We start from the raw sequence: 72,089 nt of genomic DNA, 5'->3' as shown, positions 1-72,089 counted from the left end.
TCTCTCTCTCTCTCTCGCTGCAACGTGAATACACCAGTTAAAACCATCTCCTGCATGCATGCTTTCATTTAATTGATATGTACTTGTGCACAGATACAACAAATTGGTGACGAGTACAAACCTGAATGTCAGAAAATATCATGAACTGCACCGACAGTTACAGGACAAAACAACAGCATGAGAAAGCCATCATGGATGGTAACAGAGGTGTGAGTACAGCACAGTGAAAGATGTGTTGAGTTTAAAATGTAAATAATGCGGAGATAGCTTCAGTCAGGAAAGTTGATGAATTTGATAGCGCTAATGAAGACTGGGAGTCGTTTACCGAGAGGGTGGAACTGTATTGTAATACCAACAACCTGGAGGAGCAAAAGAAAGCCCCTACTCTTCTCAGCTTAATGGGTGCAAGAACCTACAGTCTCTTACACAACTTAGTAACACCTACAAAGCCAGCAAGCAAGACTTTCGATGAAATTGTTACAATTTTACAAAATCACTTGATCTTTAAACCACTGGTAATAGCTGAGGTTTTAGATGTTATAAAAGGAACTACTCAAAAGATTACAGAAATGCACAAACTTTCCCAGTACTGTGACCTCAGAGATGGAACTTTCTGATACATTAAGTGAAAGGCCTGTATATAGTATGCATTGTCAAAGCACTCAAACGAGGCTACTGTCTGAAAGAGCCAAACTTAGAACTGCTTTGTCCATTGCAATATTGTTAAAGAATGAGATAAAGGATGCAGCAGAACTATAGATAAGCAGGTTAGAATGTGAAATGCACAAAAAGTCTCTGAATGGTGCAAAAAAACAAAGATGTTATTGATGTGGCAAATCCTCTCATGGTACAAATGACTGTTGTTTCAAGGAAAAAGTTTGCAGGACATATCACAGACAAGGTCACGTAGAGAGAATATGCAAGCAGACAAAAAGCACAATCGAGTAAAAAGTCTCAAACACAAAACTATGCAACATAGAGTCTGACAAAGGTGAACCCCCATGGCTAGAACTGCACGGAGTAACAGAAGTAGATCATAAAATCATCAGGATCACAATAGATGGGTTTGGTATAAAACTGAAAATGGAGCTGGATACAGGGTCAGCTTTGTCCTTAATTCCAGAAGCTGACTACACCACACTGTTTTCTAAAATTCTATTAGAGAAGATCTCAGTGACGCTAAAGACTTACCCAGGTGATAAAGAGTTTTCCAAATGCAAACTGAAAATAAATTTGGCATATGGAAGCCAGACGCAACAGTTAGAGTTTTATGTTTGTAAAAGTGGAGGGCCAGCACTTTTCAGACGTGAATAGTTGAGAAAAATCCAACTAAACTGGCACTCAATTAAAGCTTACAGTATGACATTTGCAGCCCAAGCAGTATCTTACTACTACTGAGAAGGTGTTTGAGAAGGGGACAAGTAAACTCAGTCATGAAGGCCAGATCTGAATTGAATGAAGCAGTAACACCAAGATCCCGTAAAGCACATCCAGTGCTTACACACTACGTCCTAGAGTGGGTGTTGAACTTCAGAGCTTGGAGGCATCTGGAATTCGAGAATTCTCTATGGGGTTGAGAGGAACAATTGGGCTATGCCCATTGTCCTGGTGATCAAGAAAGGGAAGGCCAGAGATGTACGCATATGTGGGGATTTCAAGGTGAGCATTAACAGGTTGCTGCATACTGTGCAGTATCCCTTGTCATGAATAGAAGACATTTTTGCATTTTGGCAGGCAGGGGGAGAGGTTTCCAAAGATTGACTTGTCACGAGCCTATCTGCAAATGGAGACTGAGGAGTCAAGCAGTAAGTTTCTCACAATCAACACTCACAAGGGACTGTTCCAGTATAATCATCTCATCTTCAGCATCGCATCAGCTCCAGCAATTTGCAAAGGGCAGTGGACCAAGTGCTCCAAGATGTCCAAGGATCACAAGGTTACTTGGATGATATCATCGGGACTGGCAGAAATGATGACTTTGGCTAAGTGCTTACCAGGCTGAGTGAGTATGTTCTATGTGCAAAGAGACAGAAATGTGAGTTGTTCAAGAAAGAATTCTCATATTGTGGACATGTCACTGACAAGCCTGGCTTACATAAGTCACAAGAGAAAATTGAATCAGTGCTACAGGGACCCAAACTGGAAAATGTGTCACAACTCAGCTCAAACTTGGGCCTTGTAAACTACTACCACCAATTTCTCCCAAACATTGCTACAGTGCTGCATCCATTGAACACACTGTTACAGACAGGAACAAAGTGGGAATGGTCAGAAGGATGAGAAAAAGCCTTCAAGGAAACAAAGATACTAATGACATTTGATGAACTGCTCACCTATTGTGATCCATCCTGTCCATCAGACTGGTGTGTGATACGTCCCTTATGGCATTGAAATCATTCAGATTATGAAAGATGGATCTGAACGCCCAATTGATTTGTTCTCTGTGAGACAAGCCCAACTGTTGGTGTCTTAAATAACACTGATGTGGATGTGTGGATCTGGTGTTGTGGTTCCCTTTAAGTTGTGCAACAGAGTGTTAGAAAATCCACATGAAGGATACGTGGATGAAGAGTCTCACCTACTCACCTAGAGCTATGCATGGTGGCCGGGAAGAGATTAGCAGATTGAAGACTTGGCCTAAAGCAGTCCCAGATTCCAAAGAGTTCAAACTGCACCCCCCACAGGCAGGGTTACAACCATGGGAGTGGCTGTCATCACCATTGCAAAGAGTACATATTGACTTTGTTGGAGCAATCATGGACTCCGAGTTTCTGATTGCTATGGATGCTCATTCAAAGTGACTGGAGGTCATACCAATGAAGTCCTCAGCAATGACTGTCCCACCCTGAGGATTATCTTCACTAGAAATAGCTCACCAGAGCAAATTGTGGTGACAACGGACCACAATACATGTCAGAACAGTTCAGACAGTTCATGAAAAAAATGGCATCAGACATTTCAAGTCAGCTCCTCACCACCCAGCTAGCTGGATGAATGGGCTAGCTGATAGGTTTATCCAAACTTCAACAATTCAACAATTTCCTTTTTGTGTATCGGAACTCTGTTCATGCAACAACAAATCAAACCCCTGCAATACTGTTCATGAATAGGAATCCGAGATCTCACATAGACCTCATATGAACACCTGTTAGGATAGCTACAAGAATTGGAGCACTGATGTATAGAGTGGATGTTGGAGATCTAGCATGGAGATGTCATGTGGATGCTCAACTGAAGAACACACCTAAGTCAATTGCATCTAACAAGATGGGTACATTACAGTCCCGGACTTCTCTCTCAGTGATGATGTCACTGACTGCAAAATGACACCAGAAACCAAGAACGTTATCTTAGACAGTCAAAGTCAGAATCAGGTTTATTATCACCAGCATGTGACATGAAATTTGTTAACTTAGCAGCAGCAGTTTAATACAATACATAATATAGCAGAGAAAAAATTAATAAATAGAATTAAAAAATAATAATAAATAAAAAAGTAAATTACATCTATTGAATAGATTTAAAAATGTGCTAAAACAGAAATGCTATATATTTTAAAAAAGTGAGATAGTGTCCAAAGCTTCAATGTCCATTCAGGAATCAGATGGCAGAGGGGAACAAACTGCCCCTGAATCGCTGAGTGTGTGCCTTCAGGCTTCTGTACCTCCTACCCGATGGTAACAGTAAGAAAATGGCATGCCCTGGGTGCTGGAGGTCCTTAATAATGGGCACTGCCTTTCTGAGACACCGCTCCCTAAATGTGTCTTGGGTACTTTGTAGGCTAGTACCCAAGATGCAGCTGACTAGATTTACAACCTTCTGCAGCTTCTTTCGGTCCTGTGCAGTTTCCCCTCCATACCAGATAGTGATGCAGCCTGTCAGAATGCTCTCCGTGGTACAAGTTTTTAAGTATATTTGTTGACATGCCAAATCTCTTCAAACTCCTAATAAAGTATAGCCACTGTCTTGCCTTTTTTATAACTACATCGATATATTGGGACCAGGTTAGATCCTCAGAGATCTTGACACCCAGGAACTTGAAACTGCTCACTCTCTCTACTTCTGATCCCTCTATGAGGATTGGTATGTGTTCCTTCATCTTACCCTTCCTGAAGTCCACAATCAGCTCTTTCATCTTACTGATGTTGAGTGCCAGGTTGTTGCTTCAGCAGCATTCCACTAGTTGGCATATCTCACTCCTGTGAACCCTCTTGTCTGGAGAAGTTACTGTATACTCAATTAATTGAAAACGTTTGCAAGTAATGATGATCATGAAACTACTGAATGTTGATATAAATGTCGTCTGGTGTATAAATATGCTTTATTGAACAAAGCTATTTTCCTTATCTGGTCTATGTGTGAATCTAGAAGAGTATGTCTGTCACTTGTGCTTTAAAGATGATTGCGCAAACTAGAATTCAAAGGTAATTCTGGTCTTGCTGGTGACATCTATATACTATGAATTCATAAAAATGGTATTTGAATAAATACTGATGAATCAAAATACAAATAGAAGTCTAAAAATTAGGATATAATTATTTTGCCAGTGTGGTACAAAGCCATGGAGACCTCAAAGATCAAAGACCAATCTTCCTGATGATGAGAAGGCTGATCTTAATGGGCAGTATTCTAAACACTGACATAAACTGGGCAGAATGAGTTCCTTAATATCCTGGTTTAACTCATTGTCCAGTGGTGTCAGAATGGGAAATTCAAGTTTAGACATCAAATGAGGTCCTGCTCAGGGCTACAAAGCAATGTTTGTTGTTGTGCTTGTCTCTGGGGTGCCAATACTCCTACATGAATGTCTGCCTTCTGCAATGGGAAGAGGCAAAACAAGGTGTATTCATCTTTGTCCAATCAACAAATATATCATCTGTTAATAAGACCATAGGATATAAGAGCATAATTAGGTCCATTGCTTCAGTACTTAATCATGGCTGATCATTTTTTCAACCTCATTTTCTCACCTTCTCCCTGTAACCCTTAATTCCCTTAGCAATCAAGAACCTATCAACATCTGCCTTAAATAAGCCCAATAACTTGCCATCTACTGCCCTTTATAGCAATGAAATCCACAGATTCACCTTCTTCAGCCTGAAGAAATTCCTACTCGTCTCCATTCTAAAGAGACATTCCTTTATTCACAGGCTGTGCTGTCAGTTAATAGACTCTCCAAATAAGGGACACATCCCTTCCACAACCACTCTATCCATGCCTTTCAGTATCTGACAGATTTCAATGAGATCCCTCTTCACCCATTAGATATAGACCCAAAGCCATCAAGATCCCCCCCCCCCCCCCCCATATGTTAAATCTTTCAGTCCTGGGAACATTCTTGTGAACATTGTCCAGACTATCTCTTAAGCTGTGTAAGAAAACTATTTATCAGAACAGTGTTATTTATTTTAGGCATGGATGGGTGATTTCCCAACTCCATGGGGTATACATTACAAGGATCTTCAGCCTGAAATGTTGGCCATATTACTCCATCTGCAGTTTTGGTCTGACCTGTTGAGTGTTTCCTGCATTTTCTGTCTTATTATGTATTATTAGGATTGAAATTGGCAGGAAAAAGAATTGATATCAAATGTTGAAATCCATAAATTTGCTCATATGAAGTTTTAAAACCCTTAAAAAGCTTCCTGTGATACACACCATTAAGCAACAATCCACTCAAATGTATTAATGCTTTGCTTACTCAGTGAATTACTGTATGTCTCTGCCATCAGTGTACAATAAGGATGACTCCAGACTGAGAAATGAGTTTGTACTTGTATTGTACAATAGCAGAAGTTGAGCAATTAATTTCAGTAAGATTAAAATGCAAACACATGAGAGCTCGAAACCTCCTGAGGCTAGGAATCAGTAGGAAGTGTGTTCATACTTTCTTGCAGTAGAACTGATTAGTGCATTATCATTTCAACCTCTGCTGGTTCAATAAGGATAGAAGTCATGTCACCACTACAGGATGTTACACCTGGGGCTCTGTGCACCTCAGCTTAGGCAAGTCTGGTGGAAGTGAAATTTAAAAAATACAACCTAACAGAAGTGCTAAATGTTCTGAACTCCCCTCTCTGTCCCAAAAACCTCCAAATGATCCTAAGAAAACCTAAAGAAAACTAATAAATCTGAGCTGAAACCTCACTGGAGACCTCAGTTCAACATTATTTTTCTTCACCATATCTTCAATACCTTGCCTATTTAAGTGTCTGTCAAAATGTCTCTTTAATGAAGTAATTCCATCTGATTATACCACTTCTTCCGGCAGTGAGTTCCAGATATTAATCATTCCGTGTTTTAAAAAAAACAATTCCCTTCAGAACTTGAGGTTGTATAAGGCATTGGTGAGGCTGAATTTGGAGTATTGTGTTCAGTTTTGGTCACCAAATTACAGGAAGGATATTAATAATGTTGAAAGAGTGCAGAGAAGGTTTACAAGGATGTTGTTGGGACTTGAGAAAATGAGTTACAGAGAAAGGTTGAATAGGTTAGGACTTTATTCCCTGGAGTGTAGAAGAATGAGGGGAGACTTAATAGAGGTATATAAAATTATGATGGGTATAGATAGAGTGAATGCAAGCAGGCTTTTTCCATTGAAGCTAGGGGAGAAAAAAAATCCAAGGACATGGGTTAAGGGTGAAGGGGGAAAAGTTTAAAGGGAACATGGGGGGGGGGCTTCTTCACAGAGAGTGGTGGGAGTGTGGAATGATCTGCCAGATGAAGTTGTAAATGCAGGCTCACTTTAAACATTTAAGAAAAACTTGGACAGGCACATCAATGAGAGGTGTATGGAGGGACATGGGCCAGGTGCAGGTCAGTGGGACTAGGCAGAAAAATGGTTCAGCACTGCCAAGAAGGGCCAAAAGGCCTGTTTCTGTGCTGTAATGTTCTATGGTTCTATGGTTCTAACTCTTTTAAAACTTCTTCTTCTCACTTAAAACCTGTGTCTTACTGTTTTGATACCTGACAAAGAGATTTTGATTATCTATCCTATCTATGCTTCTCAAAATCTAATATTACTCTATCAGGAGCACCTTAGCTTCCTTTGCTCTAAGGCAGGGGTTCCCATCTTGGGCCTCACAAACCACTTGCTTATTGCTATTAGTTCATGGCATTAAAAAAAAGGGATTGGAAAGCATTACTCTAAGCAAAGCAAGCTCAGCCTATCCAATCTCTCCTCATAACTAAAGTCCTCCAATCCTAGCAATATCCTTGTGAACTTTGCCTGTGTTCTCTCCAGTTCAAGCACATTATTGCTTACTATGGTGACCAGAACTACACACAATACTCCAATTGAGGTTTTTCCGTTGTGTTTTATTGTTTTCTGCTCCGGGCATTAATGGGAAATCAATCAGGAAATTTGTGAGAAGGGACAATGGATTATCTGCCACTCGTTCTGTATAAAGACACTAATTCAAAATGCATTGTGATGTATAATAAACACATAGAGTGGACATCTGGACAAATAACAAGATTTATCTTAGAAGCAACTGGATGTCCTTCTAAGGAAGCTTTCATTTTCTCAATGTGTGAACTATGGGAGAGACAGAGACACTTTTGTAATCTATATCAATTAATAAACCAGTGCATTTACTAATTCCACACTTGGAAGTGTTGTATGGAGACTCAACTGTGACACTATCACATCTTCACTCATTTCATAACCAGCATTTGAGGTGAGCTGACAATGCAAAACGCACAATATCAACAGTAAGAAATCACTTATTATTCTCTTCATTCATCCTCCACTAATAAATTACTAATTAGTTATTACAGTAATGTGGCAGATTTGTATTCAATGTGGTAATTACAGCAATAATAGAGCTATGAAAATAAACAAATGTTAGTTTTTTACAAACAGCATTGCTGTCCTCAGTTTTCAATTATGCAAGTGTTTGTGATGTAGTACTATTCTCGACCATAATCAGGCATTGAGACAAGCTTATGATCAAATTCTTGAGCAGAATTTCATTGGCATGCTGTGTGAGGATCTGTTTCACTTCTTAGTCAATAGTCTCATTGTGACCACATTGTTCCAAGAAAAGAAGTAAATCTACCCCTTTCCCAGCAAAGCAGAAGATTATGTACTGAATTCATTTTTAAACTTTGATTGAATGTTGTGTGATTCTGGGTTAATTAGTATTTCTAATTAAATCAACTTATGGAAGACCAAAACAGAGTTCTAGCCATACAGACAATTCAAGCCACTAAAACTGTCCACTTTCTCATGCTGCAACTTTCTTACAAGATATTTCTGGGGCCACTGAATCCTACTTCTGAAATATTTAACATCATGGGGACAGGAAAGAGCAATGCCAAAGAGGGTAAAAATCTTTATAAAGTAGGTTCTGATTAATTGGGCCATTTGGTGAAGTGGGACAGCTGCCTATTTGGGACAACTCTTAAAGAACAAAAACAAATCAAGAAAATACCTGGGATTCCTTTTGTATATTTGGGACATCATAATGCTTAATTGGGGCAGGAGATGGTCAGTCATGTGCACTTCTCTGGCTGTTAAACACTACACCATGCTTATAGTGAACAGTTGCCTATGCTTTTGTTATGTTATCTATTTGGGCTGATGGACACCAATTCAAAAGGAATGATTATTGTTTTTTTTTTATTTGACAAAAAAATGTTGAAATGATTTGACACCAGCTGAAAAAAATTACCCTACTGGAGCAAATTAATAGCCATCCACCTAACTCCCCTCATTGTCAGCTGGCAGAGAAAACTGGAGTGCTGAAATCTACAACCACCTGCTTAATACATCAGCAAGGTAAAATGTGTGAAAAATGGGCATTACACGAGGGACAACAGGAATCATTCAAGAAAGAAAAGCATGAAGGTAAGGATCCAGATGTTGAAGAGGCCCTCAATCAATGGTTTTCTATTCTAACTAGACGAGGTGTGTGTGACAGGGACCAATGTTAAAAAAGCAAGTCGGAGGAGCTATCTAAGAAGTTGGGTCACGAGGATTTTAAAGCAACAGATGGATGGTTGTCTCGATGGAAATGTCGGCACCACATTAAATTCAAGAAAGCACATGGCGAGAAAGGTAGTGCTGATGCTGTAAGTGCAGAAACATGGAAATCTATAAAATTCCTGACTTGCTTCAAAAATTTTGTGCAGATGATATCTCCAGTGCTGATGAAACAGACCCTTTTTATCATACCATGCCAGATGGTTCCCTTTGCTACAAACACGCAGCACTATCAGGATCAAAGAAAGCAATGGGTTGCATAACTGTGTTGTGTTGTTCAGATATGTCAGGAACTGATTAAAAGAAATTGTTGGTTATTGGGAAAAGCATTAAACCTCAATGCTTTAAGGGCTATGAGTGGATAGTTTACCAATCAAATATTATGCCTGTGTACACTCAATGAATTCCTCCGTTGGTAATCATTGCAAATTAATACACAGTTTTATAGTTAGGTAGTAACATAGACAGGTTTAATTTGTTCTGTATTTCATTTAAATGCATAATTTGTTACTCAGTTAAATGGTAGTTTGTCATTTTTATACCTTTTTAACTATTTCCATGAAACTTTGGATAATTGGGCATCGGTTAATTGGGTCAAAATCTACTGATCTCGCTGCGCTCCAATTCACTGGAATCCACTGTATATGTACACACAAGAGGTTTTGCAGATGCTGGACATCATGACCAATACATACAAAATACTGGAGGAATGTAGCAGGCCAGGCAGCATCTATGGAGAGAAATAAACAGTCAGTGTTTTGAACCAAGACTCTTTTGGCCATAAGCCAAAGAAAGAAGGTGGGAGAAGGGGAAAGAGGAGTTTGGTATCATTATGTCAGTAGAGAAGATGATGGACAGACATGTTGGTATTGGAAAAGGAAGTTGACTAGAAATGGGTGACTACCAGGAGATCCTGGTTGTTGTGATGGACAGAGCAAAAGTGCTTGAAGAAATAGTTCCCTAATCTCTGTTGGGTGTCACCAATGCAGAGGGAGCCACACTGGGAGCACTGGATACAATAAATGACCCCAACAAACTCACAGGTGAAGCATCACCTCACCTATTTTGGGCTCTTTATGTAGGTCAAATATATAAAGGATATCAAACACTAGAAGGCATGCATTTAAAGCAAGAACCAAGAAGAGTTAAGTTTAAAGGAGAATGGAGTAAGTTTATTACACAGAGAATGGTAGGTGCCTAGAACATGTTGCCAGGAGTGGTGGAAGCAGATACGATAGTGGTGTTTGAAATGCTTAAATAGACCTTGAATATACAGAGAATGGAATCAGCTGGATCATGTCTAGGCAGAAGAGAATTAATTTAGCATTGTATTTGGCACAGGCACTGTGGACTGGCAGACATGTTCTTGTGCTGTACTATTCTATATTCTGTATTCTATGAGTAAAAAGCATAATTGTCTTCTCCACTAATTAAAGAATCCTTTAATACTCCAAGGAACAGTTGTTTGGGTCATTATATCCAGACACTAGTGCTCATAGAACCACCCTATGATCTTTTCAGACAGAGTTGTTTCTTATTTAACATTGGGTCTTCAAACTTTCTTCAGATCTCTGCTTCAGAGATTTGCAAGATTCCTCTATTTCGAACTTTGATTGTCTGTGTGGGTGAGGTCTAGAAAAGAAGGTGAATAACAGGTTTTCCAGATGGGGCATTATCGTTTTTATTACGAGGCATAACTGAATAAAATCTAGAAACAGCAGATGCTGGGTAAGCAATAGGTTTGTGGTGTTAATGAGCCAAAAGCCTGACTGAGATGTAACCATTCTCCTGGATGAGTCAGAAAGATGTTCCTAATGCCTGTCATGCTCCTAATCCTTGTATGTCAACTAATGCACAGCTAGTGTTACCTTGTTTGATACAGAGCCCCTTGGGCAACACATTGAAAGAATAAAGAGGATTAGGAGCATCACTTTGTGGTCCTTTGTCTTGTCACTTTAACATTCCAATGCTCAAAGATCATGCCACTCATCATTTAAAATGTAAGGAAAAAAGCAGCTCACTGTTTTAAGAATGATTGGATGAGCTGTACAAGATTCACAGCAGTTTGCAGGGAGACTAGTTACATTTTATTGATGTCACAGACCTCCCACAGGAAATGGATAATTCCATTCAATTCCAATAACACAAAGTCTGCTCATGCTATTTGTTCCTCTTAGAAATTCTTAGATCCAATTCCTCAATTGGTATTCATCATCTGTTCTTTGGAATTTCTTTAAATTGTCCCATTGAACAATCAATGTTTTAGCTTATCCAAATCGAAGTCAAGCAAGTTTCTTTCATTTCAATAAGCAAGAGTTCGCAAAGATGTCCATTTACCAACAAGCTATGCAAGCCCAGAAAATAGAGATATCAAACTGCAAGTGTTGTTGAATTTTAACATCCACTTAAATCCTGTCAGTCAATCAAACAATTTCAACAAGCAATATTAATGTGCCCCTGTGAAGACTGCTTACAATGTTTCACCTGAATGGAAGAACCTATGTTTCAGTACTCCGTTTTTTCCCCCCTGAGAAACTGAATTCCATTATTTAGTTTGCTTGATTGGGGAGGTCTCCAATTTCCTCTGTCAATTCTGTCCAGTAGATTGTCGACGTTGTCATTCCTCATGTCAATGAAGATGTCACTGAGATAGATTATGCATAAACCCTGCGAATATTATCAGCGAAGGTCAATCAACCTTAAATTAACATTTCTACAATTGTGAAGTACAGTATTTCATTTTTATATGTTGTTACAATGTTGGCAATGCCACTAGGTACAAAATGATTTTTCCCCTAATTTCTTGAGAAAGAGGTGATATTAATGATTGAACTCATTGTCTGAGTTTCTTAAAGTTTTGGTATTCCCAGAAGGGATATTTGGGGAATTCTAGGATATGAATGAAGAGCTATATACTAAATCAGGACGGTGTTGGCTTTGGAAGGAATTTAAAGCTGATGACATTTCTGCTGTTCATCTTTCTCAGTAATGTAGGTCTTATGCAGATTATTAAGTACAATGCTTATTAAGTACAAATAGTGAGTTGTTGCAGTGAATACTGTCAATGATACATACTGTAGCAGCACTGGGGCTCTTGTGGAGCATTGTATGTGTCAGGGAAACTGGATCAGATCAGATATATCTGAGTGCTCACACCCAAGTTAATGATGAGTTCTATGCCACACCTGCAATGCACACCCTGGTATGGTAGAAAGTCTTTGAAAGATGAGGACCCACAATTTCCATTGCACTTGTGGCTCCAGTATATCTGCTGTTGAGAAGTTTTGCTTAATCTTCCAGATGATGCTGCACCTTGAATGCTGATGTTGGATGAGTGCAGTTTCCAATTCAGAATAGTTAATTGTCATGGTGTACAGGGTACGATGGAATTATTGCACACATGAACGTCACAGAGTAAACAGTCTCCAACAGCAAATACTGCAATGAGCACAAAACAACAGAATGGCACAAAGCTAGTGATGCAGTTTGAAGCAGAAGGTTAATTGGAAATGGTGGAGCTTGGTTGGTCTCCATACTGACTGGTAATTGGTTTAGACAAAAGAAGTTTGTCACTATTCAGAGCCAACCTGGATATTTTCCAACTCCTGCTGTAGTCTGGCATGAACTGCTTGACTATGAGAAGAAATTGTAAATTTGAGCAAGTGCAATGAATCACTGTTAACCAGCAGCTGCACTTATGATAAAGAGAAGCTCAGTGATGAGGCAACTGAAAGTAGTTGGGTTAGTGATATATTCTGGGAGATGCTTTGGAGATGTGACATGTCACTTCCAACTAATGAAGTTTCAAGATTAAGGAATGTACCTATTGGAACATAAAAGTTTCTCAGAGGTTTTAGAAGGATAGATGTTGTCGAGGAATCTAGAACTAGGTAGCGTAATTTCAGAATAAGGAATTACTCATTTAGGAATGGACACGAGAGCATCTGCAGATGCTGGAAATCCAAGCAACACTCACAAAATGCTGAAGGAACTCAGCAGGCCAGGCAACATCTATGGAAAAGACTAAACAGACGAAGTTTCAGGCTGAGACCCTTCTCCACACTCTTCTCCATAGAAGCTGCCTGGCCTACTGGGTTCCTCCAGCATTTTGTGTGCGTCTTTTAAAATAGGAGATGAGGATGGAAATCATTAATATTTGGCATTCTGCACCATAGAGAGCTGTCAAGGGTGAATCACTGAATACTGTTAAGGGTGAGATAGAGAGTTATTTGGTCTATACTGAAATAAAGTAATGAGAGGAATGGACAGGAAAGCGGAGCTGAAGCAAGGATCAGGTTAGTGAGGATATTACTGAATGGCAGAGGAAGGCCAATTCCTGCTGCCCTTTTCTAATGGCTTTATATAAGTAACTGTAGTTAGTCATTTTCCTGTGTGATCTTGAAATTGGTTAAATTTCTATGTTTGTTTTTTTAATCAAAGAAATTCACTTCAGTTTTTTAACTTGCAGGTATAGATAGGACTGAGTTAACTTTAAAAGCTTAGGCTGAACTTTGTCCTCCTGAGGGTGCTGAGAAAGGCAAGACCACCAGCAAGGGACAGACACTATACTTTTAGAAGATACCTTGTCAATATTTTCTAACTCAGAAAATATTACATTCATTAATTTTCCGACCAGTTACAGTGATCAGACATAATGACGATCTGCACAATTTCACCTTTCAAAGGCATACTCCAACCATTATATTTAATGAATTTTGGAGCTATGAAACACAACAGAACTCAGATATATTGATGCACCATCAATAACTCTCGGAGACGGGAGACGAACGATAGGCTTTTATTAGCTGCAAGAGACCACGATTAGCAGCAAGAGACCACCACACAACATCCTGGAGACTGAGGGAGGAGCAGTGCCTCCAATCGCCTTTATACAGGGGTCTGTGGGAGGAGCCACAGGAGCAGTCGGCAGAGGGGCGTGTCCAGACAGGTATATGTAGTTCACCACATATGTGACCAACATACTAATCAGTAGTAACCTGCACAGAGAACCCATTTTTTAACACTGTCTGATGCATATAGGGTGAATGCCTAAATCAGCAGGTTGGTGTTGCATTTCTGATAGGTCATCCTTTTTAGTGTATTTACCATCGTCATGTTCCTAATGCCACTGACTCACTCACATACACAAATCCACCCAGTGGTGGGTGTGGGTGGGAAGGAGGAGCAAGGCTTGTTTTGCTGTTTGTTGTGTTCTGTGTTGTTCTGTCCAGTATCGTGGGCATAAATTGTTGGCACTGGAATGTGTGGCAACACTTGCAGGCTGCCCCAGGATATCTTTGGATGTGTCGGTTGTCAAAGCAAATGGCGCATTTCACTGCATGTTTAAACGTGTATGTGCTCAATAACTCTGAACCTTGATCTTGAATCCTTCCTCACTAAAACTGGACAGGTAGCAGGATAAGGTGAAATGTTGACTTGTCCTTTTGCCTTATCACACACTCGTGTACAAGTTGGCAAGAACCAAAGCTTGCCACTTTCCTCTGTTGAGGTCTGGCGTTTTGCACACATAGAATTTACTTATACTGAAGGTGGGCCTGCAACCTAATCCTTTGACATATGATATTGCTGTTCCAAATCCTACCTTGGAAAGCAAGGTATGCTGGAGACCTAACAGGAAAGGTTCTGAGATTCTTTTCTCATCATCACTGAGCATTTCTATAACATCAGTCTTCCTAAACTGTACGTGAGATGGAGGTGGGAAAGTAACTGATAGGCAGCAATTCGACTAGAGTATAGTTAAGATGCAAGTTTCATAAGTCTATTGTTGTCAGATTCAAGTCCCAAGACTGTCTCATAGTTGAACACATCAGTCACACTTCTGCTTTTTTACAGTGGGAGATTCATAAATCTTCTTTGCCATTAATAGTGTCTTTTTTGGTTTTCTGGATGATCTATAACAGTGCAATGTTGCTAAATAGTCCTGTATATCAAGGAGGACCCAGGAGAGGCAACCACGTAGAGAGAGTTTCAAGCCATGATTTATGCATCACTTTTTCTTTTTAAGGGAATTTTTTCTATGCTTGCATTGTGTCTCCATGGTGATTCCCAGTAGCACCGAACTCCTGCGGCTTTAAGAATCTTAAGTAAACCTTCAAATAAATATCTATGTCTTCAATAATCAGAATCTTTTATTTCCAATTTTAATCAGCAAAATGTCTGTCAGAATATCAGCGAATAAAGTTCATAGTTGGTCACTTCAAAAATGGAATTAGAAGAAGTATATTTGCAATCAGAGACCTTTTGGTTAATAGTGTGAAGTTACAAAGTGTGTTGATTTTCACCATGTTCCAGCCAGGCCATAGATTTAGCTTCTTAGACAATACTTTTTCAAAAGAAAGCTACAGTTCAATATGACAGCTGGTTACAAAATGAATCATTGCACAGGAACTTGGTGTAAAAATCACAGGAATTGTCTGTGTTTTTAAGAATAAAAAGATGTACATGTTAAGAGGATAAAGATATGTTGGATGATTACAAACACAACTTGTAAAGTATTTCTTTGAAAGTGAAAATGCACCTGGTTATGTGGCTTGGACAGAGCAATGGCAGATGGAATTTAATCTTTGTAAGTGTGAGGTGATGCACTTTGGGAGGGCTGATGAAGGTAGGACATGCACAAAGAGAGTATTGGGCAACAGAGCGACCTCAGCTATAAGTCCAGGAGCACTGAAAGAAGCAGCACAATTAGCTAGAAGGCGTATAAAATGCTAACTTTCAAAAGAAGGAAGCTTATAATACAGCCTTAAAAACCATTGGTTAGTTTGCTTCTGGAATATTGTGAGCAGTGTGGATTGCTACAACATAGGAAAGACATAATTATGCTGGAGAAGGAGAAGAGGAGATATAATTAGGCTTTCAGTTGTGAGGCAAGACTGGGTGGCTTGGATTTGTTTCCATAGGAGCAGAGAAGGCTGAGGGGGCATCTGCTACGGGAATTCAACAATATGAGGGAACGGACGGCATATTTAGCTGAAGTTCAAAGTAAATTTATTATCTAAGTACATACAGTATATCTCACCATTTTCTTGCAGGCATTCACAGTAGAACAAAGAAATACAATAGAATCAATGAAGAACCACACACCAAGACTGACAAACAAGCAATGTGTAAAAGAAGAAAAACTGTGCAAATATAATAATAATATTAAGTACCGTAGATTCCGGACTACAGAGCGCACCTGATTAAAAGCCGCTGGCTCTAATTTTAGAAATAAAATCAATTTTTTAAATGTACAGGCCGCACCGGATTTTAGGCCGCACCGAATTTCCGGCGGACCGGATTTTCGGCGCACCGGATTTTTGGCCGCTTGTAATATGAGATATTTACACAGAAAGATATTACACGTGTTGGGCTTCAAATTCTGCCCTGTGTTCGTTTTGGAAGAGAGACAACCAACACCGGATTACAGTGCAGCGTGGCTTTATTGCAGAACGCGTTTTGCCTTCCCCTTACATTCTGCTCTTATTTATACTCCTTTTTCCCCCAAACCAAACCCTCGCTACACATATTTGGTAAGGCTAAACTTTGTTATACCTACCGGTATTTGGTAACATCGGACACTTGTGTCCTTATTGGCCCGATACCATTCACACACGAGTTTTACTGTTTTTTTGTTTACTGAATCGCTAGCAGTTTCGGTGCAGCGGAATCCTCAGTTTCGCTCCCTCCCTCCCTTGTACTGCTGTCTAATATCACGTGAGCCATTCCTGACCTGAAGCTGCAGTCCCAAATTAAATCCTAACACACGTGAGGATTTTTTAAACTTTTAATTAAATCCGTATGGTAACATAAACAAATACATATTGCAAATGCTTTTTTTCGAACCGTGCCTGTAACACGGCTACTTTTAAAATACATACCTATCGGTAACACACAAATTACGTTGGGTATACTTTTTTACTGAACAGTGCATGAACAACATTCCAACATCTCCTAACGACTGGTTAAAAAATATATATATTCTGCAGCCTACCAGGAAAAGTTATTGATCGCCTTCTTCATCTTCCTCCTGCGCACTAAAACCATCAAAGTCCTCTTCTTCAGTGTCTGAATTGAACAACCTCAGGATCTCATCACTCACTTCAATCTCTTCGTTGTCGCTCTCACTTGAGCGCACGCGATCCTCTTCATCACGCAGCAGTCCAGCCTTTCGAAACCCGTTGGTGATGGTGGATGTTGTGACATGGCTCCAAGCATTTAGGATCCACTGGCAGACTTGAGTTAAAGATGCTCTTCGCATGTGGCCTGTTTTGGTAAAGGATTTCTCGCCGCTCGTCATCCAAGTCTCCCACTCAATGCGTAGTGCCACTTTAAATGCCCGGTTCACGCTGATGTCCAGTGGCTGCAAATACTTCGTGGTGCCCCCAGGAATCACAGCTGGAATTGAGTTTGTACTCTTGATGGCAGCTTTCACTGAATCTGTTATATGAGCCCTCATGCTGTCCATAACGAGCAACGCTTTTTTTATGTGAAAAAATCCCCCCGGTCGCTTGGCGTAGCACTCTCTGAGCCAATCCTTCATTAGACTCTCCATCATCCAACCTTTCTTATTGACTTTCACCATGATTTCTTTTGGGAATTTTTCCTTTGGCATTGTCAGCCGCTTAAAAATCACCATCGGTGGAAGCTTTAGTCCGGATGCTGTGCAGCTCAGAACACAAGTAAAATGCGTTCTCTCATGGCCACTTGTTTTCAGTATGATGGACGAGTCACCTTTTTTATTAACAGTCCGAGTGAGAGGCAGGTCAAACGTCAAAGGTACTTCATCCATATTTATGATTTCATCTGGCCCGATGGAATTCTCCGCTATCTTTGTTTGAGTGAATGTGCGGAAGTTAGCAAGTTTTTCCTCATGGTCGGGAGGGAGCTGCTGACAGAGAGTCGTGCGTACCCTGATGGACAGGCCTTTTCGTCTCATAAATCTAAAACACCACGATGGCCCACCTCTAAAATCTTCGATTTTCATTTTGGTGGCGATTGCTTTAGCCTTCAGTCTGATCTGCACGGTGGAAACACCGCGGCCGCCTGTTCTCTGTGTGTTAACCCAGTCTTCAAGAAAGTTTTCAAGTTCGGGCCATCTGCTGTGATTACCTCTGAAAGCTTTTGTCGTCTTTTTGCATTGATTCAGTTCTTCGCGCTGGCGTCTCCACCGTCTCACCATCGATTCATGTATGCCAAGATTACGCGCAGCAGCTCGATTTCCTTGTTCAACCGCCAGATTGATTGCCTTTAACTTAAAAGCTGCATCATATGCTTTTCTTCGAGTGTTTTCCATGTTGATGAGGGTGAGTACAAATGGCTGATTTACAATAATTTGTGAAGTGCGCTTGATTTATCGTACAATTTCATTGGACCTCTGTGAACTACCGGTACTCATCAATTTTATTGGTCTACTGTTACGAGGCAAAATGTTTTGGCGGCATGGGAAAAAACCTTCTATTAGCCGCACCTTATTATAAGCCGCTATGTTCAATGTTGTTCAAAGCATGGGAAAAAAGAGGCGGCTTATAATCCGACATCTACGGTAATCAATAAATAGATAAATAGATAGATAAATAAATAAACAAACAAACAAATAAATAAATAAATAAGGAGATAATAACACTGAGGACATGAGAATCCTTGAAAGTGACCCCATTGGTTGTGGAATCAGTTCAGTGCTTAGGTTAGTGAAGTTATCCACACTGGTTCAGGAGCTTGATGGTTGAAAGCTGGTAACTGTTCCTGAACCCGATGGTGTGGGACCCAAGTTTCCTGTACCTCCTTCCAAATGGCCTGTAACAGCAACAAAAACTCAAGAAAATAGGTTTAAGGTAAAGGGGAAATGGTTTAGAAGTGATCTGAGAAATATTTTTTCCACTCATAAAGTGGTTAGAAACTGGATTTCACTGAGTTCTCTTATTCGCACATTTAAATTTATTAAGAAGTATGAATCAAAGTTCAAAGTAAAATTGTTATTAAAGTACATGTATGTCACCATATGAAACCCTGGGATTTGTTTTCTTGCAGACATATACAGTAACTACAAGATAATAGAGTCAATACAGGACTGCATCCAACAGGACTGGCAAACAACGAATGTACAAAAGACCACAAACTGTGCTCATTCAAAATAAAATTTTTTTAATTAATTAATTAATTAATTAATTGAATGAACGAATAAATAAATAAATAAATAAATAAATAAGCAAACAAACAATCAACATCAATAACCTGAGATGAAGAGTCCTTGAAAGTGAATTCATAGGTTTTGTTTGAGGGGCAATTTCTGAACCTGGTTGTGTGGGTCATTAGGCTCCTGTACATTCTTCCTGATGGCAATGGGGAGAAGAGAGCATGGTCTGGGTGGTGGTGTGCTTGGAGATGGATGCTGCTTTCCTGCTTCAGAGCTCCGTGAAGATGTGCTCAGTGGAATCACTGAGGCATAGAAGCGTACAGACCAAGTAGGTAAGGGAGATCTGTGTAGGTCAGTCCTGAAATCTGGAAAAGCCTGGTGTCCACTATGAATCTCACAGTCAATCCAATCCAAGCATAAAGAGGATGGCAGTGAATAATGAATAGGGGTCAGATGCCCAGAGGTCAGGATAGAAAGATGTGGCCAGAATGATGCAACTTAATCCCACCACCAGCCACATCATTCCTTCCTCACTCCTTTTCCCTTTATGCCATGACCATTTTGTCCACCTCCCTGGTTTGCACAGCCCTGCCCCTTCTCAGGAAAGTGTATAAGTGCTCTTTTCCTCTGGCAACTGTATAAGTTCTAACATCTGTCCCTATACTTTCTCCCTCTTCTCCATCCAAGTACCCAAACAGCTCTTCCAGTTGAGATAGTGTGATATGTTGTGCTCCTGTTTGCCAAGCATCTGTGCTCGGTCCACTATAGCCATTTGGAGATCCTGGCTGAAATTCATTTCATTTCCACTTCCCATTCCCATGCTGGTATGTCTATCCTTGGCTTTCTCTAATTCCAGGGTGAGGCCAACACAAACCAACGGTAGAGCATCTCATGTTCCACCCGCATAGCCGACAACTCATCATCATGAACACGGAATTCTCCAGTTTCAGCTACTTGCTCTTGCTTTTGTCTTTCATCATGATCGAGCCCATTTCTCCTACCCCAGCTAAACTCTCTCCCATCTTTTCTTTCCCCTCTCTCACCTACATATCACCCACACACTCTCCTCACTGGGTTCCCTCCTTCATTGTTCGCATCTCCTCTCCCATCTGCCTTATTTGTTTCCATGTTCCACATCCTCTTCCTATCAGTTTCCACTATCTACAGCCCTTTGTTCACTCCATCTCCCACTTGCCAGCTTTTGTCACTATCTCCACCACGTTCTTCTTTATTTGCCTATCACCCCACATCACCTGGATCCACCAACTGTTTCCCAGCTGTTGTGCCATTCTTTTGCTCAGCTCCTTATGCTGGCTATCTTCCCTCAACTCGTTCAATCCAGAAGAATCAGACTCAGATTTAATATCACCACCATATCTTGTGGAAGTTGTTAACTTTACAGCAGCAGTATAATGAAATACATGATAATGAAATATAGAGTAGAAAACTGAGTTACGTTTAGTACACGTCTACCTAAGTAATTAAATTAAAATAAGTAGTGAAGAAAGACAGAAATAGAAAAGTAGTGAGGTAGTGTTCATGGGTTTCAATGGCTATTTAGAAATTGGATGGCAGAGGGAAGAAGCTGAGTGTGTGTCTTTAGGCTTCTGTACCTCCTTCCCTGTGGTAACAGTGTGAAGATGGAATGTCTTGGGCGGTGGGGATCCTTAATGATGGACAATGCCTTCCTAAGGTACTGCTCCTTAAAGATGTCTTGGATACTGTGGAGATTAGCACCCATGACAGAGATGACTAATTTTGCAAGTTCTGCAAATTATTTCTTGTGCAGTAGCCCAACCCCCCCACCATACCCCCACCCCCGCCACCATACTAGACAGTGATGCAGTCTGTCAGAATGTTCTCCATGGTACTGTTATGATCCAGCAACAATGAATATATAATTGAGACAGGTTTTTTATAACAAATAAAACATTTATTAAACACTGCTTAAAAAAAACCCAAAAGTAAACAAACGACCAACTTAACCGGAAGTTGGCTGCGATACGGCAGCTCGAGCAGTTCTTAAAGCGGGAAATGCAAACTCAGTTTTTTAAAGTAATATTACAAAAAGTATTACAGTCACTTAGGAGAGACTTTACTTGAAGTAATAAAATCCTCTTACTGCTGATCCCAGCCGAAGTATGCTTTGCTGAGGGATTTACAATTGAAGGAAATAAAACCGCTTAAAAGCACTGAACTTTCCTTGGTGAAACTGCGTCCAACTCATTCTGCTTTCAGAAATGCAGGAGCTATCTTGGACAGAAGTTATTAATTCCTTGTATGAAGATTAAATAAGGTCAAACCTGCTTTGCTGCCGACAGCACCAACTTTCCTCGATTCTTCGGCTTCCCGAACTTCGATAAATGTTCATTCTCCGACTGGGCTTTAACTGGCAGTAATTTCCAGAACTGCCAGAGCAACAATTCTTACAATAGAAATGAAAACTCCACTTTTAAAATGAAACTGCATCATAAAATTAAATACGCAGCAAACGGAGTCACTGATGACTTAAGTCACGAAACTGACCTGCGTCACAGGGAGGGGTTCTCCTTTTACACCCTGTTGAAAATAACTATCACATGACCTCTCACTGGCAGGAAAATTACATCACTCCACCATCACAAGACCATTACATCATGCCCAGCAGAGCCTCAATTACATCATGGTAATGTGACAGTCACAAGATACTCACGGGTACGTAACACCTCCCTCCAAAAAAAGTGTTTTGGTCTGTCATGAACAAAATTTTAACAATTAACTACTTACAAAAAAAAATGTATAAAATTTACAACATACACAGTATACATAGTATTATCATACAGCACCTTACAAATTATTACACAGGAGTGTTACAAATATTAAAATATCACTGGATGCTCTTCTAGCTAGTTCAATTGCTGGCAGATTGATAGTCAATTGAGGTCTGGATGCATTAGGGTTAGGGTTAGTGTTGATTAGTAACTGGGGTGAAATTGACCAGAATTAAGGAAGAATGTTGATCGGTCAAGCATTACACATTAAACATCTTTTCTTTAAAAGAACATGCCTGAACTGTTTTACCAGACTCAAACTTGGAACTTACTCTGGGAAAGAAGCTGCAAGGTGCTATTGGGTAGGGACATCCAGGATTTAGTCTCAAAAATTACAAAGTAACTGTGATTACATTTAAACTGGAAGAGAGGAGTAAGTAATGTAATTCATATTGCCCTAGACTTTCTCAGTGTTGGCACACTATTGGTGTAGCCTGGGTGAGCAACCATATGGTGCACACATCAGCCACTGTGATCTGCAATATAGGTTCTGTTTCAGGTAAAGGACAAACTTACAAATAGGTTGCTCTGTTTAAGAGGTTGTTGTTCCTTGAGGGAACACTTTACTCATTCAGGAAACCAGACAGTATCCATCATTCTCCAGACTTGGACCATATGGAAAGAGGAAAGGTTTTGCACATCAAGGAGTGAGTCACTGACTACATGATGCCCAGTTTCTGACTTGCTTTGGTTGTCAACGTATTTATTTGCCTGGTCCAACTGAGATTTTGGTGAATTGGCAACACCACCAGGATATTGATGGTGAGGATTTGATGATGATAAAACCATTAAATGTCAGGGATGGGTTTCTTAGCCTCACTGGAGAAGATCATTCTCTATACTTCTGTGATTGACTGCTGCCTTCCACATATTACTATCTGCTTAGTTATTGTTCAAACATGTCATATGCAGGCAGGGACTAGGAGAAGATGCAAATGGAACAAAAAAAATTGAATGAAATTCTGTTCCATAGCACATCTTGTTTTATGGAAATACACACTGAATAATTAAAATTCACATTTTAACAATTTGTCTCTAGAGATTCACCAGAACCTACTGTAGGTCAAAGCATTTTTGGAGATGGTGACACAGGGTATTTGCATTTGATTGATCACACTAAACAGTTGCAAAAATATTAGCTGTTCTCTGTATTCCTATCTGATGTTTAGTTTCACATTAACATGACAGCTTATAAAGTCAGGGTGCCAAATGATGGGCAATAACACTCTCACGATCTGGTGGTAGAAGAAATCACAGATTACTTTCTCTGTCCAGCTATCAATATTTCTCAATTTCAATTCACAAAACATAGTTGAGTGTATTTTTCATGGGAGACAAATGATTTAGTGAGAGCAGAAAAGAGGTGAATGGAGGGATGGTGTTGGGGTGATAATCATGGGGATGGTTAAAAAAAAAGGTAAGCTGGCTGCTGGTGTCATGGTATCAGCAACAAACTCTGAGGTGAATGGTGCCAAATTCAAATCTGGCCTGCTTCTTTGCACGCTTTCCATCTGTGCTGGGTTGAGTGACAAGCTAGCAACTCAGCCTCATAAAAATAATCAAACTCCACAGGAAATGGCAAAATTCTGTCCAAGTTGTTACAAAGTACAAAAAGGAACTACAACAAAAAAAGGTGATGGTGTTGTAGAAAAAACAAATGAGAAAACTTGCAGATGCTGGAAATCCAAGCAATACATGCAAAATCCTAGAGGAACTCAGCATGCCAGGCAGCATTTATGGGAAAGAGTATTGTCAACATTTTGGACCAAGACTCTTCATCAAGACTGAAAGAAAAGATGAGGAGTCAGAGTAAGAAAGTAGGGAGGAGGGGAGGAAGAACCACAAGGTGATGCGTGAAACCAGGAGGAGGAAGGGATGAGCTTGGAAGTTGATTGGTGAAAGAGATACAGGGTTGGGAAAGAGATACAAGCCTGGAGAAGGGGGAATCTGATAAGACAGGACGGAAGGCCACAGAAGAAAAGAAAGGGGGAAGAGCACCAGAGAGAGGCAATAAGCTGAGAGGGAAAGGAGAATGGGGAATGGTGATAGAGAGGGGCATTACGGCTTGTATTGTGGATATTTTTGATAACAAGTCATAAGATGAGGTATGGGATGGGGTATTAGAGAGAGTACTTCAGAGGTCAGAAATAGTGCCAACAAATATGAAATAGAAATTGGAATTACTGAAAGCCCTCGAAAAGAAAGAGAACCATTTATGTCAGAAAGTGAAATGGCAGGAATCCTTCTGGAAAGTTGAACAAGCCAATGAAAGAAATGAAAATTAATGCATTTTGTGGGACATAGAAGTCGCTGCTCTTCAACTTTGCTGTATTTCCTCTCTCTTGATTGTCAGTGTGATCCTATTTATTGGTAACGGCTTGTTATAACAAGTGGAAATTGCTTTATCTTTCTACCTGGCTGCACTTTGTGTCAATTGGTGTTCAGTTAATCTCACTCTCACTAGACTGAGAAAGATGTAGGTTCAAGTTTACTTTCTTTCGCATGCAGGAAGTGGAAATTATTGACAAGGCTGTTATTTGTTGTCCACCTTTAATTATTTTTAAGAAGTTGTTGCCAAGTTGGTGCTGCAGTCCCACTGATTGCTTGCCTACAATGCTGCTGGATAGGCATTTGAAGATATCTACCCAAGGATGATGGAGGATCAGTGATAACAGAGCAAGGTCAGGGTGCTGTGTGACCTGGGGATATTACACAATACCAAGAAGCTAACATACTCTTGAAGTGATAATATTTCATCTGGCTCTTCCAGTTGGGTTTCTGTTATGGAATATCAAGGTTGGATAGCTAGATTTTCACTTTTGGAAGGTGTCCATTGTCAAGCACTGGGTGAAAATTTTGATTGCCATTTACCAGGCAAGCCCAAATGTTGTTCTGACCCCGCCCACCCCCCCCCCCCCGCAAGTGCTAAATGCATGAGTGCCTGAAGAGCTGCAAATGGATCTAGAAGAAAACATCCCCTCTTCTGACCTTGTATTGAAGGAATTGCAATGTCCAACAATGACAAAATTCACTGCTGTTACTCATCTAGACTAGTTCAACAGCATTTCCTAAACATGTAATCCCTAACACAAAGTGGATCAGGAAGAGAAAATCAATGGCAATGACACCACCTTAAAGCTCTACTCCACATTATGCACCATTTGTCTTAAAAAATGTATCATTCATCTTTAATCCTGTTGTACCTGATGCACCATCAATAACTCACGCTGAGACGTAGGAAGCGAGGTATTGGCTTTTATTGACTGGAAGAATGAACAACACTACATCCTGGGGAATGAGCCAGGGCAACAGGTCACAGTCGCCTTTATACAGGGGTCTGTGGGAGGAGCCACAGGAGCAGCCCAGACAGGTATATCTAGTTCACCACAGTACCAAAATCCTGAAGCATCTTATCCACTATTTCTCAAAGTTCAAAGTTCAAAACAAATTTTATTATGAAAGTGCAAACACGAGGAAATCTGCAGATGCTGTAAATTCAAGCAACACACACAAAATGCTGGTGGAATGCAGCAGGCCAGGCAGCATCTATAGGGAGAAGCACTGTCAACGCTTTGGGCCGAGACCCTTTGTCAGGACCAACTGAAAGAAAAGATAGTAAGAGATTTGAAAGTGGGAGGGGGAGGGGGAAATCCGAAATGATAAGAGAAGGCAGGAGGGGGAGGGGTGAAGCTAAGAGCTGGAAAGGTGATTGGCAAAAGGGATACAGAGCTGGAGAAGGGAAAGGATCATGGGACGGGAGGCCTAGGGAGAAAGAAAGGGGGAGGGGGGCACCAAAGGGAAATGGAGAGCAGTTAAGGAGTGATTGTGAGAGGGGCAGAGAGAGAAAAAAATGAGGGGGGGGAGTAAATAAATAAATAAGGGATGGTGTGAGAAGGGGAGGAGGGGCATTAACGGAAGTTAGAGAAGTCAATGTTCATGCCATCAGGTTGGAGGCTACCCAGACGGAATATAAGGTGTTGTTTCTCCAACCTGAGTGTAGCTTCATCTTGACAGTCGAGGAGGCCATGGATTGACATATCGGAATGGGAATGGGATGTGGAATTAAAATGTGTGGCCACTGGGAGATCCTACTTTCTCTGGCGGACAGAGCATAGGTGTTCAGTGAAACGATCTCCCAGTCTGCATTGGGTCTCATCAATATATAAAAGACCACACTGTAGCGGTGTGCTACATGCAGCGCTGAAATAACGACACGGAGTCAGTAAACTGCAGTTAAAAAAGATTTTATTCGAACTTCGCGGCCTCGCTTTAAAGCCTCCCTGATCCCGCCCTCCCTGGGCGCGGATGCTGTAGGGGGCACATATTCACAGTCCCGCGCGGGCTTTTCCCTTTGTTGGTGAAGCAGACCTGGCGCCCTTTTGGGACTGGCCTTTGTGCCGGCGCGCTGGCTATTTGTGAGCCGGTTCGAGTGCGCTAGGAAGTGGGTCACCACATAACCCCCCTCCAGAACTGGCGATGCACCCCCCAATGTCCACAGTCTGGGCTGGACCCTGTTTGGGAGGTCGGCCTCTGCGCCGCGGTGCCGGAAACTCGACCGGTTGCGCCACGTCCACATGGGCCGGTTTGAGTCGGTCCACCATGAAAACCTCCTCTCTCCCCCCAACGTCCAGCACGAACATGGGCCCGTTGTTCCTGATCACCGTAAACGGTCCCTCACGAATTCCTGAAGGCCTTTGATTGTAGTGGGTCGGGGAAAATGGCGGACTGCGTCTACCTTAGCGGGCAGAGGGGTTGCCCCGTCTGTAGTGATCCTGTGGCCCAGGAAGTCGATGGAGTCGAGCCCAAACTGGCATTTGGCCAGGTTGATTGTCAGGCCGTATTCACTCAGTCGGGCGTAGAGTTGAGGGAGGTGGGACAGATGCTCCTGATGACTGCTGCTGGCTATGAGGATGTCGTCCAAATAGATGAAAGCGAAGTCCAGGTTGCGTCCCACTGTGTCCACTAACCGCTGAAACGTCTGTGCGGCATTCTTTAGGCCGAATGGCATGCGGAGGAACTCGAAAAGGCCGAACGGGGTGATGAATGCCGTTTTGGGGACGTCGTCCGGATGCATCGGGATTTGATGGTATCCCCGGACGAGGTCTACCTTGGAGAAGATCCGTGCACCGTGCAGGTTTGCTGCAAAGTCCTGAATGTGCGGCACAGGGTAGTGGTCCGGTGTTGTAGCCTTGTTCAGCCTGCGGTAGTCACCGCATGGTCTCCAGCCCCCTGTCGCTTTGGGCACCATGTGCAGGGGGGAGCCCCATGGGCTGTCGGACTGCCATACGATCCCCAATTCCTCCATCCTCATGAACTCCTCCTTCGCCAGTCGGAGCTTGTCCGGGGGAAGCCTTCGAGCACGGGCGTGGAGGGGTGGTCCCTGGGTCGGGATGTGGTGCTGTACGCCGTGTCTGGGCATGGCTGCTGAGACTGCAGTGCCAGAACCGATGGGAAATCCGGCAGGACTCTGGTGAAGTCGTTGTCGGACAGCATGATGGAGTCGAGGTGTGGGGCTGGCAACTGGGCTTCACCCAGGGAGAACGTCTGAAAGGTCTCGGCGTGGACCAGTCTCTGCCTCGGCAGGTCGACCAGTAGGCTGTGAGACCGCAAAAAATCCGCACCCAGAAGCGGTTGGGCTACGGCAGCCAGTGTGAAGTCCCACGTGAACCGGCTGGAGCCGAACTGTAGCTGCACCGTACGGGTGCCGTAGGTCCTTACTGTGCTGCTGTTCACGGCCCTCAGGGGGGGACCCGGTGCCCTGTTGCAGGTGTCGTAACTCGTCGGAGGTAAGACGCTGATCTCGGCACCAGTGTCGACCAAAAAACGGTGTCCCGACCTCTTGTCCCACACATACAGGAGGCTATCCTGATGGCCAGCCACCGTAGCCATCAGCGGCGGCTGGCCCTGGCGTTTCCCAGGAACTTGCAGGGCAGGCGACAGCGGCGGGCTTCTGCGCCCCACCACTGGTAGTAGAAGCACCATTGTTCTTTGGTCTCCTCACCCCTGCCTCTGGGGTTAGTGGGCTCTGTGGCCGGGCCTGGTCTGGTTTGCTGCTGGGAGCATGGCCTGGTGATCTGTTGCGACGGACGCCCCACTCTCCTTCTTGGCGTTCCACAGCAAGTCCGCCCGGGCTGCCACCTTCCGGGGGTCGCTGAAATCCGCGTCGGACAGCAGCAGGCGTATGTCCTCAGGCAGCTGCTCCAGGAATGCTTGCTCAAACATGAGGCAGGGCTTGTGTCCTCCGGCCAGAGACAACATCTCATTCATTAAAGCCGATGGAGGTCTGTCCCCCAAACCATCCAGGTGCAGTAAGCGGGCAGCTCGCTCGCGCCGTGAGAGTCCAAAAGTCCTTATGAGCAGGTCTTTGAATTCCGTGTATTTGCCGTCCGCTGGGGGAGACTGTATGAACCCCTCAACCTGGGCCGCTGTGTCCTGGTCGAGGGAGCTCACCACGTAGTAGTAACGTGTGTCCTCCGAGGTTATCTGCCGAACGTGGAATTGGTCTTCTGCTTGCTGGAACCATAGATGAGGTCGCAGCGTCTAGAAGCTTGGCAGTTTCAACGAAACTGCATGAACAGATGCGGCGTCGGTCATCTTCAGCCCAAATATCATTTGGGCCGTCGGGGTCACCAATTGTAGCGGTGTGCTAGACGCAGCGCTAAAATAACGACACAGAGTCAGTAAACTGCAGTTAAAAAAGATTTTATTCGAACTTTGCAGCCTCACTTTAAAGCCTCCCTGATCCCGCCCTCCCCGGGCGCGGATGCTGTAGGGGGCACGTATTCACAGTCCCGCGCGGACTTTTCCCTTTGTAGGTGAAGCAGACTTGGCGCCCTTTTGGGACTGGCCTTTATGCCGGCGCGCTGGCTATTTGTGAGCCGGTTCGAGTGCGCTAGGAAGTGGGTCGCCACAACACCAGGATCACTAGAGGCAGTATAGCACACCAGCCGACTCACAGGTGAAGTGTCACCTCACCTGGAAAGACTGTCTGGGGCCCTGAATGGTGGTGAGGGAGGAAGTGTACAGCTCAGAGCTACCTGGACTATTCCTCTTCCCACCCTGTCTCTTGCAAAAATGCTATCCCCTTCTCACAATTCCTCCATCTCCGCCGCATCTGCTCAGGATGAGGCTTTTCATTCCAGGATGAAGGAGATGTCTTCCGTTTTTAAACAAAGGGGCTTCCCTTCCTCCACCATCAACTCTGCTCTCAAACACATCTCTCCCATTTCCCGCACATCTGCTCTCACCCCATCCGCCCGCCACCCCACTCGGGATAGGGTTCCCCTTGTCCTCACCTACCACCCCACCAGCCTCTGGGTCCAACATATAATTCTCCGTAACTTCCACCACCTCCAACGGGATCCCACTACCAAGCACATCTTTCCCTCCCCCCTCTTTCTGCTTTCCACAGGGATCGCTCCCTATGCGACTCCCTTGTCCACTTGTCCCCCCCATCCCTTCCCACTGATCTCCCTCCTGGCACTTATCCTTGTAAGCGGAACAAGTGCTACACCTGCCTTTACACTTCCTCCCTCACCACCATTCAGGGCCCCAGACAGTCCTTCCAGGTGAGGCAACACTTCACCTGTGAGTCGGCTGGTGTGGTATACTGCGTCTGGTGCTCCTGGTGTGTCCTTTTATATAATGGTGAGACTCAACGCAGACTGGGAGACCGTTTCGCAGAACATCTACTCTCTGTCCGCCAGAGAAAGCAGGATATCCCAGTGGATACATATTTTAATTCCACGTCCCATTCCCATTCTGATATGTCTATCCATGGCCTCCTCTACTGTCAAGATGAAGCCACACTCAGATTTAAGGAACAATGCCATATATTCCATTTGGGCAGCGTCCAAGCTGATGGCATGAACATTGACTTCTCTAACTTCCATTAATTTCCCTCCTCCCCTTCTCACCCCATCCCTTATTTATTTATTATTCCCCTTTTTTTTCTTTTTTCTCTCCCTTTTTTTCTCTCTCTGTCCCTCTCACAATCACTCCTTGCCTGCTTTCCATCTCCCTCTGGTGCTCCCCTCCCACTTTCTTTCTCCCTAGGCCTCCCATCCCATGATCCGCTCCCTTCTCCAACTGTGTATTCCTTTTCACAATCAACTTTCCAACTCTTAGCTTCACCCCTCCCCCTCCTGTCTTCTCCTATCATTTTGGATTTCCCCCTCCCCCTCCTACTTTCAAATCTCTTACTGTCTTTTCTTTCAGTTAGTCCTGACGAAGGGTCTCGGCCCGAAACGCCGACTGTGCTTCTTCCTACAGATGCTATCTGGCCTGCTGCGTTCCACCAGCATTTTGTGTGTGTTGCTTTTATTATGAAAGTACATGTATGTTACCATATACAACCCTGAGGTTCATTTTCCCATGGTCATACTCGGTGTCTATTGATAACAGGGTTAATGAAAGATCAACCAGAGTTCAGAGGGCAACAAACTGTGCAAATACAAATATAAATAAATACCAGTAAATAATGGGAACATGAGATAATGAGATAAAGGGTCCTTAAAGCAAGATCATTGGTTGTGGGAACAGTTCAATGATGGGGTAAGTGAGTATAATTATTCTCCTCTATTTGAGATCCTAATGGTAGAGAGGTGGTACTAGAGGTGTGAGTCCTGAGGCTTTTGTACTTTCTATCTGATGGCAGTAGTGAGAAGAGAGTATGACCTGGGTGGTGAGGATCTCTGATGATGGATGCTACTTTCCTATGACAGTGTTTCAAGTACATTATTGGGAGGCATATACCCATGATGTACTGGGCCAAATCCATTACCTTTTGAAGGATTTTCCATTCAAAGGCCTTGGTGTTTCCAAATCAATCACAGACATATCAATATATACCATCCACTACAAATCTATAGAAGTCTGTCAAAGTTTTAGATGTCATGCCAAATCTCTGCAGACTCCTAAGGAAGTAGAGACACTGCCGTGCTTCTTTTGCAATTGCACTTAGGTGCTGGGCCCAGGACAGATCTTCTGAAATAGGAACACCCAGGATTTTAAAGATGCTAACCCTCGCCATCTCTTATCCTCTGATGAGGGCAAGCTTATTGAGGAAGTACTTGCACAAGCACCATCTCACCATTACCCTCTCAAGGGCAATTAGGGAAGGGCAATAATTGTTGATCTTGACTGCAATAGCTGCATCTCAAAGGATTCTAAAAACTCAGTCTTTGTCTGGATATGAAAGCTCCCCAGCAGGGAACAAAGACAAATAAATAAGCATTTCAACTAACTTTCCTCCCTTAACCAGGACTGTGAGATGATGGGGACATTTCAAGTCTTCATTGTTGACTTGCTGACTCTTGTGGTCTTCCCTGACTGTCAGTTACCACCTTAAGTACATTCAGTGACTCTTCTAGCATGTATCTTTGGACTAGCAAACTTCTCACAAACCTCAGGCAGAAAAGGTTTCTCATCATCTTCACCTTAATGGGTGCCTACACATTCTGTAGCAATGCCCCTGTTTGTAGATAATCATACTTGGGGAAACTGATCTCTCAGCATCTTTCCTGTCCCTCTCCCTCAGAAATTTATAAGCTCCAATAAGATCACTTAACATCCTTTCAAGTTCCAGTGAGGATAGTCTCAACATATTCAACCTTTCTTCAAATGTCAGCTTCATTATTCTGTGAACTGACCTGGTAAGTGTTCTCTGCATTCTCCCCTGTGCACGTATATCATTCCTTAGATATGGAGATTAAAATTGTTTGTAATGCCATGGTAGCATACCGATTAGCATGATGCTATTACAGCTCGGGGCATTTACAGTTTGGAGTTCAATTCTGGTGCCGTCCGTACATTCTCCCTGTGAATGTGCGGGCTTCCTCCTCGTGCTCTGGTTTCTTACAGAAGTTTAAATAATAATTAAATTGTTCATTCTTCTCCCAAAGTGGATAATCACACATTTCCCCATATTATATTCCATTTGAAATGGAAGTCCTATCCATTCACACCTGCTTTGTGTCCTCACGTGGACTGACTTTGTATCATCAACAAACCTGGTGACATTGTAAGTTGTCCCTACATCCAAGCCACAAATGTAGATTATAAAGAGTTGTGATGTCAGGGCTGATCCATGTGGCCATTCTAAAAGTGACTCATTTATCTTAACTTTTTGTTAGTTAGGCAATCCTTTCTCCACAGAAATCCTGTATGTGGCATCTTAATGATTGCTTTCTGGAATCCAAATGTACAGTAGATATCTACTGATATCCCCCTACCCACCTTGTTTGACACATTCACAGAAAACTACAGCAGATCCATGAAGCATGATTTCCTTATATGCACCAACCTCCCCAGCATCCAGGGCACCTTCAAAAGACAATATCTCAAAAAGGCAGTATCCATCATTAAAGGACCCCGAAAACTCAGGATGTGCCCTCTTCTCATTGCACCGACAAGGAGGAGGTACAGGAGCCTGAAGATACACACACAATGTTTCAGGAACAGCTTATTCCCCTCTGCCATCAGATTTCTGAATGGACAATGAACCCATGAACACTTCCTCAGTATTGCCCCCTCTATTTTTGGACTACTTATTTCATTTAATTTTATATATACTTTTATGTAATTTATAGTTTTTTATTGTGTATTGCAATGTACTGCTGCTGATAACAAATAACAAATTTCATAATATATTCCAGTGAGATTAAAGCTGATTTTATATAGACTCAACCTCAGCTTGTTTTCTTCTAATGATTTTTAAAATTTAATCAGGAGATTATGAATGAATTCCAACATTTTCATAATGGCAGCTGTGGTTTCCTGTCTCTCTTTTCTTGGTGGGAATGTAGGCTTTCTGGTTCCAGACAAAGGTCAGATTTAAGTCCTATTGGTGAAATATTCTAGTCCATGAGCATGAGAAACAGAATGAGTGAAGAGAGAAAGTGTGACAGAGAGGAAATTGTGTGTGTGTGTGTGTGCGCGTGCGCGCGAGAAAGTGAGAGAGAGAGAGAGAGAGAGAGAGGGCTGGGGAGCTTGATTGAATGTGTCTAATAATGTGAAAGAGTATTTGAATATGGGATAACGTTTGTGTCTGTCTGTGTCAGTGTCTCTCTCTCTCTCGCTCTCTCTTTTTGTTAAAGGTTGAGGGTGGATCCTGGGAATTATTGATTGACTATTTTGTCACCGAAGAGATCTATCCATCTTAACTGTATCAGTTCTTTGTAGGAGTCATCCAATTTGTCCAAAGCATTTATCCATCTTCATAACCCTGCAAAATATTCCCCTTCATGTCTTAATGGAATTCCCTTTAATAGCTGCCACTAGCTCTGCTTCCATCCTGTTTGTAACCATGCCTTTCAGACCACAATTTGCTGTGTAAAATGTTTCAGCATCAAACAGAGACTTGTTCTGTCATTGCTGGCATCTGCTGAATGTATAACAGTGAATTGAATTACAGAGATTCACCTCCCACCACCCCCGACCCCACATACGCCATCTATATTATCGCCTCCACAGTGTCACAATGAGATTTCACTGCTCCTGACGTTCTGCCAATTTCCTCCACAGTCTCAGGCCTGACATCTGTTGCTGTATAATGACAGCGAAAAGCAGTAATGTGTAAGGTTTAAGTTCCTGTCCTTACTGAAGAGCGGAGTTGACTGAAGAAGCAAGAATCTCAAACCTTCTGAAATCTACAGTTTCTGTTGATCTTCTTAGCTAAGGAAATCAGTCAGTTTAAAGAGCAAAATAGTCCAGCTCCTTGACATTTTCACCTCCTTCAGACTGTCTCACTCTATTGCTCACTGTCTCCTGCATACTCTCAGTACTCCCCTCAGCAACACTCCTTCACACACACTCTCACCAATATTTTTGCTCACTCTTAAAGAACATTCTCAGCCTCTCACACTGTGACCCGGACATTCTCTCATGCTCAGACTTGCCATTTTGTGTGTTCCTCAAGTTATGATTTGCTTCCAGTTTTGAATATGAATCATGAGTAAAATCTTTCTGCATAATTCATACTACTTAGTAAATTGGATCATGCAAAAGGACATGCATTTTGCCCAGAAAGGAATTCGACTTTGGTGATGCTAATCTTTTGCCATGCTGATATGATTTTGCCCTGCCAAATTTGGTTAATGTGTAGAAAATGTAGTATCTAGCAAAATGAAGAATCTTTTCTCTGTGTTATTTAAAGTGAATGACTGGAAGTAAAGATGGTGGATTGCTCTTCGTTTTTGAAAATCTTTGGAATTTTAAGGAACTGTGAGATTAGTGAAGCTTAGGAGGAACTGTACTACCACACCTGTCTTATCAAAATATAAGGTCTTTAGTAGTGACATAACATTACTATGACAGGAAGAGGACCCTAGGAGCTGGAGAACTTATCCAGTACTCTGCATGGTATACTGTAGATGTTTCTTTTACAGGAGAATCTATGTCACTTGGAATCAAGTCAGAGAAGGTTTACTGGTATGGGAGAATTTAGTTAGAGAAAGGATTAGACAGACTCGGCTTGTATTTACTGGAGTAGAGAAAAGAGAGAAGCAACATGATTGAAACATATTAGATTCTAATGGTTTTTGACAGGGCCTATGAGGAGAGAACACTTCTCCTTGTGGGAAAATCTAGCATTTGGGGCCACTTTTGAAAATAAGAACAATTCATTTAAAGCAGAAGTGATATATTTTCTTTTTCTTTCAGATGTTCATGAGTCTTTGGAATTCTCTTCTTTAAAGGGCAGTTGAAGTAAAGCTTTTGAATATTTTTAAGTACCAGGCAGTGAGGGGTGACAGGTTAACTTGGCAGAAATGTCAAATGGAAATTACAATCAAATCAGCTGTTATCTCTTTCAGTGGTAGAGATGGTTCAGGAGGGAAATGGGTTCCTTCTCGGGCTATTTAATATATTGTATGTGTGTTCAGATGTAATCAGGAGGAGGAAATAGAGAATGGTGTCAATCAGGTAGACCTCAGAGGTGAATAAGCTTTTACAAATGATTATCAGTGAAAATATTTATGTTGAAGCATTTGAGTTGATAAAGTATAGTGAGTCAGAAAAGACAAACCGTGTTGATTATGGAGCAAAAAAGAAGGTCAATGAAAGGAATGTGGTAGATGTTATCAACAAGGACTTTCAGGAGGTGTTTGATAATGTCCCACACAAAAGATATTTCAGTAAAACTGAGGCTCTAGGCATTAGGTCACTAACAGAGTGCGTAAGAAATTAATTAAATGACAGAGCTGTGAGCAGCAATTTCTTTTTCAGTGTGGAGTTTGGTAATCTGTAGTCTTTCCCAATGATCAATGGAAAGCTCATTATAAATATATTTCATTAACATAAATGACATAGAATCATAATATGGGCTACATGTTACTGATGTCACAGTACTGGTAACTGTGGTAAACAGTGATGAATATACTCCAAGAAAACCAACAGGATGGCAGGATAAGAAGACCAGTGACAGATTATCTTTAAAGTTGTTAGCAGCAGAGTAAGGAGAGATGTTCTTGATCATCTGGCACATGGGTGGGTAGGAACAGGGAGACCTGAGTGTTCATCGCTTTTGAAGTCCCAGGACAGAGAATGGTTAGTACTGTATACAGAAACCTGGGATTCATAAATAGAGAATGAAAACAAAGAAACTACAATAAACCAGAAGTGGAATATTGCATTCCATAGTAGCTTACTTATTTTTAGGTAGGGGGTGAATGCCCTGGAGAAGGTATAGAAAAGATTACCTAGAATAGTATAGTTCAGTGATTTCAGATGACTGATAAGTCGTGGCTGTTGAATATTGGACTGTATAATTGTTATTTTCCTTGTTTAACTTTCTTATACTTGTTTGTATTTTTATATAATTACCTATATACTTGTAATTGTTCAGTCTGTTTTTTGGTGGTTGCTATTGCCTTGAAATATCAAGAAAATGAATCTCATGTTCTCAATATTTATTGATTATTTATTTATTATTATTTCTTATTTTTGTATTTGCACAGTGTGCTGTCCTATGCGACATGGTTGAACGCCCAGTTGGTGCAGTCTTTCATTGATTCTATTATGCTTATTAGTGTATTATGGATTTATTGAGTATGCCCACAACAAAATTAATCTTAGGGTTGCATATGGTGACATGAATGTACTTTGATAATAAATTTACTTTGAACTTTGAATTTTGAATGGGGCTATCTTCCTGGTTAATTTAAGCAGTGGAATTTGAATGGAATCTGGTATAGGAGGACTGAATCAGGTTGGATCAGTCTCCTTGTCTTTCCACTTTGTTGTCTTTTCTTCTTCCCCTTCCACTAATCACTTTGACTTTTGACCTTTTTCTCTTTTCCTTTTCCTCTTGTAACACTTAATAAACAATCAATAGCAACAAGTTTCATGTCTCATTCTTGACTTCCAAAGAACCTAGGATCAAAAACATCAGGATCTAACACTGTTGGCTTCAGGGTGAAGAAGACTTACAGGAAATATGATGAGTGTATGCAAGATGCTGATGGGCTTAAACAAAGAAACTAGGCAGAAGCTGTTCTCAATAGAGATGCTTGAAGGACCAGGGACAGTGATTTTAAATTCTGAACAAAAGACAAAATATGTTCCTCATCCAAAGAGCCCTTATGATCTAGACTTTATTATATGCTTGTGTGGTAGAAACAAAATCTGTCAGAGCCCTCACTAGGTACTTGATAGGCATTTGGGAGAGAATACTTTTTCTAAGCTGTCAGGTAAGAATGGGGAAAGGGGATTAATGGGATCATTTCAGAATGGGCCAGCATAGAATCAGTGGGGTAATTGACTTCTTTCTGTGCTGTGACGATTCCATGAATCAAAATCATTCAAAATCAGTCAATGAAATACATTTAAAGTGTAGTTATAGTTGGAACACAGCAACAAATATTGCAAAACACAACAGTATAAGAATGACTCTGACCTCTCTGTACTATTGTGAACCTTACAGAGCTTCTGTAGTTAACCTGAGACTTGGGGAAACTTGTACTGGGAGCCAATATCTGTTTCCATCCTTTCTGATGATCCTATTGTCACTAACGTGCCATCCATGATGTGACATTTTGAAAAGGTTAGTAACTATTTGTCTAACCACGACAGAGTTCCTGGTTAGATGTGGGCTGCCTTGCCTTTGTCAGCTCAGCATGTAATAATGTGAGAGCAAGCACCTCCGACAGGAGGAAGTTAATCTCTACACTTTCTTCTTAATGCGCTAGCATTTAGTCTTGCTTCTGTTTCAATCACTGTGAAGAACCAGTGATTATAGCTTTGGGCTGACAGAACTGACAAAGTGCCAAAGGTTATTTGAAATAACATTGTTTATCTGGCTGTAGTATTCCATAAAACTTGTTTATGTGTATCTCTGGACCACATTCTAGGCTCTACAATTGAATTCCAGTGCTGAGTCTGGTTTATATTAATGTGTGTGGGGGGGGGGGGGGGGGGGGAGATGGTGGTAGAGTCATCAACCTTCAAGGAGTGACTTGGCAAGACAAGGAATTTATTAATTTCCATGGCTCTGACTGAAAAATAAAAATCTCCAAAACATTTCACTGCAGTAATTTCATTCAGGCAGTTTAAATTATTGGTTTGGTAAGGATTACAGATGGGAAGTATTGCAACTTAAAGGTAGGAAGATCCAAATATACATCCAACCAGAACTGGCAACCTTAGACTGCATTCAGACTAACGTCCTTTTGTATTATTAGTCAATTGATCATGCTGTTGTCCACAGGTAGTTAGTGAATACATTTTCTAGGGACAAGATGGCAGTGCACGTGGGAGAGGCTTCAGAAACTTGCTTTGCAGCACCATCAACTGGCCAGACTCTGCATCTCCATGAACAAACACAACTACATGCTGGATTTTCACTTTTAACATTCGTAGGTTTGGTGTTAGCCGAAAGAGCAAATACCATCACAATGAATTGCAATCCACAAGGTCCTAACTAATACATTTCATATTGGAGTGGCCGTAACTATTAATGCTTTGACTTGTTGTTTGATCCATTCTTAATATAACAAAGGGCGCAATTAGAAGCACGGTAAATTTTAATTACAATGAAGTCATATTAGCCATCATTTAGTTTCCTGCCAACTGAATCCTGCCCTGAAAATCCTCTGCAAGAGTCATCCCTTGCTCCATAATTCATCACAATGACATCAACAAACATGAGGAAATCTGCAGATGCTGGAAATTCAAGCAACACACACAAAATGCTGATGGAACGCAGCAGGCCAGGCAGCATCTATAGGAAGAAGCACTTTCGACGTTTCGGGCTGAGACCCTTCGTCAGGGCCTACTGAAAGGAAAGATAGTAAGAGATTTGAAAGTAGGAGGTGGAGGGGAAAATCTGAAATGATAGGAGAAGACAGGAGGGGGTGGGGTGAAACTAAGAGCTGGAAAGGTGATTGGCAAAAGGGATACAGAGCTGGAGAAGGGAAAGGATCATGGGACGGGAAGCCTAGGGAGAAAGAAAGGGGGAGGGGAGCACCAGAGGGAGATGGAGAACAGGCAAAGAGTGAGGGACAGAGAGGACAGAAAAAAAAGAGGGGAGAAATAATAAATCAGGGATGGGCTAAGAAGGGGAGGAGCGTCATTAACGGAACTTAGAGAAATCAATGTTCATGCCATCAGGTTGGAAGCTACCCAGACAGAATATAAGGTGTTGTTCCTCCAACCTGAGTATGGCTTCATCTTGACAGTAGAGGAGGCCATAGATAGACATATCAGAATGGGAATGGGACATGGAATTAAAATTCCACACTCAGATTGGAGTGAATTAAAATGGTTGGCCACTGGAAGATGCCACATTTTCTGGTGAAGCCGTCTCCCAATCTATGTTGGGTGTCACCAATATACAGCAGGAGCACCAGATGCAATAGGTGACCCCCAACAAATTCACAGGTGAAGTGTTGCCTCACCTGGAAGAACTACTAGGTAGCCTAAATGATAGCGAGGGAGGAGGTTAAGTGGCAGATATAGCACAAGTTCAGCTTGCAGGCATGAGCATTGGTTTCTCGAATTTCCATTAATACCCCCACTTTACCACTCCCTCTCCCTCTCTCACCTTATCCCCTTACCTGTCCATCACCTCCCTCTGGTGCTCCTACTCATTTTCTTTCTTCCATGGCCTTCTGTCTTCTCCTATCAGATTCTCCCTTCATTAACCCTGTATCTCTTTCACCAATCAACTTCCCAGCTCTTTACTTCACCCCTCCACCCCCAATCACCTTTGGTTTCTTCCTCCCCTCCCCCCACCTTCTTACTCTGACTCCTCATCTTTTTTTTTCTCTAGTCTTGATGAAGGGTCTCGGCCTGAAACATTGACTGTACTCTTTTCCTTAGATCCTGGCTAGCATGCTGAGTTCCTCCATCATTTTATTTGTGTTGCTGGACTTACTGCATCTGCAGATTTTCTCTTGTTTGTGATCTGACTTCTCCTTACATAGTTTAGCTGTCGTAAACCAGCTACCACATGATCTTAACACAGTGAAGTCTTGGTGATCCAATGGCAAAGAGGTTCAAGATAACTGGAGACACACACACACACACACACACACACACACACACACACACACACACACACACACACACACACACACACACACACACACACACACACACACACACACACACACACACACACACACACACACACACACACACCCCATCATGTACAAAGACACCACAGACGTAATCTTACACACATTCTTCTCCTCAGCCTTTTGTCTCTCAATCACTTCAACTTGATTCCCTTCCTCAATCTCCATACCTTTGACACGTTACCAAACTGTCTCCCTTAATCTCTCCATTCCCTTAGTCTCTGTCCCTCTCAACTCCTTTCTGCTTTATTCACCTCCTTCTCTCTTCTTTCCCCTCTTGTACCTATTCCACCTCTGCTGCTTGCACGTAGAGAACTAGGGAAATTAGACTAACGAATAATATAGTCAACTAAATCTCCCCTAATCTGCAACTCAAGGGTGTTGAGGCTAATTTCAAAATTTCAACTACTATTCCAAGTAAAACCAGCCCAAATTAGGGGTAAACTCAGACCTACTTTGGCAATATTCTGTCAACAGCACCTGGAAAGAGTGCAAAGAAGATTTGTGAGAATGTTGCCAGGATTCAAGGGCTTTATTTATAGGGAGAGGTTGGAAAGACTGTGACTTTATTCAGTGCAGCATAGGGTAATGAAGGGCCATGTTACAGATGTGGATAAAATCATGAAGGACAGAGGGAAAGGAAATTGAAAACTAGGAAGTGTAGGTTTAAGATGAAAGGAAAAGGAGCCTTGGAGGCTACTTCTTCACACAATGGCTGGTCTGCATATCTAAAAACCTACCAGAGGGAATGGATGATGTGAGTACAATAGCAACCTTCAAAAGACGTGCGGACAGGTACATGGATGGGAAACATTTCAAGGAATTGGGCTCAAATGCTGGGAAATGTGACCAGCCTAGCATCTTGTTCAGCATGGCTGAGAATGACGGAAGGGCCTGTTTCTGTGGAGTGTATTCTACATTTCCGTAACAATGCATGTTGACAGGGGTCAGAGTAAGCACAGCAAACATCCGCTTTACACTTAAAATATATTTTGTACCCTATCAGATGTATTCTCACTCCCTCACAGTCTGTATGTTATGAACATTGCCAATTAAATCCTTGACACACTGGTGACATAATAATCTCAATCTGTTTCACAATGGAAAAGCACAGTATTTCTCCGTGGCCATTTCAAAAACCATCCACTGTGAAAATGCCTCGGGCGTCAGCCATCAGCCTGGCTATAGGAACTCAGGTTTCATTCTGTCAGTGCACAAAGATTTTTTTGTATTCGGGATTACAAGTTGATGGATCAGTACCTTGGTGCAGGAATTCAGGTTTGCAGATCGAATACGAAGCATCTCTATGACACACACAAAAAGATTAATAATCTCTTGCTGTAGTGCATGAAAAAAGCTAGCTCTTATTTCCATATCAGTGTTTCTATGTATAGCTCCTGTTCTGCATTAGGACAATGCTCCTGTTCATTTTGACACTCTTCACTCAGAAACCACGCAGAGCAGGTGGGTTTGACTTCATATTTGCTGACATTTGGGCTCCTTTCTGTCACAGAAAAGATGTTTTCCTCTCCGGCATTTCTGTGACAAGCGCCTTGCTCAGAAAGGTGAATCACATTCATTGTAGCTGCCTGGGCTATTCCGAGAGACTGCTTCTGTCAGACAGGACTGGCACGCAAGGAGCAATGTCGCCTTCTGTCAACCCACTAGCTTAGAAACTGGCATCTCTGTGCCTTTTCCGTGTTAAAGGCTGCAATTAAGATTAAACACTTCAGTGACTTTAATATCAAGATTTCTTCAGAATAATTGTTCTCTTTTTTTCAGATTTACAGTTGATTTTTAAAACATACAACATTGATCTGATTTCATTGTCAGTAATACCGTTCTATAATTGCCTGTCTCTCCCAACAGCCTTTCACTTTATTCATTTATTGTATAGTTCGTGGAAATTTAGAAGTAGATGTAAGCAGGTATAACATATGTGTGAGAAAGGTGCATTCAATGTACAGTAAGAGCATTAATGATATGACTGTAACAACAAGGAACTGATGTTGCTTTCAGCCCTTTGTAAAGTCTGTTAGGATGTATAGCTATCCCAACTGGAGGTCACACATGTAGATCCAGTTCAGAGGTAGGTTATGGCTAGAACAGGGGTGGGCAAACTTTTTGACTTGTTCTAAAATTTGACAGGGGGGCTGGACCAGGAGCAGATGGATGGAGTGTTTTGGTAATACACCTCATAAGAGAAAATAAAATATCATAGGATATGTAGAAAACATGTGCTTTAATTTCAATTGAAAATGAACAAATGCATTACAACAAAATATCTGTCTTTGAAGTCCCATGGTATTTAGCTATTTATTGAAATGACTTTTAAAACACTGAAAATTAAATGAATAAAATACAGCTTTTTTTAATAGTAACAGTTATTATTTTAAAGCACTGAAAATTCTGTTATCCTTCAAGATATTATCATCATCACTCTCCTCCTGACTGTCTTTATTTCAAAAACGGTAGGAGATGCAGGTCTACTTGTCCTGCTCCTTCTTATTCAATTGTCCCCTGTGCCAAAACTCAACAACAACCAGTGTCACTGACAGAACAGTGACAGCGCGCCAGTATGCGGAGCCCGTTATTTGATCTGGAGCGCATTTTTTATTTTGAGAACGTACGTGCACCTGCGCACTACTGATGTCCATCACTTAACAGAAATAACATGTAACACGTAAGGCTTATTGAAAAAAATATTTTCAAATGCATTTTTTACATAACACAACGAAGAAACTTATTTTTAATTTCAGTGGGAACAGCGTTGTTGGTCTCCCTTTTTAGCCAGCGCATCAAAGTCTGGATTTAGTTTTGTTGTGGCGATTCTCAGGATGGATCTGAGGTGTTAACAAGGTTTATTAATATAATTTCATCAAGTTCTGTGGGCCGGATTAAAAAGCTTAACGGGCCGCATATGGCCCGCGGGCCGTAGTTTGCCCATGCCTGGGTTAGAATCAACTCCTGCCAAAGCAAAGATGTGGACCTATTGTAATTTGCCTGACACCATAGTAGGTCTGCAGTGGATGCAATCTCATTGGCTCTTCATGTGACCTTGGAACATCTTGGAACATGACTGTGTGGCTAGGCACAGCTCAAATACTATCTACAAATTTGCTGATGATACAACCATTGGTGGTAGAATCTCAGGTGGTGACGAGAGGACGTACAGGAGTGAGATAAGCCAACTAGTGGAATGATACTGCAGCAACTGACCTGGCGCTCAATGTCCGTAAGATGAAAGAGTTGATTGCGGACTTCAGGAAGGGTGTGACGAAAGAACACATACCAATCCTCTTAGAGGGATCAGAAGTGGTGACAGCGAGCAGCTTCAGATTCCTGGGTGTCAAGATTTCTGAGGATCTAACCTGGTCCCAACACATTGATGTAGTCATAAAGAAGGCACAACCGTCCCTACAGTTCTGATCAAAAAGTTCTAGAATCTGAGCCCCTGAACCTCCCTCTGCAATTGGATTCTCAAATTCCTCACCAGAATGCCACAGTCTGTGCAGACTGCAAATAGCATCTCCACCTTGCTGATAATCAACACTGCCGCACCTCAGGGATGTGTGCTTCGCCCACGGCTCGACTCTTTCTACAACCATGACTGTGTGGCTAGGCACAGCTCAAGTGCCATTTATAAATTTGCGGATGATACAACTATTATTGCAGAACTTCAGATGGTGACAAAAAGGGTACAAGAGTGAAGTAGGTCAGCTAGTTAAGTGGTGTCACAGCAACAATCTTGCACTCAGTGTCAGTAGGACCAAAGAACTGATCGTGGACTTCAGAAAGAGTAAGATTAGGGAACACACACCAGTCCTCATCAAAGGATCAGAAGTGGAAAGAGTGAGCAATTCCAAGTTCCTGCGTGTCAATCTCTCTGAGGATCTATCCTAGACCCAACATGTTGATGCAGTTATAAAGAAGGCACAACAGCAGCTATATTTCATTAAGAGTTTGAGGAGATTTGGTATGTCACCAAAGATACTCGCAAATTTCTAGATTTACCATGGGATCTCCCCAGCATCAAGGAGATCTTCAAGGAGCAATGCTTCAAAAAGCTGGCATACAGCATTAAGGACACCCCCCCCCCCACCACCACCACCATCCACCATCACCCACCCAGGACTTGCCCTCTTCTCATTGCTACCATCATCAGGATGGAGGTACAGTTACAGTTTTTTCTCCTCTGCCATCATACTTCTCAATGGACACTGAACCCATGAACACTATCTTACTACTTGTTTTTCTCTTTTTGCAATACTTGTTTAATTTAGCTTTCTAATATTTAATACTTCTTACGGTAAGTTACAATTTTTACTATTATACATTGCTATGTACTGCTGCACATTGCAACAAATTTTACGACATATGCCAGTGATACTAAACCGGACTCTGATATCTGAAACCTGATTCTGAGTATAGCTTCCACCCCAGGGAAGGTTAAAAAAAAATCAGCTGCAGTTCCTGCTCTCAAAGGAAAAAAAAATCTTGCATTTCTACAGCACTCAGATGATGGGAACTCCTTGAAAGGAAAGTCACAACGATGAGAAATGGGAAGTTTAATGAACAGCAATGAAATTTCTATTTAGTCTTTTTTATGGTGCTGTTAGTCGAGGGAAAAATTTAGATAATCTGACAAATTCATGCCCAGACTTCCTCTTTGAGTTTACAGGAGAAACCTGCTGTATGAGTGGTTATTCTAATCACTGTTCAGAAGCTGTCATAATGCCCAAATACAGCTCATCTGACATTGAACATAGGCTGATCTAAATGTTAGTATGATCAATGATTTCCCACAAGAAATGGTAATTATTTAGCTTTACACTGTTGTACAAAAATTAACCAAGGCAGCACATACAGCTAATATTTTATTCACATCAAGTTATTGTGTGACTGGTATGGCATTCATAATTAGGAGTTATTTTTCCTCTGGTCTTAGTGTGGAGCAGGACTGGGAAGTCACAGTGCCACTGAATTCTGCTTCACCCTTTCTGAGAGTGTGTGAGTCTGACTCATTTTGCCAACAGGCTGCATTTGTGACAGATTACATTTTTAAAAAAAGTTAAAACACTCCCAGGCTCATGTGGGAATTGCATCGGCAATGTGTTTATTCCTTTTGAATGAAGAAAGTCTTGCAAACAATATTTCACAGTATTCTTTCTGCAAGGGATCTAATTACACCGTTTTCCATTACAGTTTACGTCCTTGATTCCATGCATGATGTTCCCATCACTTCATATTTGAGTGTACAGCCCGGGTTCTGCTCTCACCTCTGAGCCAAAACATTATGAGCACAAGTTTAATGGCAAAGACCTGAACATAAAAATCTAAGCACATGTTTTTGTAGTATTGAGAAAAAGCTCCACTGTCAGAAACATTGTATGTTATACAAGACGTTAAACTGTAGCCACGCTTGTTCTCAGGTAGATGTAAAATAAATCTTGGCATACATCTGAAAAAAAGCAGGCATGTTATTCAGCTGAAGGTTAAATAACCACAGACACTGGAAATTTGGAATAAAAAAAAGCAGAAAATGTGGAAATGCTCAGCAAGTTGTAGGAAGGGAAATAGAACTAATGTTTCCAGTTGAATAATTGGAATCAAAGCTCAGCCAAATGCTGGAGTTAGGAGAAGGTTCTCACCAAAATCCACTGAATTCAATTGGGAAATCGGATCAAGAATCTTCTAGCTGAAAGACAAGCTCTGGGTTTCTGTCCATTGATTTCTGACCAGCTGAATATTTCCAGCTTTTTCTGTTTTTATTCCTAACTTAGCTTGCTATTCAGGATAACAAGTATATTTTATATAACACCACCAATACAGATTTTCTGGCTGTCATTTAAAAAATTTTTTTTTCAGGAGCATGCTCTGCAGAAATCTTCTTCTAAAGCCACGTCATTGCTACAGGGAGAAACATAGGCTGCCAACAGCAGCTCACCAGAATCTTCTCGCCTGGGCTGAAGGTTGACCGTCCCTGTGGCTTCCACTTTCCCCACACGATTTAATTTGACTTTCAAGCGAAGATCGTTCCTCTCCCAGGGATGAGGTATTTGGAGCTTATTTCTGAAGCACCGGGTCTTTATGGGATGGGATTGCTGGCCCCATGTGCAACCCACCTCCTTTCACCGTTGGGCTTGGGACAGTCCTAGGTGGGATTAGCTATGGGCTACTGTAATTCCTATATTCCTATATACTATACAATTGTATAGTACATCTCATAATGTCATTATATGTCAAATATTGTGAAGTTTACAATATTTGAGAAGTTCGGGCATTGTGAGGCATACTATACAATTTTCCTTCCAATAACCCGCCAGTTTCATTTCAGTGTATATTACAAAACATTCAAATATTGGTAGGTTTTTCACTCATAAATAGCATCACAATTAATCTTACTTTTGTTCTTTTATGTTCACCCACTGACACCTTTAACAGGCATCAGTGGATGAGAAGGAAAACAAGCATGGCTGCCATTTTGTAGGTCTGTGTGATCCTGAATGCTGTCCTCCAGTTTATCAGCTGCAATTCCAGATGGACATTGAGTTGGATAAACTGGAGTTAATGGTCACAGAGCGGAAGCACAGCAGAAGTGTTTGCAGTCCAGGTGTGATTGTGGATATCCTGGTGAGAACTTCATCTGACTGGAGCATTTGGCTGATTATTGAATACTAAGCCCTTGATACAATCCCTGTAAGGTCCCTGCAGCAGACATAATGAAGGCTCACACATTGAGATAATGTAAATGCTGAGAATCATTGGTTGCAATAGGTATCATCAGTAAGATGCACTCATGAATCTGACACCTCATTTCTTACCAGTGATGATAACACATTTTCTGGATAGTAAAGTCCCATAATGAGCTTTCCCTATCCAAGAATCCAAAGATGCAGCTCCTGGAGAGCATTAGAATGAGCACCATCCAGAGCATTCATTGCAATGAATGCAACAACAGGTACGTGAAATCCAAGTGAACCCAAAACTTGCCTTAAGTTGCTGAGACTTCCACTAACTATCAAAATGGAAATCAACTGATTAGCATAAACCTAGAGCCTCAGTACAGCATAAAACTGAAAAGTTGCAGGTGGACACCCAGATAGATTCACAGAAGTCCTTGCTGGTCTCTCCACTGCCCTTGTGACCTGCCCATCACCTTAAATAAAAATTAGCTTTATTTGGACATTGAAACATTGAAGTGCATTGCTTTTGTTACCAATCATCACATTTAATCCTAAAATTTCAAATTGCTTTCCGGAAACTTCCTTGGAGAGGCAAGTAGTAAACTTTAAATTGTTAATGATTCAGAGCGGTATTAATGCATCCCTGAAAACATAAATATAAAAATCACAAGCTGCCAATTTGATTCTTTGAGCATGCTCTGTCATTCATCAAGATCATGGCTGATCTTTGACGTCTGGTCCATTTTCCTATATTATCCCCATATCCCTTAATCCCCCAAAGATCAGAAGTGTATGAGCCTCAGTGTTGAATGCAATCCATGGCTGTTTTTGGCTAAATGCAAGAATCAGAGTAATTTTGATTCTCTCTCCACAAATACTGTCTGAACTGCTGTGCTTCCAGAATTTTTGACTTTAATTCAGCTTCCTTGCTTTTGAAGCTTTTAAAACTGAGTTATTTTTGTATGTTGAGAGTGCTATGTAAAAGCAGACTGCTGTTGTTAGTTGCTACAAGAAGCTTTAATTTGAATGTTGTATAAGTAATGCTATTTGACCATACAAACAGGTGGAATTATCTATTGTTCATGTTCATGTGAATGGTTATTGTACTGTTGTGGGCTTACTCATTTTCATCGACTCTAAATATGCCTTTATTCTCTTTTCATCAAGTCAAGTCAAGTCAAGTTTATTGTCATTTCGATCATAAACTGCTGGTACAGTACACAGTAAAAATGAAACAACGTTCCTCCAGGACCCTGGTGCTACATGAAACAAAACTACACTAGACTATGTAAAACAACGCAAGACTACACTAGACTATGTAAAACAACATAAAAGCTGCACAAGACTACAGACCTGCACAGGACTACATAAAGTGCACAAAACAGTGCAGGGCAGTATAATAATTAATAAACAAGACAATGGGCACAGTAGAGGACAAATTACAATATAATAATAAATGATGTGGATGTCAGTCTAGACTCTGGATATTGAGGAATCTGATGGCTTGGGGGAAGAAACTTTTGCACAGTCTGGTTGTGAGAGCCTGAATGCTTCGGTACCTTTTGCCAGATAGCAGGAGGGAGAAGAGTTTGTGTGAGGGGTGCGTGGGGTCCTTCACAATGCTGTTAGCTTTGCAGGTGCAGCTTGTGGTGTAAATGTCTGTAACAGCTGGAAGAGAAACCCCGATGAACTCAGCTGACCTCACTATCCACTGCAGGGTCTTGTGATCTGAGACATTGAAATTCCCAGTGATGCAGCTGCTCAGGATGGTCTCAATACATCTTCTGTAGAATGTGGTGAGGATGGTGGGGGGGGGGGGGTGGGAGATGGACTTTTCACAGCCTTCATAGAAAGTAGAGACACTGCTGGGCTTTCTTGGCTATGGAGCTGATGTTGAGGGACCAGGTGAGATTCTCTGCCAGGTGAATACAAAGAAATTTGGTGCTGTTAACGTTCTCAACGGAGGAGCCATTAATGTTCAGTGGAGAGTGGTCATTCCATGCTCTCCTGAAGTCAACAACCATCTCTTTTGTTTTGTTCACATTCAGAGACAGGTTGTTGGCTCTGCACCAATCCGTTAGCCGCTGCATCTCCTCCCTGTATGCTGACTCATCGTTCTTGCTGATGAGACCCACCACAGTCATGGCATCTACCTATCTGATCTATTCCTGCAAGCTGGCACACTTGTCACATCAACTACTGATTCCAAGAGACTTCTCACATCTTCACAACCTAAAATAGGCTAAATATTTAACAAGTATATTTTTTTATGTTTGATTCGAGTCTCTCAATCACAGAACACACTATGTTTCTCTTCCATTCCTGCATATGCGGATTAAATTACCCTAATATCTCCTGTATTCTTTAATTTAATATTTCCTTTTACTGGTTGCTTCCCAGTAATTTTGTGCTGCTCAGTGCCTTACCATGCTTCCTGCAGTGTGCTGGTCAAAAAGTGTGCTCCATTATGAAATTTATACACACTTTTCTTTACATCTTGAGTTTAATATTTCCTTGCTGATGCTAAAATATAATAGTGCCAGCATTGCATGCCCATGATTTACCACCCATAACCCGTAGGTCTTCGGAGTGTGGAAGGAAACTGAAGAATCCAGAGGAATCCTTGCGGTCACAGGGAAAACAGACAAATTCCTTACAGACGATAGATCGTTGATTGCTGGTGATTTTAAGCTACTGAGCCATCCATCTTCTAGAGAGATAGAGACGTCTCTGATTCTGCACCTCCTTGGCTTTAGTCTATTGTTCACTGTCCTCTCCTATCCAATTCCTTCTTCTTCAGCCTGAGACATTGACTGTTTATTTCCCTCCGTAGATGCTGCCTGACCTGCTGAGTTCCGCCAGGATTTTGTGTGTTGCTCAAGACTTCCAGCATCTACAGAATCTCCTGTGTCTCTATACTGGCTTTGTTGCTTCCATGTACAATCTGATCTTATATCAATGTGGTCAATCTGTTTTTTCTTCTTATTCCATCCACATTCTATAGGCATTGCTCTGCAGACAGTGCAGGCTAGAGAAGATGAGCACTGAGAATTCCCTTTTATCTCTTCAGTTGATATGACAGTCTCATTTTATTCAGAGTCAGCCTGGCAAAAGATGTCTAATCAAAATGTCAGCATGATTTCTGTATTTTAATTTCAGGAGAGGCAATGTGGAAGTGGAATTAAAAAGTTGCTTGCTTAGTGTTAGTATTGAGGAGGGATTGAGAATAACTGGGAAGTAGATACATTTTATGAATCAGAGATTTATTACAGAGGTAGTAAAAGGGATCCTGTTTTCGATGGTCTATCACTATGAACTACATAGCATTTTAGAAACAAATATCTCACAGAATCAACTGAAGTTCCTTTTGGAATGTACATATTTCACTTAAGTATCTATTTGAATAAATAACATCAATGCAATGAAATGAATAGCTTTGCTCTGTGTCATGGTACATATGTAATGTCCACAGGAGAATATGTCAGAGCCTGATAAAGAACAATAATTGTGAGAGAGCTGAGATTGGACCATGGGAAAGAAAAAGGTGAACAGAGGCTAAGTAGATGAGATGTAAATTATAAAGTGAAATACATGTACTCAGTGTACATCTGATGTCAGTTGAGATCATGAGGAACCTCTTGTTTCAGCTAACATGAAAAAATATTATGAATATCCTGGAAGATAAGTGACATGGACTAAAATTTTTATGTGTTCACTTTTAACCATGTACGGTCACCTCATCTTCTGATAATAGTCAACAATTGTCTTTGTCTTTAATTGAGTATAAAACTGGTTGCTTTCTCACAATCAAGGAGACATCAGTCTTGTGTGTTTGTGTTGATTAAATAAAGATGTCCCTGGATTGCATTGGTGCATGACCTGGAATAGGAAGCATATTTTCCCTGCTCTGAAGGAATGTAGTATCACTCTCAAGGTTCCCAATGGCTAGATCAACCTGAAATTTTCAAAAGTTTGTGATACTTCTTTCTTCTGGCAAGATTATTAAGGGACATTACAGAATTGTAAGAATAACTTGAGGTATTCTTCCTCTACTTAGTTCTAAATTACACAGGAGAAATGGGATTCTTTCAATGGTTTGGGATGTGGATGCAATACATTTTTGGATATTCAAAATTTAGACCAGAAACTTTATAGTCCTAGCTGACATTTTTATGTTGAGTCAGCAGGCTGTAAATAGGGGTGTTACAGCAGTCATCAACATGGTCCTAGAACTGAGATTTTTCCCTGTAATGGCATATAACTTTTGGTCAGATGACATTATCATCACATTCAGCAGTGATTCATCCACATATTTTACTTTAGCTGCCAGTGAATGTTTAAATTTCAGCGTATTCAACATGGTCAATAGAGTTTTGACTAATAAGGAAATCAAAGGATGTGAAATTTCGCAAGAAATAGGAAATTACATAATAAGAACACTTATGGTTTTGTAGGTGGGACAAATAATCCAGCCAACATGCAGTTCTTGAAGTCATATGAGAAATTTCTGAAGGCACCAAATACTTGCTGATGTGACACTGTGTCATGACATTAATATCCAACCTCAGAATTAGGAACACAGAGTTGGAATAGGGCAATGTACAACTGTGGAAATAACATGCACCACTGAGTTCAATAAGGCCTTCACTTTAGAGTAAAGTTGAGGGCAAAAAGAGCAGTGGGCTCCAAAGAGGACATAATGGGCCTCACTGCCTGTGAAGCCAATGAAGAAGAAGCACGATTCATACCATCAGAGTAATAAAAGATCAAAATGGAAGAAAATATTGAATTGGTTTTAAAGTGCAGGAATATTAGACTCAAGGTTGATATTGCCTACAGTTGAATCTTGTAAATTCAATTGACTTTGATGGAGGAGTGAGTTTGCTGAATATATTGAACAAGATGAGACAAAACATGAATGACTTCACTTTCACATTTATCAAAATATTATAAAATGTGTTGCAATATTCTCTGAAACATAGATCAAGCAAAGGTATTACAGACTCGGCATATAAAATCTGTAGTCATAGAGAGGTTGCAACTGTACAACACTACCTTCAATTTTTTTTTAATGTCTTTGGTGGAGCAAGTATGAACCAAAGCATTTCATAGAGGCATGATCAAGCAAAGATAGTTCTTGCTGAATCACAAGTTCAGAAGTCCAAAGTAAAGTTATTATCAAAGTCACCATATACTACACTGAGACTCATTTTTGTGTAAATACAGAAAAAATCAATAGAATCAATGAAAAGATGGACAAAAAGTGTGCAAAAACAACAAACGGTACAAATCCAAATGAATAATAAAAGTAATTAAATAAGCAATAAATATCAACAACATGAGTTAAAGAGTCCTCGTCAGTGAGTCCATAGGTTGTGGAATCAGTTCAATGTTGGGCTGAGTGAAATTATCCCCTCTGGTTCAAGGGCCTGAGGGTCGAGTAGTAATAATTGTTCCTGAACCTTGTGGTGTGGGACGTGAGGCTTCTGTACCTCATTCATGATGGCATCAGTGAGAAGAGAGTATGGCCTACATAGTGGGTGTTCTTGAGACGGATGATGATACCATTCAGTATACTCTCCACTGTGCATCTGTAGGAGTTTATCAAATTTTTAGATAACACGCCGAATGTTTGCACACTTCTAAAGAAGAGAAGTGCTGCCATGCCATCTTTGCAATGACTTATATGTTGGACCCAGGATCATTCCTTGGAGGTGATGATGCCAAGTAATATAAAATTGCTGACACTCTTTACCTCTGATCCCCGATGAGGACTGGCTCATGGACCTCCTGTTTCTTTATCCTATATTCAATAATCACCTCTTTGGTCTGGCTGACTGAGTGACACCATTCAGCTAGATTTTCAATCATGCTTCTCTATGCTGATTCATCACCACCTTTGATTCTGCCAATGACAATGGTGTCATCAGCAGTGTAAATATGGCAATGGAGCACATAGCGTTGTGGAGCACCTGTGCTGATGCTTATTGTGGAAGAGATATTTGTGCCAATTCAAGCTGACTCAAATCTGCAAGTACAGAAATCTAGGATTCAATTGCACAAGGAAGTATTGAGGCCTCAGTCTTAGAGCTTATGGATTAGTTTGGAGGGGGTGACAGTAATGAATGCCAATCTGTTAGTCAATGAAGTGGATCCTGAGTTATGCATCTTCACTATCCAGATGTTCCAGGGTTGAGTGAAGAACCAATGAAGTGACATCTGCTGTTGACCTGTTGTAACAAAGTTCCCAGGACATCTTTAGGGAGCAGTGTCGCAGAAAGGCAGCGTCCATTATTAAAGGCCTCCAGCACCCAGGGCATGCCCTTTTCTCACTGTTACCATCAGGTAGGAGATACAGAAGCCTGAAGGCACACACTCGGCGATTCAGGAACAGCTTCTTCCCCTCTGCCATCTGATTCCTGAATGGACTTTGAAACTTTGGACACTGCCTCACTTTTTTTAATATACAGCATTTCTGTTTCTGCACATTTCTTAATAATCTATTCAATATACATAATTGATTCACTTGTTTATTTATTATTACGCTTTATTTTTTTTTCTGTCCCTCTGCTAGATATGTATTGCATTGAACTGCTGCTGCTAAGTTAACAAATTTCACAACACCTGCCGGAGATAATTGGACAGAGATTGAAGCTCCTGGAAATAATTTTAAAGATGTCAAGGTGGGCTGTTTCTTGTTTGCTATTTGCAGCACTCAATACATTGAAGGCTTGCTTAATATTTGCCTTTGGTGGTATGTAAACCCTAGTCATGATCTCAGAGGAGAACTCTCTTGGTAAATAGAATGGATGGCACTTAATCATTAGATATTCCTGGTCAGGAGAACAAGAATGCAACAAAACCCACTGCATCCAAGCACTAGGAAGAGTTTAATATGAAGTACAGACCCAAAACTTTTGCTCTCTTCAAATCAGCAGATATAGGGACAGCTTGCCAAACTTTGCACAAGAAGGCAGCTTTTTGAACGGGGGTGGTGAAGAAGAGAGGAAGTTCTAGGAGAAAGTTCCAAAGCTTAATTCTGAGAGCTGAAATGACGCCTGTCAATGCTGCAGTTCTTAACTAAGAGGAGGATAAGCAAGAGTCCACAATTGAATATGTCTTGGATGTCAAGATTGACGTGTGAGAGAAATTGGCCTTTAAAACATCCAGTATATAAATATAGAAATATAGATAACAGATGCAGGAGCAGGCCACTTAGTTCTTCAGGCCTGCTGCACAATTAATATGATATGGCTCATTCATTTTCTCCCTTTATCCCTTGAAGACTTTGGTATTAGGAAGCATAGCTTCCTTCCTCTTGAATATATGTAGAGGCTTGGCCTCCACCACCTTGTGAGGTAGAGAATTCCCCTGTCATCCTTTGCGTGAATAAACTTCCCCTGAGCTACAGATTTGGTCAGGTGGAGGTATACAAAGTGAAGAGGGGTGAATACATGCAGGCTTTTCCTCCTCAGGTTTGGTGTGACGAGAATAAGAGGTCATAGGTTTACGGAGAAAAGTGAAATATTTAAGGGAAATTGAAGGGAACTTCTTCACTCTGAGCATGATGCAAGATGTGCTGGGATTGGAGAGATTCCAGAAGAGGTTCATGGAATGATTTTAGGAATGAAAAGGTTAATGTATAAGAAATGTTCTATGGCTCTGTGTCCGTACTCACTGGAGTTTAGAAAAATTGTTGAGAGAGAGAGGGAAGGATTCCATTGAAACCTATTGAATACTGAAAGACTTAGAGATAACGGATGTGGAGAGGATTTTTCCCATAGTCTTGGACCAGAGAGCACAGTCTCAAAAGAGAGCAACATCCTTTTAAAATGGAGATGAGGAGAAATTTCTATAGCCAAAGGATGGTGAATCTGTGGAATTCATTGCCACAGAAGGATGTGGAGGCAAAGTCTTTGAGTATATTTAAAGTGGAGGTTGATTAGTCAGGATGCCATAGGTTACAGGAAGATGGGGTTGAGAGGGATAATTAATCAGCCAAGATGGAATGGCAGAGCAGTTTTGATGGGCTGAATGGCCTTTCTGCTCCTTCCTTATGGTCTTATAGTCTAAGTATGGAATGCACTGCCAGTGGAGGTTGTAAATACAGTTTCAACTGTAGCAATAAGGAGAAGTTTGGGTAGGCACATGGATGAAAGAGATAAAAAGAGTGATGATTCAGATGGAGGTAGATGGTGCTAAGTAGATAACAGGCCCAGCACTGAATAGATGGGCTGACAGGTCTGCTTCTGTGCTGTAGTGCTCTTTGACTCTATAAATGGTATATCCATTTAAACTGACCCTCTGGTCTTGGACTTGCTAGAGTCTAGCCCAGTTAGAATTTTATACATTTCTTTGAGACATTTTTATATATTTCTATGGCTTCTGACAGCTTTTGTACTCCAACATCAACAGCTGAAAGAAAACACAAGGACAATTCAGCAGGCAACTGCATGATTGTGAAGCATACCTTTGGGCTCTTTGAGATGAGGTTCATCACTGCAGGAGTGGATGGCAGTTTGTGAAAGCACGTGCAAAGAATTCACCATTGCGTACCTGCTGACCAGCCACAGAAACCAGTTCTGGAGGAAGAACTGTGAGGGCAATTGTGGTCCAATGGTCAATTAACGGATATTGAAGAGCAGCAGGAGCAAGAGGAGAGAAGTCAAGCACAGGCATATCCAAATCAACTTCAGCAGCTTTATCTCCCAGCTGAGCAGTGGAAAGAGGAATTGTCCCATGGGATTTACAGAGACAACTCTCATCTAATATTGATGGAGCCTGGACACTGCTAACTGAGGGAACTGTGATTAATGGGCATTGCAATATATTTATCACTTTGGCATGCAGTAGGCAAAGACACACATTGAGAGGCTAACATTACAAGACTCTCATTCAACTATGAGGCATCCCTTGTGGAGTTTCAAGTAAGGTTTTTGTTAAGCCATTGAACAAGTTGATCACTTTCTGTTGCACAATTAGGCAGAACTGATGAAGTTTCAAGAACAGAAGCTTCATGTTCCACACAGCTCATAGTAATCGGATGCAATTAATGTAATGCATGCCATCCTGCTCAACCAAACTCATCTGACTAATGCGCTCTTACTGATTCTCATCTTTTTCATTCCCACAAGTATAAGAGGCCTCCTAGGAAACGTGCAATCAAGAGAAGATGTCTCACCTCACCATGTGACCTTCCTCTTATTTCTCAAACTCTCATAGGCAACCCTATGGTAGAAGTTGCTGTCATAAATGAGAACATGTTGGAGAGAAGACTCCCAAAACAGGTGTCAAGATTGGCGATCACAGTCAGTCATTGCTGAACTAATATGGTACCTGCGGGAAGAGTCAAATTATTTCACCACTGCAGTAAGGCAGTAGTTTTAATTGTAGAAGTGCACTTCACAGTTAATAACAATCAAAGTCTTCTTCAAGGTCTTGAAACATTAGCAACTTAATGGGGATGGAATTGCAAGATAATGAACCTGACACTTTCTGTCCTATAGTTCTCTTGCTTACCTTTGCTGTCCTCTTAAACAAAGTCATAATATTAATAAGTCACTTGACATATAAATAGAAAAATAGTATGTCTACCAAATTTAATACCCTAGCCTTACCCATTTGACAATCTTGTAGGTGGGCTTTGATTTGCATATTGTCACCTTCATTTTGGTCTCATTAGCCTTGTCATCTTTTCCATTCTACAACGTTATTATTCTCCCTGTTTGCCTGCTTCAGGACAAGATGATTTGGGTCAAAATCATATCCTCTCTGCCTGTTGATAACTGCCCCCCATAGTTCCATGATTGTTCAAAAAGAAATGAATAGTCTTACACAGCATTCCCTAAGTAGTTACTCCCTCCTGTCAGAGAATGTTGCCCTCCTCACTTGATGCTTCAATCAAGCAGTCCATTTTGGGAATTCTGGAGCTCCATCCTTGAGGTAGAAGAGTTAGAAAACCAATTATAAATGAATTTATTTGAGATGAAAAGCTGGGACTTGAATGCATTTTACTCCCAAAAAACTGGAATATGCTGTGAAAGCTTTTATGATTCAAAAGCAAAGAATTCTCAAAATGCTGGAAGGAAAGCAGCTATTGTTATTCAGTATGTGGAAATATAAATCTCACTAATCAGAGCACTGAAAAAGAAAGCCACATATATAAAAGAATATAATTGGAATTTGAATGGAACAACAGGATCACAGAATAACGCTGGCACTGATTGAGATAATGTGTGCTTCTCACAGAGTGCAGAAGGGGGATTTTCTTGTCACACAACTTCATGCTGGTAATTATAAATAGGAAACACTCAAGTAGTAAAACAGGTTAATTAGCGTCTGACAGAGATAAATCATGATTCAGGTGAAGTCTTGCAGCCAAACTGACTGAAATGAAGAATACCAGGAGAGGACAGCTGAGAAGGGTGAAGAGTTTAAAGATGTCAACTTTTGCACAGTGAAGGATATTGAGTTTAAGCTCTAGCATTAGATTTCCAAGTGCTTCAGACTTGTTGCAACATTGCCAAGAATGCAACAACTTTATTAAAACAGCTCCAAGTTTGCAATGAATAGCTTTCTCTCACCTCATGTTGTCTTATTCACAGCTTTCTGAATCTCTGAGGATGAACAGACTTTCTGGAGTGACAATATCAGCAGAGATTACAGACGCCTACACAGACACTATCACACAGACAGAATCCACCGTCACACATGAACACCTTATTTGATGCAATTTCTATTGGAGACAGCATGAGGAGAATTTGGCCGTGGGGCTTCACAGGAAGCAACTGTTCTTTCCAATGCACATTTACTTATTTTTAAGACATCTCTCACACTACACATCCCACATGGCAACTTGGGGGTTGAAGTATGTGAGAACTATGGGTGAATTTCCAGGATATACAGATGAAGAAGTCACAGGTAAAACACTCAAGAAAACAGTGTAAAACTAAATTAATTAATTGGAAATCTGGAATTCAAGAAAATGATTAAAAAAATACACAAAACGTTCAGTAACTTCTACAGAGGTAGAAACTAAACATGTTTCAACCTGTGAAAGGAATGATAAAGTATGTTTAAAGATGCAGAGGAAGGGCTGCGCAAGGAATGGGCTACTGGCGGCGGCAGTGGAGGCGGAGACGATCGGGTCTTTTAAAAGACTCCTGGATGGCTACATGAAGCTTAGAAGAATAGAGGGCTATGGGTAAAGCCTACGTAGTTCTAAGATAGGGACATGTTTGGCACAGCTTTGTGGGCCAAAAGGCCTGTATTATGTTGTATGTTTTCTATGTTTCTATGAAGGAGGTAATGATTATTTGAACTTGTTTATATAAATTCAGCAGTTAACATTGGATTTTGACAGAAGAATTGTTGTTCTTTGTGTTTGTACTGAATTTTGTGGAATAGTATAGGAAGTCAAGACAAAGGTATTTGAGTAGACACCACTACTTAATTATTTCCTATAAGTCACTTTATTTACAACCTAACATCACTTTATAGACATATAATCAATCTATGTATATAAGCTATCTTATGTATTTATATTTATTGTATTATTATTATTATTATTATTATTATTATTATTATTATTATTATTATTATTATTATTATTATTATTATTTTCTTTATCTTTTGTGTTTCTTTTCTGGTGCTGCATCAGATCTGGAATAACATTTGTTTTGTTCTTCTTACACTTTTGTACAGGAAATGACATCAAACCATCTTCCTATTAAGGCAACAGGTGGATGGAAACTTGGGATTCTGTTTTCTTTCTAAACAGAGGTGCTGAGCAGTGGAAACATTTCAAAGCTACCAGAGGTAATGGAAATTTAGAATAAAAACAGGATATGCTGGAAACACTCAGCAGTTCCAACAGAATCTGTGGAATGTGATACAGTTAATATTTCAGGTGTGGCAACCTTGTGGAGAAAAAAAGGAAAATCAAGTTAGGTTTCTGCTGAAGAAAAGGTAGGAAGATTTTGAAAACAAGTGGGCTATCTCTGATAGAATGTGACCCAGTGCGCAGATGGAGGCAGTTACCAGCCAAATAAACTATGGGACATACTCTCTGGCCTGTCAACCATCTTATTTTGTTATCACCTCATCCTTATTAGCTTCCCTATATTCTACCACTCACCTACATGTTGGGAGAAATTTACAGTAGCTAATTCAGCTACCATCCCACGCGTCTTTGGCATGTGGAAGGAAAACAGATAGCTTGGGGGAGCTCACAGGGAGGACATGAAGCTCCACACAAGTGGCATTGTACTGAAGCTAAATAAGGATTGACGCCCAGTTGTTGGACCAGCTCTGCCACTCAAGTCCAATTAAGCAGCTTGTTGCTGTTGGATATTCTCAGCCATTGTGCTGATGCCAAAAAGTTTCAGACTTATTGACTCGTCAGGTATTACATGAATGGGTAATTGTTCAAATAGAGATGTTGATAGTAGCACATCCTGGATAACAGTATTCTGCCCAATATTGAATGGGGATGAAATTGCTGCTTTCCTCATCTGATGGAAATCCTATCAATATCTTAGCCAGATTGACTATTACTTGAGAAACTTTTGAGAAACCCAATTTTGGTAAAACTAAATTTGATCTTTTTCAAATGAGGAACAGAAGATGGAAATGCTGACTATCTGAAGAAAACAGTAAGTGTTGGCTCATTCAATGGTTCAAGCAGCACTCATGAAATGGAATGCAGGGATTTCATTCTGGGCTATTTACTGTGTTTGTCTCTGAACATATGCTGTCTGATCTGAGTGTTTCTAGCACTTCCTATTATTATTTCAGATTTCTTTTATCGTGGTGCGAGTAGATTTTAATAATGAATATCTATGTCTCAATTATTTACTCAAGGCTCTCGTTGCAATGATCTGGCAAAAGCAAATCTATCTTCAAAAGGTCACTTTACTTTCTTTCTTTCTGTCTATCTACCTGTATGTCCATCTGTCTGCTTCTCTTTTGTCTGCCAGCATGCCCTCCTATCAACTTACCAATCCTATTTTCTGAGGCAGGATATTCCAATATTTATCTCCCATACCAAAAATGGCCTTGCCCACAAGAAGCTGACGTGAGCTACCAATATGAACTAGTGGAGTCCCTGCACTGCCTATGTCAAGGACAAATTAAAAAGCCTCACCCAATCAGCTTTGAGATTAGTATATAAATGAATGCTCAGTGCTTTTTTTCCTCAGCCTCTGAATAAGTCATTGGCTTTGAACATTTTAAAGTACCCAGAGCTCACTGGAACATTAAATTTTGGTCAAGTGTGAACAGAACTCCCCTCCTTCCCCCACCGCCAGTAAAAAAGTGTTTATTGATTTCCATAGATGCTGCCTGACCTGCTGAGTTCCTCCAATATTTAGTGTGTGTTGTTTATAGGAAGCAAGTTACTTTAGAATCAGAGATTTAAGACCTATCATGGAAACTTGAAAATAGAACCTATGCTGATGTGGTAATGTTGAACTGGGGAGTTCTACACTATCAGATGTGTCACTTTCTTCATCTCCTCTATCTCAGGTGAATGTAACAGATCTGAGGACATCAATCATTGGAGCGGAGAATTTTCCCACTGAGGCTACTGACAAATATACCTCAAACAACTTTACCAAAATGGATGATCTGATCACTATAACACTGCTGTTTCTTGTGCATAAATTAGAGTAACATCAAACTAAGGGTAACTCCATTCTAAAAGCAGCTTGATGGCTGTTTAGTGCTCAGAGTGTCCCTTGGTCAAGAAAGATATTATATAAATGACTTTCTCTATACGTTCCTTTGCTCTTCCTCCCTGATTGACATAAAAGGAATGATAATGAATGTGTATCACCTCTCCTGAGTCCTTGCAGATGGACTTTCAGCTCTTTGTCAATTAATGTGGATTTTCCATGTCAGTTATGCCCAAAGCTACAGCAATTTAATGAATACTCAACTGGTTCTGCTTTCACAGTGCTGCAAGACTTCTTAACTGGTTCCAGCTACAAGGTGTGCATAATCTTTCGAAACATATTTCAAGATTTGACTGCATAATTTAGCATGGGACTCAGAACTGCTACACTGGAAGAGATATCATTCTTCTGATCATGTATTAGCCCACCTGCTGCCCAGAACAATGTTGTTGAAGACTCCTGCACTGAAAGACTGAGTAAATTGCTTAATGCAATGCAATAATGCCAGCTCCCAGCAAAAACATTCCATTAGTCCAATTCTCCCTCTTCATATTTCCCTGCTGCCTTGCAACTCATACCCACACACGCATGCTGATCAACCCCACTTTGACTGTTTTGCTACCCATTTTACACTGATGGGAAGTTATAGTTGCTAAATGGTCCTCAGATGTGGAAGGAAACGAGAGCTTTCAACAGAACCCTAATGTTTACAGGGAATAAATGTACGCGGCGTTGGAGCTCAGAATCTCTGGAGCAGCAAGGCAGCAGCTCTAACTGCTGCACCACTGCTCTGCCTCCTTAATCATTCCTGGTGAAACAAAAAACAATATTCAATTCAATCTAATGCCTTTGATTTTGAAGTTCCCACACCCCTCTTGTTTGCTTCCCATAGATGTGAACATCTCATTTTATTCCCCCTTTATTCACCTCTCCCATCCACCATCTGACCATCATATCTTCTCTGTTTGATTCCTCCTATAACCTACCAGCTTCTACTCTGTGCCATATGTACAATCATGCCTCTTCTCTCTGTAGGGATCCTAATGTAGGGTCTTAACTCAAAAACTTCACCATATGCCTTTTGCTTCCACAGATGCTGCCTGACATACTGAGTTCTTCCAGTATCCTCTTTACTTTTGCATATTTTTATTGGGTAGTCCATGATGAGAGAGATGGCTTGTGACTTCACAGAGAGACGAGGAACTGTTTTGTCTTTCTTATCCCAGCTGGAGAACTCTCGCTTAGAATCATTTAATAAACTGCAGTGTACCCATAGATAGTTCTGTAGCCTAAACACTTGGCTTTGATGTCTATAAATTAATTCACAGGAATTAACCTGTTACTGAGTTAAGTTGGAATACTTGTTTTAGAAATCTTGCATCTACCTAATCTAAATTATTTTCCCACTGTAGTACAATTGTTCATTGCTTCTTCAAATGAATATTTTAGATTTTCTAATGCAGTGCAAGTCCCTCCAGTGGCAGCTCATTAGTGAGTCCATAGTTATTTATTGTCCCTGTTCAGTAATCAGTTCTGTAAATATGTTTCTCATTGCTATTTCTAGTATATAAACAACTCAGCACTTTAAAAATTTTTTGATGTGCTAATTGACCCAATAGGGGCCTTTACTTTTTGATTACTCATATTTACCTCAGAGTAACTGTGTCAAGGTTGGTGCTTTAAGAAAAAAACAAATTAGAAAGGTAAACAGTGCATGTATTTCCATTTCATTACTCTCCAGTTATTTTCATTGAAACCTACATGATGGCTCATTTGCGTGTGCCAGCCGTTTCTCGGCAGTAAGTGGGAAGTGCGCAAGGTTTCGAATGGCAGATTCAAGCTGTGTGCTTACAAAGTACCGTGAACATCTGGTGAATGCTGCTTCGTGCTGTTGCCAGGCACGCCGCCAAGTGTGGGTTCAGAATCAGCTTAATATTACACTGTTCAGCTGTATTCCACTGCAATTTATCCCCTAATCTGCCACACTGATATCAATCAGACAAGGGTTCTTCAGAATTAAAATCTTGAGTTGGTGACTTCAGTGTGGTAATGGAAGAACAGCTTTCACAGCAATATGATGAACGCTTGTTACTCTTCTAATCAATGTGATTTGTACAGATGACCTTTCATCAAATGGTCAACAGAGTAAGAATGTCTTTTGGGGTTGTGGATTTCCTTAAGCAGTTTCATGGTTCTGAAGATGTAATTACTTTGGGATCCATGTTACTGATCCTTGTTTGGTTCCACCAGTTGCAGAATTTTCCTAGATATTAATGTCAAGTTAAAAAAAAATATGTTCCTGAAGTTTTGTGGCAAAGCTCTTTATGGTCTGCAACATCCCACATAAAGCAAATTACTTAAAGGACCCTTCCTGTTGTCGCTAGCCTTGTGAATTGAGAAGCAACTATCTCTGCTGTTCTTTGCATGTTAATAGTCAGGCAGGGTTTAGGTTTAATGTCTCAGCTAAAAGGCTAAGGCTAACAACAGAGCAGCACACCTTCAGTACTGCAGTATCCAACTGTCTGATTTACATGTTCCATGTTGATTCCTTGATATAGTCTAGGTTTGATTGGTATCCATGGAACCAAACTGAGATTGTGACATGTGCTTAAACTGCCCAGAATGACAACACACAACAAAACAAAATCAATTTTACCATTTATCCTTCCACATACATAGTAAATTTAAATATTAAGAAATTTAAAGGAGTCTTAAGCCTTATACAATAACATGACAGCCATCCTATTTCAGCAACATGGCAGTCATTTTCTGTTATTAACATTCCAGCCATCCTTTGTCAGCTATGACTCACAGAGCACAATGACCATTGAACTGATTTTTGTCTTGATAATACTTAAGATAAAAATATTACACTCTATAAATCAATGCATGGGGCCTTTAAAATTCACCCTGAATAGATTTAAAGACTTCTGTCTAGTTTGAGTGCTCAGTTTGCTTTCTATGCAACAGTTCACAATGACAAAGAAGTAAATAAGAACTCTTCTATCAAAGACATTCTCTTTTCCCAGAGTTTGTGCAGTGCATCATTCAGGCTGATTTAAATGCTTGTTTGGCAGAAAGAAAGAATTAGCTGTAAAATTAGCTTAGAGTCATACAGCATAGAAGTAGGCTTTTTGCCCCATCTAACCTGTGGTAAACTAGTAATCTTCCTAGTCCCATTGACCTACACAGAGACCAACGCCCTTCAAACCTTTCCATCCATGTACCTATCCAAATTTCTCTTAAATGTTGATATCAAACCCATATTGACCACCTCTGCTGGCAGATCTTTCTATGCCCTCACCATCCTCTGTGTGAAGAAGTTCCACCTCATGTTCCCCTTAAAAATTTCACCATTCAGCCTTAACCCATGACTTCCAGTTATAGTCTTATTCAACCTCAGGTGAAAAAAACCTGCTTGCATTTACCCTCTCATAGTTTTAGATACCTTTATCAAATCTTCTCCTTCATGCTCTAGGGAATAATCTCCTAACCTTTTCTCTGCACTCTTTCAATCTTATCGATAACTTTCCTGTAAGAGGTTGACCAAAATTGAATACAAATCTCCAAATTAGGCCTCACTTACACAATTAGGTCTTATACAACTTCAACATAACATTCTAGATAGATAGATAGATAGATAGATAGATACTTTATTCATCCCCATGGGGAAATTCAACTTTTTTCCAATGTCCCATACACTTGTTGTAGCAAAACTAATTACATACAATACTTAACTCAGTAAAAAATATGATATGCATCTAAATCACTATCTCAAAAAGCATTAATAATAGCTTTTAAAAAGTTCTTAAGTCCTGGCGGTAGAATTGTAAAGCCTAATGGCATTGGGGAGTATTGACCTCTTCATCCTGTCTGAGGAGCATTGCATCGATAGTAACCTGTCGCTGAGACTGCTTCTCTGTCTCTGGATGGTGCTATGTAGAGGATGTTCAGAGTTATCCATAATTGACCGTAGCCTACTCAGCGCCCTTCGCTCAGCTACCGATGTTAAACTCTCCAGTACTTTGCCCACGACAGAGCCCGCCTTCCTTACCAGCTTATTAAGACGTGAGGCGTCCCTCTTCTTAATGCTTCCTCCCCAACACGCCACCACAAACTAACTCCTATAGTTGGTACTCTGATTGATAAAGGCCAATGTACCGAAAGCTTTCTTTACAACCTTATCTACCTGTGATATCACTTTCAAGGAATTATGATCTGTATTCCCAGATACCTCTGTTCTACCACACTCTATGTGCCCTACCACTCACCATGTAATCCCTTCCTTGGTTTCTCCTCTCAAAATGCAATACCTCACATTGTTTGCATTAAATTCCATCTGCCATTTTCCCAGCTGGTCCAGATCCCACTGCAAGTTTTGATAAACTTCCTCGCTGTCCTCTACACCTCCCCCCACCCCCCACCAAATTTGGTGTCATCCACAAATTTGCTGATCCAATTTACTATCCTAACATCCAGATTGTTAATATAGATGACGAACAAAAAACCCAACACTGATTGCTGTACCAATTGTTTCTGCAAGACATATTTTTTCTTCTGAGGAAAGTTAGCTAACAACTCAGAAATGGCAAGGTATAAAGGACGGGCCTACTTCACACTGGAACTGTATTTCAGTTTCTAGTGGTTCATGCGCCCTAGTTTTGACTGTAAGATGGAGACTGTCTCGATATTTTATTCCAATTTGAACTGGATATTCAGAGGGGGCTACAACAAATGACAGATATTTCAGGAACTGTGTGACAGCAGTTCACCAAAAACACTTTACTCCTTCAACTCAGTGTGAAATAAATTATACGTTTCTAAATAAAGGCAATCTGAATTGGATGTCACTCAAAGCTCTTCCACCATTCCCTGTAAGTATCAATATGACATCCCAATTACTAGAGTTGTTTTAATTTGGTATTAATTTATGACTTTTGTATTTCCAATTATATTGCATGGTCAAATTTAGTTTATGAGTCCTTTGAGTGTTGTAAAAACCCACATAAACAGTCCAATCTGGAGATCAGTTAACTGGTTTGTTTCTTTTCTTTTGTTAATTAAATATTGTGTTTCATCTGAGCCTTCCAAAATGATTCATTAATCATAGAGATGGCTAGAGCACACTTTTGTATCATAGATACAATAAGGTCTTTTAGGAAACTCTTAGATAGATACATGGAGCTTAGAAAAATAGAGGTAGGGTAATTCCAGGCAGTTTCTAGAGTAGGTTACATGGTCAGCACAACAATGCGGACCGAAGAGCTGTAAATTTCTATGTTCTTTGCACAAATGATGATACCACTAGATGTGTGACTGTAACCAATCACTCCTCAATTATTAAGGGGAAATCATTAGAACAATTCAGTGCACAGAAAACTTTATGTGGAGTTCATTACACTTATCTCCCAAAATGTTTTAGCAAACAAATTAAAAGACACGAGAAAGTCTGCAAATGCTAGAAATCCAAAGCAACACAGACAAGATGCTGGAGGAGCTCAGCAGGTCAGGCAGCATCTACAGAAATGAACAGCTAGCTGATGTTTTGGTCCGAGACCCTTCTGCAGGATTAAAGACTGTTTTGACCAATCAAAGGTAAGAAGATATCAGGATGGATGAGCAAAGATTTGTTGAAAGTGGATACTTCTCATGAGTGTCTTAAAGAGAAAAAGAGGATCAGGTTCGGTGATTAAGAAAGGGGTTTCCAGTAATGAGCCAAGGAAATATGTAAAGATAGGCAGGAAAGCAGAAGAGGTGGGGTGGCACTCTTGATTAGGGATGAGATCAGGGTGATTGTGAGAGACGATATAAGATATACGGAGCAGAATGTTGAATCCATCTGGGTAGAGATTAAGAATAGTAAAGGAAAAACATCACTGGTGGGTGTTGTCTATAGGCCACCTAATAAAAATATTGCAGTGGCAGAGGCAATTAACCAAGAAATAACAGAGGCTTGTAAGAACAGAACGGTAGTTGTAATGGGGTATTTTAACTTCCACATAGATTGGGTGAATCAGGTTGGTCAAGGAAGTCTTGAGGAGGACTTCATAGAATGCATCCGTGATATCTTTCTTGAGCAGCATGTTAGTGAACCTACAAGGGAAAATACTATCTTATCTTAAAGGGAATACTATCTTAAAGGGAAAGTCCTGTGCAATGAGACAGGTAAGATTAATGATCTTGCGGTCAGGAATCCTCTTGGAAAGAGTGATCATAGTATGATTGAATTTCACATTCAGATGGAGGATGAAATAGATCTAAAACTAGTGTATTATGCTTGAACAAGGCAGACTACAACAGGATGAGGGAGGAGTTGGCTAATATGGACTGGGAGCACAGGCTATTTGGTAGTACAGTTGAAGAACACTGGAATACTTTCAAAGAGATTTTTCACAGTGCTCAACAAAAGTATATTCCAGTCAAAAGTAAGGATAGTAAGTGTGGGGAGAGCCAGCCTTGGATAACTAAGGAAGTAAAAGATAGTAGCAAATTAAAAGCTCATGTGTACAAAGTTGGAAAGAGTAATGGGAGACTGGAGGATTGGGAAAACTTTAAAAAGCAACAAAGAACAACAAAACAAGAAATAAGGAAAGGGAAGATAGAGTATGAAAGTAAGTTAACACAAAATGTAAAAATAGATAACAAAAGTTTTTATAAATATATAAAGCAGAAGAGGGTGGCTAAAGTCAATGCAGGTCCCTTGGAAGATGAGAAGGGGAAATTGATATTGGGTGATAAGAAAATGGCTGAGGCATTGAACGACTATTTTGTGTCAGTCTTCATGGTGGAAGACACGTCTAATATGCCAAAGAAGGGCATTATGGATGAAACGGGAGGTAAGACCTCGATAAAATCATTATCACTAAAGAGATAGTGATAAGCAAACCAGAGGGCCTGAATGTAGATAAATCCCCTGGTCCTGATGGGATGCATCCCAGGGTGCTGAATAAATTGGCGGAGGTTATAGTAGATGCGTTGGTAACCATTTACCAAAGTTCTATCGTCTCTGGGAAGGTTCCAGCAGATTGGAAGACAGCAAATGTCACGCCACTTTTTTAAAAGCGGATGTAGGCAAAAGACGGGCAACTATAGGCCAGCTAGCTTAACATCTGTAGTTGGGAAAATACTTGAAGCTGTCATTAAGGAAGAAATAGCGAAACATTTAGAAAGGAGTGGTTCCATTAGACAGACACAGCATGGATTCAGAAAGGGCAGGTACTGTTTGACAGACTTACTGGAGTTCTTTGAGGACATAATGATTGAAGTGTATAGAGGGGAACAGGTGGATGTCATATACTTGGATTTCCAGAAGGCGTTCAATAAGGTGCAGCACAAGAGACTTATAAATAAGATGCGGATGCATGAAGTTGGAGGAAGTGTATTGGCATCGATAGTAGATTGGTTAATGAATAGAAGCCAGCTAGTTGGAATAAATGGGTGTTTCTCTGGTTGGCAGTCAGTGGTGAGTGGGGTGCCGCAGGGGTTGGTGCTGGGCCCGCAGCTGTTTACCATTTACGTTGATGATTTGGAAGAGGGGACTGAGTGTAGCACAGCAAAATTTTCTGATGACACTAAACTGAGTGAAAAACCAAATTGTACAGAGGATATGGAGAGTCTGCAGGGGATATAGATAAGTTAAGTGGGTGGGCCAAGGTCTGGCAGATGAAATACAGCGTTGGTGAAATACACCAAAGATCATTCACTTTGGAAGGACTAATAGAAGAGCAGATTACAGTATTATTTAAATGGTGAAAGATTGCAGCATGCTGTTGTGCAGAGGAACTTGGGAGTACTTGTTCATGAATCGATAAAGTTGGCTTGCAGGTAAAACAGGTTATTAAGAAGGCAAATGGAATGTTGGCCTTCATTGCTAGAGGGATTGAATTCAAGAGTAGGAAGGTCAGGCTGCAACTATTCAGTGTCCTGGTGAGACTGCACCTAGAGTACTGTGTGCAGTTCTGGTCTCCATACTTGAGGAAGGATATACTGGCTTTGGAGGCAATGCAGAGGAGGTTCACCAGGTTGATTCCAGAGATGAAGGGGTTAACCTATGAGGAGAGGTTGAGTCACCTGGGACTATACTCTCTGGAATTTGGAAAAATGAGAGGGGATCTTGTGGAAACATACAAAATTTTGAAAGGGATATATAAGATAGAAGTAGGAAAGTTGTTTCCATTTTAGGTGAGACTAGAACATTGCCTCAAGATTCAGAGGAGAAGATTTGGGACTGAGATGAGGAGAAACAGTTTTTCCCAGAGAGTGGTGAATTTGTGGAATTCTCTGCCTAGGGAAGCAGTTGAGAATTCTTCACTAATTATATTTAAAATACAGTTAGATAAACTTTTACAGAGTAACAAAATTAAGGGTTATGGGGAAGAGGCAGGTAGACGGCTTATGGACAGATCAGCCATGATCTTATTGAATGGTGGGGCAGGCTTAATTGGCCGGATGGCCTACTCCTACTCCTATTTCTTATGTTCTTATGTTGTTGAAACAGAAAGCATGGCACTAGTGGATGAGTGATTGAAATCAGGGATGGACAGGGAGCCAGAGTGGAGGAGTGTGGTGATCTAGAAGGTTTTAAAATGTAGAAGATATTGAGAGGATGTAGCTTTGAGACCTTCTTTAAGTGGGTTGGAGGAATTTCTAATTGAGCCCAACATTTTAACTTCTAACTGATAGAAGAGAAGAATGATCACAATTCATTATCCAATGGATTTTCCATTTCTTTGATAGTTTTTGTTCTGCCCGATTCTGTGAGACAATGCTGATCAGCACCTTTTTATAACAGACTTTTGCCTTCTCAAGGATTTATAACCATTTGAATTAATGTTTCTTTGCAGCTTCTAAGTGAAACAGCACCGATCACCATCACAAGTAATTCAGCATTCCAAGTCTGAGTGAATGTTACTGGGATGAATGCTAATATTCTCATCGTAATCTTTTTGTCATGAAAATAGGCAAACTGCATTCTTATTTAAGGTGCTTTTTAGACTTGAATATCCTTGAGTATCTGCATCTCACCCTAGAAATTGATTAGCTTGTGTTCTACTTGTCGACGTGCAGTGAAGTACAATCAAACCAGCTTTGATTCAGACCAGAGAGGATTTGGTCTCAGGGACATACATATTTCATAGAATCTAAGAAATCAAACAACACAGAAGAAAGTCGTGTAGAAAAGTGTACAACATGTCTGAGAGAAAATGGCCACCATGCAGTAGAATTGGCCCAACTTGTTGAAAGAATGTGGAATCAGGATAACAACACCAAATAAGAGTGATATGGGGTTATCAAATGTCAGATGTCCACTTGTGCAACAGCTAAACCAGGATTGCAACAAAGGCAACCACTGAAAAAAAGAAAACAACAGAACCATACAAGTCATGAACCAAGCACCTTGTCATCGAGCATTGAGATTCCTGGGTTTATGAGCACTTGAATTTACAGTGATTGTAGTGGTTAGCCCTTGTGTTGGTAGGTAATCTGGTCAAGTTGATTGAGGTCGTCTTGGGTTTTCAGTATTCTGTGATTATTTAAAGAGGGCTTTCAGTCAATGCCTGAGATTGGTCATTATGTCAAAGAGAATGAATTCTCGTCATGTTGCTCCTCTAAGGCTCTCTTTGAGAGGATGAATTACCTCATGGTGTCACTCAGTCACTCCTCTGAGGCACTGATTCTGACATTTATCCTCTTGTTCCCATCTCTTCTTAGAGATCCTGCCTCTGTACCTGGGTGCAGTCCTTCGCAAGTGCTCCAAGACACATGACTGTTAGGGTCTGTAATAACCACATTAACAGTAAAACTAGTAGCATGACATAATAGATTAGACATAGCATCATAACAAACCATAAAAATTGTTGGACCTTAAAGGTTCCCTGGAAATCAATAATGAAGCATGAAAATAGTTGCTTATGACATACTATTAAGCTTTGCAAGAACAAAGAATAAAGAAAGATAAGGGAAAAAGCAGTTGTGGTTGTCTCACACTCGGGCTAGGGATATCACAAATTCAATTGACAACAATTAACAGAAAAATAGTCAGATTCAAGTTGAATGACACCTACTACAAAAAACTAAGAAGCTTATAGAAAAATATAGAGTCTGTACGAAGCTGAAAAGTTCTCTGAACAATTACATGTACACTCAGTTGCCAGTTTATTAACTATATCTGTACACCTGCTTGTTAATGCAAATATTTAATCAGCCTATCATGTAGCACCAACTCAAATCATAAAAGCATGCAGACAAGGCCAAAAAATTCAGTTATTTTCAGACCAAATATCTGAATGAAGAAGAAATGTGATCTAAGTGATTTTGACCGTGAAATGATTGTTGATGCCAGGCAGGGTGGTTTGAGTACCTGAGTAACTACTGATCTGTGGAGACTTTCATGCCAAACAGTCTCTAGAGTTTAGAGAAAATTATGGAAAGGACAGAAACAGGTCCACTTCAGTGGGTGAAAATGCCTTGTTAATGACAGAGGTCAGAGGAGAATAGCCAGATTAGTTCAAGCTGACAGGAACATAACAGTAATTTGTATAACCACACTTTACAACAGTGATGTGCCGAAGAGCATCTCTTGAATGAATGGGCTATAGCAGCAGTTGACCTTGAACATAAACACAGTGACCACTTTATTGGGTCCAAGAGATTCCTAATAAAGTGGCCTCTGAGTGTATGTAGGTGATTATTTAAAAATACAAGCAAACCGAGGAAAGTTAAATTTTAAAGTTCAGATTTCAAGGTGAGTTTATTATCAAAGTACATATATCACCATAGCCAACCCTGGGATTCATTTTCTTGCAGGCATACTCAATAAATCCATTATAGAATAATAACCATAATAGAAGCAATCAAAGAATACTTTAACTTGGTTGTTCAACCAGTCTGCAAATGACAACAAGCTGTTCAAATCAAAAATAAATAAATATTAATACTAAATAAATAAACAAACAATAAATATATTGAGAACTGAGGTGAAGTCTTGAAAGTAAATTTATTGGTTGTAAGAGCATTTCAATGATGGGACAAGTTAAGTTGAGTGACATTATCCCTTTTGGTTCAAGAGCCTGTTGGTTGAGGGTTAATAATTGTTCCTGAACTTGGTGGTTTGGGTTCTGAGACTCTTGTACCTTCTTCCTGATGGCAGCAGTGAGAAGAGAGTATGGCCTGGATGGGGTGGGGGGGGGGGGGGTTCCTGATGATGGATCCAGCTTTCCTGCAACAATACTTCATGTAGATGTGCTCAATGGTGGAGAGGTCTTCATGGTGTGTGATGATCCCAGAACGGGCCCTCTGAAATACAAACGTAGTAACACCGAGATAGTTAAAGTTGCTGACCCTCTCCACCTTTGATCCTCTGATAAAGACTGGCTCATGGACCTCTGGTTTCCTCCTCCTGAAGTCAATAATCAGTTCCTTGGTGTTTCTGACATTGACTGAGAGGTTGTTGTTTGTGGCACAACTTGGCTAGATTTTCAATCTTCCTCCTACATACTGATTTGAGTCCACATTTGATTTGGCCTATGACAGTAGTGTCATCAGCAAATTTGGATATGGTACTGGAGCTGTACTTAGCCACACAGTCTTAACTGTAAAGTGAGTAAAGTAGGGTCTTAGCATACAATGTTGTCTGCACCTGCGTTGATGGAGATTGTGAAGGAGATGTTGTCAATCCAAACTGACTTGAAGTTTGCAAGTAATAAAATTTAGGATCCAATTGTATAAAGAGGTATTGAGACCAAGTTCTTGAAGCTTATTGATTAGTTCAGAGGGGATGATGATATAGTAGTCAATAGCTGTAGTCAATAAAAAGCACCCTGATATACAAACCCCATTTCCATAAAAGTTGGGATATTTTCCAAAATGCATTAAAAACAAAAATCTGTGATATGTTAATTCATGTGAACCTTTATTTAACTGACAAAAGTACAAAGAGAAGATTTTCAATAGTTTTACTGACCAACTCAATAGTATTTTGTAAACATACACAAATTTAGAATTTGATGGCTGCAACACATTCAACAAAAGTTGGGACAGAGTTAAAATAAGATTAGAAAGTGCACAGAATATTCAAGTAACACCGGTTTGGAAGACTCCACATTAAGCAGGCTAATTGGTAGCAGGTGAGGTATCATGACTGGGTATAAAAGTAGTGTCCATCAAAGGCTCAGTCTTTGCAAGCAAGGATGGGTTGTGGCTCACCCCCTTGTGCCAAAATTCGTGA

Source organism: Hemitrygon akajei, chromosome 16 (genome assembly GCF_048418815.1).
Source record: "Hemitrygon akajei chromosome 16, sHemAka1.3, whole genome shotgun sequence".
Lineage (NCBI taxonomy): Eukaryota > Metazoa > Chordata > Chondrichthyes > Myliobatiformes > Dasyatidae > Hemitrygon > Hemitrygon akajei.
This window is presented reverse-complemented; position numbering follows the sequence as displayed.